General features: G+C 37.8%; 3 protein-coding genes and 1 long non-coding RNA gene across 4 annotated transcripts; 3 read left to right on the top strand and 1 right to left on the bottom strand.

Moving 5' to 3' along the window:
* Nucleotides 1–11,118: 11,118 nt before the first annotated feature.
* Nucleotides 11,119–13,337, top strand: LOC107760329 (heavy metal-associated isoprenylated plant protein 7-like). The gene is made up of 5 exons (XM_016578363.2): nt 11,119–11,343; nt 11,427–11,643; nt 11,748–11,953; nt 12,117–12,207; nt 12,568–13,337. Exons 1-5 carry the CDS (start codon nt 11,335–11,337, stop codon nt 13,038–13,040), a joined length of 996 nt encoding a protein of 331 aa, XP_016433849.1. The 5' UTR covers nt 11,119–11,334; the 3' UTR covers nt 13,041–13,337.
* Nucleotides 13,338–20,092: 6,755 nt separating this feature from the next.
* LOC107770446 (palmitoyl-acyl carrier protein thioesterase, chloroplastic-like) lies at nt 20,093–23,608 on the bottom strand. Its single transcript, XM_016589754.2, has 6 exons — nt 22,788–23,608; nt 22,134–22,267; nt 21,632–21,745; nt 21,253–21,430; nt 20,846–20,914; nt 20,093–20,570 (listed from the first exon to the last, which is right to left on the bottom strand). Exons 1-6 carry the CDS (start codon nt 23,214–23,216, stop codon nt 20,328–20,330), a joined length of 1,167 nt encoding a protein of 388 aa, XP_016445240.2. The 5' UTR covers nt 23,217–23,608; the 3' UTR covers nt 20,093–20,327.
* Nucleotides 23,609–24,574: 966 nt separating this feature from the next.
* LOC107770445 (uncharacterized) lies at nt 24,575–27,081 on the top strand. The gene is made up of 2 exons (XR_012708696.1): nt 24,575–24,659; nt 24,766–27,081. It is a non-coding gene; the product is annotated as an uncharacterized LOC107770445 (long non-coding RNA).
* A 1,780-nt stretch (nt 27,082–28,861) lies between these two features.
* LOC107770443 (inositol-tetrakisphosphate 1-kinase 2-like) lies at nt 28,862–30,724 on the top strand. The gene is made up of 2 exons (XM_016589751.2): nt 28,862–29,017; nt 29,494–30,724. The coding sequence occupies exon 2, from the start codon at nt 29,496–29,498 to the stop codon at nt 30,531–30,533; it is 1,038 nt and encodes a 345-aa protein (XP_016445237.1). The 5' UTR covers nt 28,862–29,017; nt 29,494–29,495; the 3' UTR covers nt 30,534–30,724.
* Nucleotides 30,725–67,276: the final 36,552 nt, after the last annotated feature.

The following is a 67,276-nucleotide window of genomic DNA, read 5'->3' as shown; positions in this document are numbered from 1 at the left end:
AAAAAGACATTTAACAATGGCCCACCAAAGAGACAATTCAAAAGGGTAATAACTAGTTTCAGCCCACATGGCACTCGCACTACTACACTACTACATAGTACCATGGCATTTATTAGGCTGTATGTATCATTGTATTGGCAAACAAACTAGACTACCTATCTCATTAACTTTTTGCTACTACTCAATCATTTTTCTACTTCTATGACACACATTTTGTCTTATAGCCTTGTTTGGCCAATCTTTTAAAATCTACTTATTTTTAGATTTTTTTTTTTAAAATGCTTTTCAAAAAAATATTTTTTGTGATAATTAATTTGTATTTGACTAATTAATTTGAAAAGCACTTTGGAGCAGTAATTAGTGTTTGACAAAGCGTTTGAAAACTGCTTATAAGTGTATTTTTCTCAAAAGTGCTTCTTAGAAAAGTAATTTTGGAAAGAAGCTACATTTTTTTCTCTTCTCAAAATCTGCTCCCACTTCTCCTCAAAAATACTTTTTTCCTTTTTAAAACTTGGCCAAACACCTCAAATTTTTACCAAAAGCACTTTTGGCCAAAAAAAATACTTTTGGCCAAAAAATAAAAGTTTGGCCAAATAGGCTATTAGCTAGTAGTACTAATATAGATAAATAGATAACAACAACAAAAAAAAGAAATAAGGTACTTTCTCCAGTCCACAATAAGTGATTTTTTGGCAGTTTTCACACAGATTAAAAAATTTATATTTTAACATTAATTAGTAATAAAATTGACCATATTAACCTTTACTATCTCTTCACATAAACACTCCTAACACATACTCATACACTATTTACTCCAAGGGCAATGTAGGAAAAAAGTAATTAATTTATTCTTGAAATCTGAAAAAATCAGATATTTTGGACCACAAAAAAGGGACCAAAAAATCAGTTATTGTGGACAGGAGGGAGTATCAATTAATCTTTGGGTCCCAATTCACATGCTAACACTCTTTTAGGTCTAAACATAAATAGTTCACGTAGATTTAAGAGGAATTTTCGTAAACCACCGTACTTTAGAGCTTAGTAACTATAGTTTGCTTAATTATCATTTGTAATTATTATTCAATTATTATTAATTTATATCACTTGTATTAAAACGCGCAACGAATACAACCTGTATCAAATATTTTCGTTCGTGCAACGAATACTATGTGTATCAACTGTACTTGTTCGTGCAATTGTATTTATTCGTGCAACGAATACAATATGTATCAACTGTAACCAAGATAAAATACAATGGGGTATACAAAGGATACAACTTTTATCGACTGTGTTTATTCGCGCAATAAATACAACTAAGGCGAAATACAGAAATACAAAAAAATAAAATATTCTTGTTGATAGTTAAACTTAAGATCTCCACTAACTAAGCGGGGGCTCTAACCTATTTTGCTACGAGAGCTTGTTGCTCTCTTGTTTCATAGATTTGCTATAAAAATCAAATATAGTTACGAATGATAAATTTTTTAAAAGTATAACTACAAATGACAAATACAGTATAAATATTTAATGCGTCACGTAATTTTCCCTAGATTTAACAGCTTTTAATAAGTGAAATTCATTACATTATCAAAATGTCACTAATATTTAACGTGATATATTCTAATCTACAGTCAAATACTATCATGTAGAATGAGACATCAAGATAATTAATCTTAAGAAATCTACAGAAGTGACTATTGATTTTGTGGTCCAGTTATTTTATTTTATTTATTTATTGAAATCTAACCCCAGATCGTTTCTGAAACAGCCACGGTTGGCTCAATCCCCCACCCAAAACTATCTAGAGTCCAATGATTTTGACTCCAGTAGTAGCTAGTGAATTTGGCCCCGTTTATCGCATCTTAAACGTACCCACACATTGCAAATGCCTATACCAATTACTAATTTGATGAATCACATATTTTTATGTTAAAATTAATGAAAATATCTAACTTTGCCTTGTACTACTTGAAATTATTCAATTTTGTCCTTCATAGTATTTGTGGTTCATTTATATTCTTAATACAATATATTATCTCGTAATTGTCTTCATCATTAAGGGTAAATTTGACAAATAATAATATAATTGTTACTTGTTTTCACCAAAATCATATAACTACTTTTTCACGTAAAAATTATAAATATTTCACTAAATCACACAATAATTATAATAATTGAAATATACAACTTTTCGATAGTATTTTCTTATTTTTTATTTTCAGTCTAATAAATAATAGCCAAATTAAAATTAAAATAACCCAACCCGACCCGATACAATCCAATACCCATATACACAAATTAAAATAAACTAAAAGTGAATCCTTTCCTCAAATACATGATACTCCTATTTTTATTTTTTAGATTTTTATTCAAATTGGTAATATTATTACTTCAAGAACTTTTTGATTATCCATATCTTTTATTTCTTTTCACTTTTTGGTCAGAATCTCATGCAAAATACTCCTATTTTTTTTAAAAAAAAATTATGCATATGAAAATGCCACAGTTATATTCATTTATGAAATTTACCTTTCTCATTAACAGTAATTATCACGACCCAAATCTTTCTCCGTAAGATGTCGTGATGGCACCTAGTCTTAGGGACTAGGTAAGCCTAACATTTACTGAATAACAACAATAATTAAATAACATCTAACAAATTTTTTTTAAATGAAAATTTCTATAAAATTTACAATTCCCAAAACCGGTAGTACAAGTCACAAGATCTACTAAGTTACTAGACCTATAAATACAACTATTTTGAAATAGAGATAAAACAATAGTACAATATCAGAAGGTGACTCTGAGGCCTGCGAACGCAGCCACAAGTTTACCTTGAGTCTCCACAGCAAGATCCGTACTGCTAGCGATCGGTCAACTAACTCCACATTTACCTGGCTCTGCACAAAAATGTGTAAAAGTGTAGTATGAGTACACCACAGTCGGTACCCAGTAAGTATCAAGACTAACCTCAGTGGAGTAGTGACGAGGTACAGTCAAGACACTCACTAGTCAAATAACCTGTGCCATACTAAAATAATTGAAAACTGTCACGGCACGAAATTTCCACCTTCGGACCGTGATGGCGCCTAATATTTCACTTGCTAGACAAGCCAACGTTAGAATAATATTATCCATTTTTAAAATAATTTTAAATTTATTAATAACAAAGAAACAAATGCGGAAGCAAAGTTTGAAATATAGTGAATAATCCATAAAAATAGTTGTGTCTAAATACCATCCCAGAATTGGTGTCACAAGTGCACGAGCTTCTAGAATAATACAAATAAAGGTCTGAATAAAATAAAGCTGTCTGAAAATAAATACATAGCTAAAGTAAAATAGACGGGGACTTCAGAACTGCGGACGCCATGCAGTTATACCTCAAGCCTCATCCGAGTAGCTGAAATCCGAGCAAGTCTATGGCGCGTCGCTGGAACCAACTCCGAAATCTGCACAAGAAATGCAGAGTGTAGTATCAGTGCAACCGACCCCATGTATTGGTAAGTGTTGAGCCTAACCTCGACGAAGTAGTGACGAGGCTAAGGCGGTTCACTTATATTAACCTGTACGCAATATTAATAACAACAACAAATAATAGAAATAAATCGGGTAACTCATTTATAATAATTGAAGCAAACTCAACAGTCATAATCCATTATTATTTCACCCAAATCTGTTGCAGCGTGCAACCCGCTCTCACAATATATTCACTTTCAATTCTGTTGCAGCGTACAATCCGCTCTCCCAATATATTTCTTTTAATAAAGTCTGTCATATATTTATTTCAATCAAGTATATATATAGACTTTTAAATAAGTCTGTTGCGGCGTGCAATCTGATCCCCCAATATTGACTTTTAAATAAGTCTATTGCGGCGTGCAATCCGATCCCCCAATATTGACTTTTAAATAAGTCTATTGCGGCGTGCAATCCGATCCCCCAATATTGACTTTTAAATAAGTCTATTGCGGCGTGCAATCCGATCCCCCAATATATTTATATACTTTCATTCCCATTGCGGCGTGCAACCCGTTCCCCCAATATAATTTTAAACAACTCATAAATGTAATAAAACTTACTCCAATATATACCACGTCCAATGAGAAATTATTAAGCATCAAGGCACACAATAATTATAATTTATTTATGAACCAAACAATGACAAATAACAATTTATTATGAAAATCATAGAGAATTTTGGTAGTTTAATATTTAATATGCTAAATGTTAAATAACAATTAAAACACATAATTCAAATAGCATGCAACAATTAATGCAGGAATTCAAGAATTAATATTTGACAAAGAATAGGAGAGAAACAATTATTATAATAATTAATTTATGATTTAAAGTAATTTATGATTTTTCAAGTAAGCAGACAAACAATTAATTTGACGACGTATAGACACTCGTCACCTCGCCCATACGTCTTTCACATGCAATTCACATAACAAATAGTTTAAGGGTTCTATTCCCTCAAGTCAAGGTTAACCACGACACTTACCTCGCTTTGTAAATTCCAATCAATTATTCAACCATAGCTTTTCCTTTTAAATTTATCTCCGAAGCTTCAAATCTATTCACAAATAATTTGATATATTCAATAATAATCATATGAATTAATTCTATATGAATTTATAAATTTTTCGGATAAAAATCCGAAATTCATTTAAATATTCGACAGTGGGACCCACGTCTCAAATCCCAGAAAAACTCATGAAATCCGAACACCCGTTCCGATACGAGTTCAACCATACAAAAATTGTCCAATTCCGATATCAAATGTACCTTCAAATCTAAATTTCTCATTTTTTGGAAGATTTTTGAAAAATTTAATTTTTCTTCCATAAATTCACGCATTCATGATATAAACGTGTATGGAATCATGAAATATAATCAATATAGGATAAGGAACACTTACCCCAATGTTTCCCGTGAAAGTCGCCCAAATATTCGCCTTAACCGAGCTCAAAATGACCAAAATGAGTAAAAATATCGGACTCTTCGATATATACACTGCCCAGGTATTTCCGCACCTGCATTACCTGGGCTCGCACATGCGCGCTTGCATCTACGAGAAAAATCTCGCATCTGCGAAATGAGGCTGCCATGCGAGGCCTCGCATATGCGGAGAAAAAATGTGCACCTGTGTTGCCTTCGGTTCAGCGATCATTTGGTCCGCTTCTGCGAATGCGCGGGTGCGTGCAGGTTTCCGCACCTGCGAACTTTTACCCAGCCATGCCTGGGCGCATCTACGATCGAAGGCTCGCTTTCCCGAGCTCGCACCTGCGAGAAAAATCTGCATGTGCGATTAGAGTAGAAGGAAAAATACAGATTTTGCTTAAGTCCAATTCTTGATCCGATTTCAATCCGTGTCACTCTCGGGATACTCGGGACCCCGTACGAATATACCAATAAGTCAAATAACATAATACGGACTTACTCGGGGTCTCGTATCACGTCAAACAATGCTGAAATTATAATTCACACCCCGATTCAAACTTTGAGTTTTAAACTTTCAATTTGCAAATATCGTGCCAAAACATATTAAATGAATCCGGAATGACTTCAAATTTGGCACATAAGTCATAAATGATTTAAGTCGGTGAATACCAATGATAGCTTCAGCCGAGAGAAAGTTGAGACTCTTTTTGAAGGAAGAACGAGACCTTTTCAAAAACCACTTTGTAGAGGGCGAGTATCACGCTCAATAGAATTAGACTTTGCTATGTCAATAGTCAATAGGAGAGAGAAAGAAAGAGAACAACAAGAGGAGGCCTTTTTCTTTATATTTATATATTTTGAAAATCGAATTATCATGCACTTTAGGCCCTTCTGAAAGCCATGAGGCGGAGTCACACGAGTAGCAAAAGACTGAGCTTGCTCATGTTCTCATGCTTCACACAAACCTAGGCTAGGAAGCTTGAAAGTCATATCATACCATATGGAGTTAGAAAGTCCGATAAAAAAATAATAAAAAAGGACTGGGAAGGCTTGAATGGATGGCTTCCAAGGACAGGGCTCGATCCTGCATATAACGGAGCTATTTAAATTTCCAGAATCGGATTCCGGCTCCGATATCTAAAAGTCAACCCCGTGGTCAAACTTGGAAATCTTTAGCCTTTAAATTGCTAGTTCAGTCAAATGGTCATAACTTGAGTTAGGGACTTCCAAATTAAATTTCGGGCATACGCCCATGTCCCAAATCACGATATGGTGCTACTAGAACTGTTAAAATACTGATCCGGGTCCGTTTGCTCAAAATATTGACCAAAGTCAACTCAATTGAGTTTTAAAGCTCCATTTCACATTTTAATTCATTTTTCATATGAAAATTTTCCGAAAAATTTTACGGACTGCGCACACAAGTCGAGGAATGAAAAATGGTATTTTTCAAGGTCTAAAAACACATAATTACTTATTAAATTTAAAGATAACATTTTGGATCATCAATAAAATAAATAGCAGTGATAACAACAATAATCCCTTAGTGCTATAAACAATAAGGTTGCAAGAACATCATAATTATTACTTAGACGAATAAGAAACACAAGAAGAACCAATTAAACAAGTCTTTCACATATAATCTCTTCAATTAAATACCCTCCAAATATATTTCTTCAAATAAGTATCCTTCGAATATAAAACTCTTCCAAATAAATATCTCATATCATAATCATAAAATACGGTTCTCGACCCCCTTTCATATTCTCACGACACCTCATGCCCATATATCTAATCATAACCACACAAACAACTTTCGTGCCAAATATTTCAATACATAAGTTCCGCACGATTAATTTATTCTCAATAAAGTAAGATTACAATTTTTAAAACCAAGTACGAATTCAACAAAGAAATGAGCTCATTTTAGAAATAGTTTGAGCAAAGAAAAATGACATTTCAATTTAAATAAAACATCAGATAATCTATTATTTCGGATGTAAAACTGATTAGTTTAAAACGTAATAGTAACTTCTTTAATTTAAAATAACACAGTCATAAAAAATCGGTAAAAAACCCAGAAATATAAATCTTTAGAGTATCGACTAAAAAGGCCAAGCCAACACAATACAACAAAGAGTACAAACACATAGTAAAATCAAATAATATATCACGGCATATCACAAGGATTGACCTATCACGGGAATACAAAATAACCAAAGACAAGTGCAACCATAGAGAGATGTCAACAAAACGACACTCCCGAGATACTGTCTCGTAGTCCCAAAAGTAAATGCTCAATATGGGATCTCCCGAGACACCGTCTCGTAGTCCCAACAGTAAATATGCAATACAGGGGGTTCTCCCGAGGTACCGCCTCGTAGTCCCAAAGTAAATATGCAACAACAACAATGCCCTCACGCTATCACAAGTCATCACAATTCAAATTCCGACATAGCCTGCCTTATCTCGTCACGTGTGCAATAATAAAGTAAATGCCCGCCTTGTCTCGCCACACGCGCATAATAATATTCTCACATTATTTCGCCACATGCGCAGACCCATATACATATATATATATATATATATATATATATATATATATATATAGCCCGCCTTGTCACGCCGTATGTGCATAAATCAATAGTAATAATAGTACGACAGAAACCTAGTGCAAACACCCGAACAAAACTTCCCAACAATATAATGTGCCAATATCACATCTCATAAATTGCATCTCAAGTGCTCAAATATTATAACATATCACATATTTGCACATCAAGTGCTCAATATTACAATTTATCACAGATTGTACATCAAGTGCTCAAATATTATAATTTATCACAGATTGCACATCAAGTGCTCAAATATTACAACTCGCCACCAAATTCAACAATACATTATTTTCACAATAAGGAGCCCATGGCTCGACCATAATGTACACAAAATATTAACAGATATATCCGGGAGTGAACAACTCAACAAAATAATATTTCACATAAAAATCAAGGTGGCAATCACACCAAATCATCATATAAAAATAAATCCAACAAAATAAGAAATTAGGCAAGAAAATTAAAGGATTTAATAAGTGTCAATAATTTTCAATTTAATACATAAGGACGTCTAAGGTTCTTAACTAGTGTAATTTATATATATAAACCAAGTACGTACTCGTCACCTCGCGTACATGATTTTAAAATACACAAATTACACATAAGACTCAACGCCTAAGGAGAATTTCTCCCACTCAAAGTTAAGCAAGATACTTACCTTTTCGAAGTTATGTCGATATTTCAAAATCGTCTTCTTGCTTGAATTGACTTCCGTACCTCTCAAATCTATCCAAATTAATTGTAACACTCCACTAAATTTTATCGGAAATAATTCCGGATAATAAAACGTCGACTTAGAAATTTATCCTAAAAAAGTCAACAAAAGTCAAGCGGGTCCCGCCTCTCAGAATCCGACATAATTTTTATGAAATTCGAACACCTATTCTGATACGAGTTCAACCACACCAATTTTATCCAATTCCGATAATAACTCGACCTCCAAATCTTAAATTTTCAGTTTTGATCTTCCATAAAAATACGAATTAAACGATAAATATAACCATAGATTCATGAAATATAAACACTTTAGGATATAGAACACTTACCCCAATCCATATGGTAAAAATCGCCTCAAAAATTGCTTCAATCCGAGCTCCATATCTCTAAATATGTTAAAAATGGCCGAAACCTCGAAATATATCTATTGCCCAAGTATTTACTCTTCGCGATCGCGGAAAATGATTCGCGATCACGAAGCACAACTATTCTCATCCCAAAATTTGCTTTTCGTGATCGCGAAAAATGCCTCGCGATCGCGAATAACAAGTGCCCAGCTCTTCGAGATACCCTATAGTTTAATAGTCATAACATTTGTAAAAAATTCTAAATTATAAATGGTTTAATTTTCTGAAAATTAGACACACATAGCTACAACTTTTATTTTTGGATCATCTCCAAATTCGTTATAGATTGCGAGATATAAGCTTTCAAAACCGGGTTAGTGGAGCAGGATTTTCCTTTACGTAATCGCGAAAAGGCTTCCGCGATCGCGACTCACAGTGTCCAAACAACAAAATTGCTCTTCCTGATCGTGATCGTTTGTCCGCGATCGCGATGCATATCTTTGTGGCAAAAACCCCCCAACTAAAAATGGCCTAGAAATGGTCCGAAATTCACCCGAGCCACTCAGGACCCCGTCCGAACATACCAGTAAGTCTCAAAATATTTTACGAATTTAGTCAAAACCTCAAATCACATAAAACAACGCTAAAACCACGAATCATACCCTATTTCTAGCTTAATAAAACTAAGAAATTTCAACTTTTATATTCGACGCCGAAACCTATCAAATCAAGTCCGATTGACCTCAAATTTTGTACACAGGTCATAAATGACGTAACAGACCTATGAAAATTTTCAGAATTAGATTCCGACCTCAATATCAAAAAGTCAACTCCCCGGTCAAGTTTCTAACTTAAACTTCCTATTTTCGCTATTTCAAGCCTAATTTAACTACGAGCTTCCAAATAATTTTTCGGACACACTCCTAATTCCAAAATTACCATACGAAATTATTGGAATAATCAAAACTCTATTCCGGGGACGTTTACTCATAAGTCCAACTTTGGTCAACTCTTTTCATTTAAGCTTCAAAAATAAGAATTGTTCTTTTAATTTAACCCGAATTATCCGAAAATCAAACTCGACCATACACGCAAGTCATAATACACATCCCAAAGTTGCTCATGACCTTAAGTCGTTGAACGAGACACTAATCCTTAAAACGACAAGTCGGGTCGTTACAATAATAAACGTAAAATGAGTGAAATTTATGTGCACAAATTCTTCGTGAAAAATGATCCAAATTGACCGCCCAAGACTATAATTTAAAATTAATTTCAAATTGGAGTTCAATTAGAATTTAAGGGCTACAATAAGACTTTCTCTTAATAGCAAAAATAATACCAGACTAAAAGTCTAACAAAGTACACAAAACACTCGACGTCAAAGATTATATTTACAAAGTTAACCAATTTCTGTTAAGCTTAGGAAAATGAAAATTCCAATTTGTTACATCCTACATAGCCACCCTCTCAAGGCCGGCCGAAGCCTAAGGCCACTAAGGCAATGGCCTTAGGCCCCCAAAATACTTAGGCCCCAAAATCTATGAATAATATATATAATATTTAATAATTATGTACTATTGATGAATTTTTAAAATTATTTGTTTAAAATAGTTATAGCTAAAAGTTATACACATCTTAAATTGTAGTTAATTACTAGTTATTTTCTTTCTTTAATTCATCCCAACTTAAATTGATCTTCTTACAATGTTAGTTTATAAAAATATTTTTTAATTCTTTGAGTGCCATACCAGTAGTTACTACAATATTATTTGTTTCGACTTATATTTATATAAGTAGAAGAATACTCTAATTGGCGAACTCAATCAGGTAAAAAGTGTTAATTCAATTACCATTAATAATTTCTATATTTGTTCCTCAGTTTAAAAAGTTTTTCAAAGCTAAATCAATAAAGTTCAACATGATAACACAAGGGAGATTAAACAAATTGGTTAGATATTGACAATAATTAAAACTAATTATAATTTATTAAATTATAAGAGTAAAACAAATAATTAAAAAAATTTAAGGCCTCGCTTTTTATTTTCGCCTTAGGCCCCATATTATGTCGAGCCGCTCCTGAATTCCTCTCCGTTCACTTTTATTTATTCACTATTGACTCTGCACATCTCTAAAAAATAATAAATAAAATACATAATTACTATGATACATATATTAATTGATATATAATTTTAATAAATTTGAATAGAGTAATAAATGCTAAGTGTAAAATAAAAAAATAAATTATTTTTTTTAAAGTAAAAAATAATAATAAAAATTTATTTTTAGAATATTTGATTCGTAAAAATGAATGGAATAAAAATAAAAATCCATGATGCAGTGAGAAGAAAGAATACGTAATCACACACACAGGATCAAAAAAGAAACAACGTAATGTTCTGGAACTATAGTGTGAGTAGTACTAATAGCAAAGTATATGTCCGTCACACGTGCCATCTATATAAAAGCCACGCCACTTGTGCTTTTTTAGATGACGAAAATTAGTGCCTCGTTGATCTCTATGGTCATTACTAGCCCATGCTCAGTGCTCACCACTTCCTTTTGAACTTTTTTGAGAATAACACCAAATAGTACTCACACTCTCACAAAAACAAAAAAAAACTTAAAAAGAGAGAAACAATTAAGTATCTCTCTCTCTTTCTCTCTTTAAGCTTATCAGCTACCACTATCCATATCCAAGAACATCAATGGGCGAGGTTTGTTTTGCTCTCTACCTCTTTTCGTTTTTTTGTTTTGTTTTGGTTTTGTGGTTTGAGATTTCTGATTTTTTTGGATATAGGAAGAGAAGAAACCAGAAGAAGTGAAAAAACCAGAGGAAGAGAAGAAGGAAGAGGCTCCAAAAGGTGATAATGAAAAGAAGGAAGAAAAGAAAACAGAGGAAACCAAAGAAGAAACACCAGCACCTCCACCGCCACCTCAAGAAATAGTGTTGAGAGTGTACATGCATTGTGAAGGTTGTGCTCGTAAAGTCCGTAAATCCCTTAAAGGCTTCGAAGGTAAGCAGATTTATTAGTTTGAATTCAAGATTTCACTGAAAAAACAAAACCTTTTTTGAATTTACTCTTTGGTCTTTTGTAGTAATTTAAATGTGTTTATATAGGAGTTGAGGATGTTATCACGGATTGCAAGACACATAAGGTGGTTGTGAAAGGGGAAAAAGCAGATCCGTTGAAGGTTTTAGAGAGAGTGCAAAAGAAGAGCCACCGTCAAGTTGAGCTTCTCTCTCCGATCCCAAAACCGCCGGCCGAAGAGCCAAAGAAACCGGAGGAAAAAGAAGTCGTTAAACCCGAAGAGAAAAAAGAGGAGGTTTGTTTAATTTAATCTTTAATTTTTTTTCCTTTTTATCTCTCACGCGAGTTGTTTCTTTTTATATATGATGCTTTTTCTCTCTTTAGTCTTTTCCCCTTCTGGGTTTTTATCAGTTTTTAAGGTAAGATAATGAATATGGTATTTCTGGTTTGTTTTGCAGCCGCCCCAAGTGATTATTGTAGTTCTGAAAGTTCACATGCATTGTGAAGCTTGTGCTCAAGAAATCAAAAGGCGTATACAAAGAATGAAAGGTATGATTTTTTCTTCTTTTTTCCCATTTTGGGGTTGTATGAATTAGTAAGAACTTTTTGATTTATTTTTTGGTGCAACTAATTGTTAGTCTGATTATGCTTTTGTTACACTTTTCCCTTTTTCGGATCTCTATAATAGTATTCAGTATTTTAAGGATTCTATATTCTCTGCATCTTTCGCAATCGGTGCAGTCTTTAATTTAGAATAATATAATCATTCTTTACAATATATTCAAATTTAAGTCAATTCAAACACATTCTGTCAACAACTAATCACGTCCATTTGTTAAATTAATTGAGGAATCTTTAGAATCTGTCAACTGGCATTAACAATTTGACCATAAATTTATAATTTTGAAGGTGTGGAGAATGCAGAACCAGACTTGAAGAGCTCACAAGTGACAGTAAAAGGGGTATTTGAGGCAACACAACTTGTGGATTATGTAAGCAAAAGAACAGGGAAAAGGGCAGTTATAGTTAAAGTAGAACCAGAAAAGAAAGAAGAGGAAAAACCCAAAGAAGGAAATGAAGAGAAGAAGGCAGAAGAAGGCGAAAAAGAAGCAAAAAAAGGTGAAGAGGGAGACACTAAAGAGAAAAAAGAGGGTGGTGGAGATGGCGGCGCCGCCACCGCCGGCGGCAGTGAAGAGGCTGATTCAGGTAAAGAGGTGGCTGTTCAAGAAGACCCAAAATTAGAAATGAAGAAGAATGAGTTTTACTATAATTACCCACAGAATTACCAGGTTTACCCTCAAAGATATGCCCATGAAATGTATAATCCATATCCTCCACAAATGTTCAGTGATGAGAATCCCAATGCATGTTCTGTGATGTAAATTAGGAGAAACATGAAGGGTATATGTGGAAAAACAAGGAATTATGGTCACATGGGAAATGACCATGGCTATTTCTGCAACTTCTTGTGGTTGTGCTCTACATGTGGCTCTGTCTGGGGCCTTTAGTAATATGTCTGCAGGCAAAAAACTATAGAATTTTGTGAGCACTTTGTACTTTTTTCTGGTTTTCTTCTCTATTATAAGCCTGTTGTTATATACTATAATCAATGTTGTATGTATATACTAGTAGTATAGTATATTTAGCAGAATTTTAAATGTTGTACTTTATTCTTGCAAGTTGTTTCTTCTGAGTGCAGATCTTCCCTACCCCCACCCCACCCCACCCCACCCCACCCCAAACCAACAAAGAATACAAATGGCTGTTTGAGGTAAGTGGGGAGGGTGAATTTGGTTAAGTTAATTTTGCCTAAGGTAATTTGAAAAGCGAAAGCAAAAATCATGATTTTGTTTGTCTTATGTTAAAAAAAATTGAGAAATGTTGGTTTGGATTAGCTGCTGTTAAAAGTGTCACATCCATTGGTAGTTGCATATGGTAGTAGGTATAATAAGAAGTGTCATTCTTTAATCCAGTAATTCTCAACGGAAAATTAACAGTTAGATGGGAGGTTGGTAAAGATTTGATGTATACATTCACGAGGTGAGCATTTCTCTAAAATGATAAAAATGTGATTTTTCTTGTTCCTTTCAGTTTCAACCACACTAATTGCTTGTATCATGATATCCCTTGTTTCCTTTAAATTGTATTTTGTAGTGATCACTTCTACCTTTTCAGCTTATCTATAGAATAGACATTTCACCACCAATGAATTTGGTGCAGCGGATAATGAGGGTTTGAGCCCTGAGTATGAAAATTCCTATGTAGGGAGTGGTTACTCCGAATGGAGCCTTATACGGCGCGAATCCGAATATAGTCGGGTTTGAATATGGGTACCGGGCACAGGGTATAACACTTTGAGCCCTGAGTATGAAAAATCCTTCGTAGGGAGCGGTTACTCCGAATGGAGCCTTACACGACGCGAATCCGAATATAGTCGGGTTTGAATACGGGTACCGGGTACAAGGTATAACCCAAAAAAAGACATTTCAAGTTTGCAAAAGTAAATTTCGATCGCACTTGCCAACATTTGTTTATTAGGAATTGTGAAGTGTGACTACCTGGCCATTGGTATTATCCCAAAATGTTATAATAGCAACGATCTGTTTTATCGCAACTTTTCCGCAAAAAAACGTGACATTAATTCCACCAATCCAATGTAGAAATAATGTTTTCTTTCTTTTAAGCTAGTCAACCATGAATTGATTTTAATTGTTAACCGCTTGTGAGTGTTGACTATATCTTCGTAATACTTTAGAATAAGATATTACAAACGTCAAGTACCATTTTAGGCTTCAAGTCATCTCATAGGGTCGCATATATATATAAATTACTCTTGTTTTCTAAACAGGAGTATATATTCCAAGTTTGAATAGATGATTAGTGATAACAACAAAAGAAACTAGTTGAAGTAGAGGTATTTCATGTAAATTGGTACACATTAAGGTTAGGAATTTGCACTGAATTTTTACACAAATAGCCGGTCATATTAATTTTTTTTTTTAATCATATACAAAGATTATACATTGATTAAAAAAAGCTTCATTGCTTTCAATGATATCATAATTCACTAGTTTTTTTACTACTTGATTAAATTCGATTTTACGGTAGAAAATTACGTAAATAGAGTATAACATTAAAATTTTAAAAAGTGTTGACAGATTGTGCATATCTTTTTTATACAATTAAGTCACTTATATGTTAACTAAAAGTAAACCTATGCAATAAACATTAATTTGGTAATATAATTAAATGGTACTAATTTATAACATGTTATCACATGTTAAATTGCACAATATTTTTACGATTCCAGTGGATATACATAACTTAAATCCATCTATATATGTATATTCATGTTATAGCCAGTTGTTGCTTGAATAAACTGAGGTAGTTGGTGTGGTTTCTGATTGTGGGGAGGAAGATGATGGACATTGGTATACACGGTAAAATACGTTATGATACGTGGTCGCTTAAGAGAATGACACGTGGTACTTAAGGCGGGGAAAGGTATATAGAACCGAAGACAGTTATCTCGTTTGTCACCGGAAAGAACGATACTCGTAAAGATGCAACAAATACCCTCCGACCGGTAGCATTTAATGGAGAATATTCCACAGCATTTAGTGCGCTGTCCGTTACAGAGAATTTGTCATTTATGCTCACCATTACACCTTCATCGATGACCCCCATAATTGATATTAAAGAAGGGCACGACGCTAAGACCTTGTTCCCTAGACGTAATTATAAATAGTGAGCTCTGTTTTCATTGTAAATGACACGACTTTTTTTGGAAAATTTACGCTATAATCGATCAAAAGCTTTACATAATTTTACTTTCTTGTTTCTTATTTTCATCACTGTTGAGCCCGGAATTATCATTTTTCGTGATTTTATCTTCATTTCAAGGTTAAGTATTGCATATTTATTTAATTATTTTATTATTTCGGGATCGAATTAATTCATTTATCTAGAAACTTTGTATAGATTTAACTGTACCATTTTACGGGTAAACAATTGGAGTCTTGATTGAGACGAAATGCATAAAAGTCTTTGTCTATTATAGTTACGGTAGCACTCAAAACGACGAAGTAAATATTGAGAAAAAAAGAGATCGAATTGTGGAGTCAAATTGAAGAAAAGAGTTGGTTCTCTTCGTCACATTTTTTGTCAATAAGGAGAACTATGCTTGCATCACATCTCTAATTTCTTCGTTATCCTCTCTCTTTTGATCGAAAAAATTCACGGCATTGCTTGCATCAGCTAATTGGTACCTCTTTGCTTTTGGCTAATTAGTGTAAACTGGGAAGTTTCATAAAATCGCGGATGTACATTTTTAATAAAAATGATTTAAGTTATATCTCGATAACGGTTGCAATTATGCTTTTTTTGAGCCGATGGTCTATCGAAAATCATTTTTCTACCTTCGTAAGAGAAGATCTAAGTACACACTACCCTTCTCAGATCTCACTTGTGGGATTATACTTGATATGTTGTGATTAATGTTGAAGTTATATCACGATATAAAAGCTTTTATATGCTCTTTAAAAATTGATTGCTCTTATATGTATTCCTCGCTATTATTTTTTCTACCAATTCATATTAGTGAAAACACCTACTTGCAGTTGAGATTTAAATAATCTCATTATGTAAAAACTTTCTTACACCTGAAGGAATAATCCCTTTAACAAAAAGCAGTCTTTTAAATAAAATAGGTACAATCTAGCTAGGAGCATCAAAAACTTATTGATAAATGATTTTAACACCGAAAAGAATATTTCGAAGTGTTTAAAACATAACTACAACCTCACAAAGCACTAAACGAATTCAAAAATAAAAACTTTTACCAGTAAATATTGACGCAATAGATTCTTGCTAATAATAAACCAATCTTATTGGATGTCAGTAGGTCAATTTACGTCTAATCCTAGTCTTTTCCTTCACAAATTCTCATTCCGTTCAATTTTACTTGTCACGTTTTATTTTTCGAGAGTCAATTCGATTAATTTTTGAAGTTAAATTGCATTAGATTTTTTTAATATTTCTAAATTAAAATTTAGATATTCAAAAACTATACGAAAATTATTATAATTTGTAATTTTTCTCATATCAATATGATAAAAAAATATATATTAAAACGTTGGTCAAAATTTATGTATTTTGACTCTCGAAAAAATAAAATATGACAAGTAAAAGTGAACGAAAGAAAGCAATAAATAAAGAAAAATTTAATGAAGAGTTTCAAGACTCCACGGCTCAATTTAACGTACTTGAAGGGTACAAAAACTTACAATCTTTGGAAAAGGGAAAAGAGTATCAAATGAAGTGTAGGACTTGCAAAATCAAAGTTCGGTAATCTTATGTACTCTTACATTAGGCTGTTTATTTTCTTTTTCATGTCATCAAATTAGGTTTATTTTATGCAATTATCTATTGTTATGAGTTGCTTTAATATGGAAGTATAAAAAGATTTTATGCATTCAATGTACTGAAGTTAAGCACTTAATCTACAATCAATTTGCATCCCAAAAGCTCCCAAATTATACGTACTAAGTAAATGGAACGATTTCCATGAACATTGTGTTCCCTCTGTCATCTTACATTCTTTTTTTGCTAAAGAAAAAAAACAATATCCATGTCAAACAATCAACATAATCTTGACTTTCTATTGGCTACTTAACATAAAATTAATTATCAATGGAAGAAGAAGGAAAATCCAACAGGGAACCGATCTCACTTCAAATCATTGTAGCCTCTTGCCGTGAATTGAGCTTGAGCTGGCATGTCAACTTTATGCTATCTAAATTTTAGAATGATTATATCAAGTGTTAGTAACTTTGTTATAAATTTAATATTTATTTATATTTAATGATTTTTAATATAAATATACTGTATGAGAAAAAATTATTGAATTCGATCAAATACGTTTTCGGACTTCTAACTCGGTCCATGGCTATGAAGTTACATTGTCCCCCCGTCTCCTTCGGACTGTAACTTTAACCTACTTATTATTCTTTCTCATTTTTATTATAATAATAACTCGTAATTGTTTCTATATTTTCCATTCTAATAACTTTATTTCTATTTTCTTCGTTTGATGAAGATAAAACCGTAATCAGAAAATAGGTTGAGTAGTTTAGATTCGAAGTTAGCAGCAGGCTGCAAGTTTGTAAATGAGATTGCGTTAGGATGGCATCATAATTCAGAGCATCTCTGCTGTGTCAGTTTAAGCCGCCATGTGCCTTTTACTTTCTGCTTGGTCCACACAACCACCATCTTCATCTTCTACAGTTTTTTTCAACCTTGTTTTTCCCCCACCATATTGTGGTTTAGAATAGCTTGTTTAGTTTAGTTAGGTGGCGTTTATCATGCTTAAATATTTACTTATTTATTAATTTTTGTGGGGGTAATGCCAACATTCTATCTATGATAAGGCTGAGGTGGCTCGGGTTAGAGTCATAATCGAATATGACATTTGTTTGGGGCTTGATTAAGAAATAAAGTTATGTCTTTTGTTATCAGCCGTACCTTTTGCAATGATGGTATAAAATGAATTCTAAAAAGCGATATCATAGTAGATGTCATGCTGCATGAGGCAGGTGTTGGGATGGAGATTGTTAGTTAACACCAACATCCTATCTATGGCAATGCCCATGATGAGGCTGAGGTGACCCGGATTGGAGTTATGGTGGAACATGACGCTTGGTTGATATGCTTGGTTAAGAAATAAAGTTACGATATTGCCATCAACTATAACTTTTGGCATGATAATAAACGACCGATTCTAACAATTTTCATACTAGTAAAAAATTATTAAAAATTCACATAAGTTTGAAGCTGATACAATACAAATTCACCTCGTGATTGTTCTACGCAAAGTAAACGAAACGTTTACATAAATTAATTGACGTAGATGGTGTGAAAGACCCATCACATTATTTCTCTAGGTTTATTATTACTTAAAAGAATTTAGCTTTTCAAAAGGTAAGAATTAAGGTAAAATGATATCTCTTTATAATAATATTTATATATAACAATACTTTAATATAAAAGTTCAATTTTTTTTGAAACTAATTTTTATGTTATGTTATAATATATGTTTTATATAATAATATTTTATTATAATATTTAAAAATATTAGAAACAAACGAGACTGTTATAGAGAGGTTTGAGTGTATTTACAAATGAGAACGTGAGTATTTATTTATATAAACGTGATACGTTGTAGCATGGGGCGAGCAGCAGTATATCATTGCAGTATGCCGGGCCCCCCAACTTATGGGCCGGAGGAAATTTGCTGGACTAACCCACGTGAGTGCGACATAATTGCATTTTAATCATTTGACGCTTTTACAATATTTTGTCTTTTCCTCGTCTTTTTTCACCTGACTTTGTTTTCAACCCAAAAAAAAAAGGTGTTTCAAAATTTTCAAGAAAGCCCCCATATTTTAGGGAAAATTCTTTCAACCATAACGCGATTACGCTTATATTGATTTGATATAAACAGTAAATACAAAGTATATTTTACTTTATCTATAATATACAGTAAGTGTTTTCATTTTTAAAAGGGGAATACATATAATTTAAAAAGTCGTATAATTTTCTTTGTATTCGTCTTAGGAGTTACTTCTAATTTATTTCATACTTCAGATATATAAAATTGATTTAAAAAATCTTACTTTAATACCGAGCTTCATTTCGTTTTTTTAAAATATTTTTGTAGTTGCACCTAATTTATCTCCTGCTATCAGAATCAGACGAAATAAATAAATAGCAAGACAAATAAGTATGGTCCTGAACTCATGATCAAAGAACAACAGGTATATGTTCCCTCAATATTTTAGTTGGTTACTGTATTTTTCTTTCTGCTATTCTGAATTTTCTCCTTACTTTTATGTAGTGTCTTTAAGTATTTGCCCATTTATCGAGATTTGTTTTTGTATACAGTATTTCTCTATTATTCTTTTAAATCATTTGACTGTAACACGTGTTTACTCGTACTTTAAAGTAATTCTGCCCCTTACAAGATTTAATGTAAAGAATTAGTCAATTAACACTCCAAAATGGACTCTAGACAGTTTCATTTGAACCAGAAAAATATAAACAACTCTTTTTATAAGATAAATAAGCAAAAAAACATGATCATTGATCAATGCCACTAATCTTTTTTTCTTTCTTTCTTTGTGACAGAAATGTGATCACTAATTGGATACCTCGTCTTGTCAATTGAACTGTCCTGCCATATTCTACAAATAGTCACAACCTCACAGGCAAACAAAAATTATCATGGACCCATTAAATTGATTAAAGCCCAAATATTGCACACAACCCAAATATGAAAATTCCATGCCCTCACAATATATGGTTATCAATTCTGAAATTATTTAATAGTTCCATCAGCACATGAGAAGATAAGAAATGGAATCCATAAAACAGTTAGTAAGAACAGAATGAAATGCTACAAATAAACATGTTTTCTTTTTAAATACAAAATGTGCATGAATACATACTAATATTGTCCGAGTTAAAGGCAATAGGACACCAGCATCCATTGCTGAAAAAGTGGATCCGCTCCTGATCTAAGAAGAGAAACAACTTATACATTCTCTAATTAATTACGTAGAAACAAAGAAGAAGAAGATACACAGTGAAGAATAGCACTAGATACAATTAAATCACTGCTTAGTCTGCCATATAGACCTGGCTCGAACTACCTCCGCTCGATCCTCTTCCATGCGAATCAGATGTGTGCATTCCTTATCTGCACTAACTCCATCATTTTCACTAGCTGCTGCTGCTGTTGCTATTTCTCTCATACTTGTCATAGATTGCAGCACATTTGACAAGCGACATTCCCGTCGATACTCTAATGTTAAGCTCATTAGGTTGTACTCTTCTAATACATTTATGGGCACACTCTGCAGACAAAGATTGTTGTCATTCCGTTCAAACATGAATGAGTGGTAACTTTAAACGTTATAGGATAGAAGTTTAATTTCTCTACACTAAAGAATTTTACACTCTCAGTTTACTTATCTTGTACATGAAATGAAAAATAAACTAAGTAACCTGCTACAACATGAAATATACTTCTAGTCTAGTGCAAAAGAAATGGACAGTGCATATAAGGTATATCCTATAGGATACTTGGATATACGTTTAAAACCGTGACACCCTAGTGAAAGGATTTTACCTCCAAAATCCATCCAATATATTTGACATTGTTCACATGTTGGTTTGCATCCATGTCGCTCCATCGCGGCTAAAATCAAAATCAGACATGACTGGTTAAGGTTATGAACTCTAGCCCTCTGTTCCAATTTATGTGAACCTGTTTGATTGAGCACGGAGTTTAAGAAAAAATGAAGATTTTTGGAATTTGTGGTCCTAAACAAGTCAAAAAGGGCCCAGAGTATTTGTGTGGTTATAAAAGCTTCTCATTAAGGGTAGAATTGTAAGTTTAAGTAAAATTATTTCCAAATTTAGAAAGAGTTCATTCTTTTTGGAACGGACCAAAAAGTAAATAGGTTCACATAAACTGAAACGGAGGGAGTATATCAAACATCTTTTTCTTTGGGGAATATGATTTTAATTTCTTACAGCTAAGCCAGAACTGATAATTTCCGCGGTTTCATCAGTGAGTTTCTCAATCTTTTCAGAATCAGTTTGTTCAGTAGGAATTGCGCATCTGTTGATGTAGAAAGGTTGAACTTCTGCTTTCACCTGCTCAGGTATTTTTGATAACCTTCTTGTTTCTCTGTTCATTATCACCCATGTGCTGCAAAATACCACATAAATAATGTACGTATCTTTTTTAATACTCATCATTTTAAAAAGAAAAAAAAAGATAGCCCGATGCATGAAGCATTAAGCATTCACGCAGCGGCCAGAAACGGCTGCAGCCTACCGTGATACAAGTATCTTTGGCTGATTTTACGGCTCGAACCCGTAACTTATAGTTTGACAAGTTTTTATATACCTTGTTGCTTTTGTGATGATGTTGCGAGTGTTGGAGTCACGAATGATCCAGTCCCTCCTCATTCCATTTTTACCTGCTGCATCTACCCATGTATCTATTTCTACCACATCTCCCCTGTAATTTTTTGAAAAGCCTCAGTTAGTGACTGCAGTTTTGATTTAAAATTGTAATATCTTTTGCTTTTACCATGAAAAGTTTGCCATCAAGTATTAGAGTAAATATTACCGGTGATCATTCAACTTTGAGTTTGTCACATAAAAGTCAGTTTTCTATTTTTTGTCACATAAAAATCATTTAACTTTGAGTTTGTAACACAAAAGTTACTTTTCTATTTGTGTCACATAAAAGTCATTCAAAGTTGAATGACCATGTTTTTCATTTATGTTTGCAAATTGTTCATTACTTCATTAGATACAAGAAACTTGAAGCAGAAGGTGAAAAATTGCTACCTTTATCTTACAATGAAAATATGAAGAATGGAAAGAGTGAAAAAGAGCAATACCAGGAGCTATATTGTTCAACTTGGATCTGTATGCGAGTGACCACCCAAATGAGTTTCCTAAGACTCATTTCTCGGGTAGCCCCAAATCCATTACCCCCAACCCCTGAGCTTGCCACATGATTTAGAGCTGTCTCCTGCAATATATTGTGACATTTTTAACATGAATTCTTCCATGGGTACTTAACCAAAACAAATTTAAAAGAAGCACCATAAGGCCAAAGGTGTGTTTAAGTTTTAATAAAACGAGTGAAAACCATAACATATTTAGGGCCAGTGGCGAATCCAAAAATTTATACGAGAGGATTCAAAAAGACACTACAATGTCACACCTAGGATTTGACCCGTGATCAAAAGCAATCTTTGAACTCCTTTTTCATTAAACTAGAACTTTTTTGATGAAGGGGATTCAATGAATATCCTTATTCCTATCTAGCTCCGCTCTCGATTGGGATTCAAATTCCACTATAGAAAAACTAATAAGAGGTTTCTCCCCATCCGCCTAAACCTGTGTGAAGTGACTTGCCTTATTTTGTTCTAGTAGGAGGTAACATGCGCCTAATGAAACAATAGCCAAAGGTCGCGCAAGCTTCCCTCAACGCCACGATGAAAAAGAATTCAATAAATAAATAAATTTAAAAAGAAGATGGGACCAACCTGGAGGAGATTCATGATAGTTTCCATGGTAGCAGTCTTATCAGGTCCAATTTCATAAGACCTAATCACAAAGGATTGTCTATACACAAACCTATCATCCACAAAATTCCCTAGAAGATAGAGTGAATTATTTGATGATCCTTCTGTTTTCTCAATTACTACATTATTATTATCATTGCCCCTTTGCCCTAAATATGGATACTCCTCAACATGCACACCATTTATTTTCTTCCCATTAATTGTGTGTTGATTCCTAGAACTGCTCTTGCTCGCGTTTATCACCTTCAAAATCGTTCTCCCATTGCCTTTCTTAGGATTCAAAGATCCAAATTTCAAATTCTGAATACAAGCCAACCCTTCATTCTCCTGCTCAGTTTTTGACAAATTATTCGGATAATGCAAGCTTACATCTTTGATCATCATTGCCATTTTACGTTGTTCTTCGTTGTAACTTTAGTCCTACAATATCATTTGTCTTCAAATGGAAACAATAAATAAAACACATAAATTAATCTCTTGGTTAGGTAACCTAGGTATAACAACTTTGCAGGAAAGTAATATACATGAATGCGAGAGTGAGAGGAGTTGAATAAAAGGTAAAGGAAACGATAAGTTGTTTAATTAATTAAGGCTTGTTAATTATTATATGGAATTAAAGAGAGAGATATGTAGAGGAAAAGAAGGAAGGGGAAGGGATTTTGCAGCTCAACCACCTGTTTTGAGTAGACAAGAAAAATTGGAGAGTTTACTTCTCCATCACAAGCTTACACGCAAAATTAGTCGGTCTTCCTTTTGTGGTTTGCTTAAATTGTGCTAACCCTTTGGATTTTCAAGTACAAGGATAATGGTTACAGAAGGAATTGTAGATATATTCAAATAGCTTTATTTGACGGAAATAAAAAATGCTCACATTTGATGTACTTTGACATGTATTTTTCCTCTTTTATATGTTATTCATAGTTAGTGATACTTAATTACCTTCAGTTGGATTTAAATGAAACTGTTTAGAGTTTAGGATTTAAACAAATTTATCTTTAAAAGTTTGGGAGGTTAATAAATTTGATCGAGAGTTGACTTTGTAGATATTGGGTTCGAATTTTGGTTCCGAAAATTAGAATAGGTCTATTGTATTATTTGGAACTTACATGCAAAATTTGAGATCATTCAAAGTTGATTAATATGATTCGTATAAGTTTTGAAAGTCGAAAGTTCATTAGTTCAATAGGGTTAAATTGAGAGAGTTTGTCCTTGAACTTTATGAGAATTCTAAATTTGCCTCCTATGCTAATGCCGTTAACCTAGAACTTTGTTAACGTAGGATAAAGCTGTTCTATTTCGGCATAGTTCAAGGGCAAAATAATAAGTCATTCTTTTAATAATAAATTAAAGAGAAATAAAATCACATAAATGCCACGTAAACTGATTTTTCTCCTTTTAAAATGAATGAAATACTATCTGTTAAAATGAATGGAGTACTATCTGGATGAGACCAAGCAGGGAAAGTTAGAAATCCATTTGGCTTTTTAAAAAAAAACACACTCCATTTCCAAAGTTACGAAAATAATTAATTTTCTTAACCCTATTAGTACTGTACTTAAGTTTGAAGTTTGTTCAATCAGCAATTTTAGTCCATCCTAACAGCACCAACAAAATTCTTTAAAATCTAGTAAAAATAGAGTACTTCTATAATTTAAGGGACTACTTATGTAAAAGAGAAAAGAACAAAAAAAAAGAAAAAGAAAACCAGTCCCCAAGTCCAAATACATATCGTCTAAACGGAAATCCGCCCAAATCTTTGCCCGTTCGCAGTGCAGCTATTTTGAAGCAGCAACGTTCTTATCCTCGATTCACTGAAAGGAAGCAAATTCCCAAGTAAATTTTCGGTTCCCCATTCCATTTAGACTCTAATTTAAATATTTTAGTTGTCTAAATCCTGGTTAGTTTTCAACTTCTTATGTTCAAGAATTTGGCTTTACAGACTGTCGAAATGGATCCGGAGGCTGCACGTACAGCACGTGATTCTCTAGAGCTGGTATTTCATATGTCAAATATTCTGGACACAGGCCTCGATCGTCACACTCTCTCTGTTCTGATTTCCCTCTGCGATTTGGGTTTTAACCCTGAGGCATTGGCTGCTGTTATTAAGGAGCTTCGCCAAGAAACCCCCTCTTCTTCTTCTCAACAAAGGACGTTGGCTCCATCATTGCCTTAGTCAGGTTAATATTTAAAATACCACTCAAATTACTGTTAGTGGAATTATCAAATTCATGGGCATTTTTGGGGTATTAAACAATGTATGATTTACAGGCTTATTTGGATATGCTCTTCTGTTTTTACTGACTGTATGTTCTTGTAATGTACATTAGCTGATAATTATTGACTTTGTTTCTAGTGTAAAGGATTTGTGGTTCAATCCAAAAATTTGGGTAAAATATAATATGCTAACTGGCTCAATTAAAAAGCTGATGCCAAGTTCTTAAGTTGCAGTGAGGTGTGTTATTTCCCATGTAAACCAAGAATGACAAGCTGAGACACTAAATTATTTGGCTATTGAGCAATTGTTACTGTTTAAACATTGTAGACGGGCTATTATCTAGATTGGAATTGCTTTGCTAGATTTTTAGAATGAGAGTTGTTTAAACATGTATTGTCCACATGCTATGTTGTCTGAGTTGGAATTGCTTTGCTAGATTTTTTCGTGTATTATCTACATGTATCGTCTACTGCTATGTTGTGCTGCCTTATAATCTACCACATGGTTTATTCATTTTCTATAGTGAAGAGACATGTCCCTTATTATTTGATGGGTTAGGAATCTATTTGATGAACATTATAAAACTCGATAAGGACTACAGGTTCTTTGTTCCATATTCAGTCTCATATTCAACTTCTGCAATTGGGATGTACTCTCGAAAATGTTGGCCTTCTCATCTTTGGTTGTGCGTTTATTTGTGCTTTTACCCTTGGAATGCTAAACATCTTGTTCTCGAACATGGATGTTTATCTCCTCCTCAACATGGTTGCGATAAGTTTAGTTTACGATTTAAAATAAATGGTACAACCGTTTGTCAGGGAAGAGCTATATTGAAGTAATGAACTGTGAACTGAAGTAACTCCTGGAAGTCGCATTGAGTCATAGTTCAAGTATTGTCTCATTTTGAAGATCACAGTAAAGTACTTTAAACTTCTCATATCTGGATCAGTTCCACTTCATCTTGCACTCTCTTGATTACCATGTAGACTTTGAACTAGCAAGAGACTGATGCATGATCTTGTGTATGCAAAGGCATTCTTGCAGAGTCTGATAGCACATATACAAAATGTAGTATCAAATTGGTGTCACTGAAAACATATGAATGATTTTGAGGTATGAGCTTGTTTGTCTTCTCAATGGACGTCACCCAGCTTTATATGATTCGTTCTGACCAAAAGTACTTCCTCCTTCTGTGGGTTCCTATAAACAGCTAGCTCATGTAATCACGCAAAAAAAAGCAAATTGACATAAAATAAGAATCATTAGACATGATCTATCTGCTAAAGATATCGTCTCCTAAGCGTGTATCCTTTCCTTCTATTGTAACATTAGTTGCTCATCAGACGTGGCTATCTATCTAAAAGCTACGTAACTGAAATGAACTGATAGTATGCATTATAATATGTGAGCTTGCGTTATTTGTAACTACATCTCTGGGCGTGCAAGAGAATTTCTCTCATCTCTCTCTGTCTCTCTCTCTCTCTCTCTCTCTCTCTCTCTCTCTCTCTCTCTCTCTCTCTCTCTCTCTCTCTCTCTCTCTCTCTCTCTCTCTTTCACACACACACACACACACACACACACACGATTCCAATCTAGATAATAGCCCGTCTACAATGGTTAAACAGTAAGAATTGCTCAATGGCCAAATAATTTAGTGTATCAGTTTTGTCATTCTTGGTTTACATGGGAAATAACACACCTCACTGCAACATAAGAACTTGGCATCAGTTTTTGGAAGATTATAAAATACCCAATTCCCCATAACAAGTTTTGGTCATAGAAATACGATGTGTTGCTCTGGAGCTTGGAGAAATGGTGAGGCAGGAGCTGGTATATATCATCATCCCTGATCATTATTGAGAGATTTGTTGCTTCATTATTGCTTTTCTGTGGTTCTTGTAAAAGAATGATTTTGTTGATCTAGGTCAATGGTCAGTATAGGATGACTAAGTAATGTCCTCCACAGTTTTGCGTTTTGCCAACAATGAAAAGCTAAAGAACTAGGGGTAAACACTAAAGGAATAGGAAAGAAATGGAAAACCTTTTGCATCTTAAAGTAGTAGAAACTGCAGAGCTTGCTGTGGAGAGTTGAGGTAAACAAATTTCTTGTACTTTTTCATCCCAATGGACTCTTAATTGGTTTTGTGAACACGAGCCCTGGGTTCAAATCACGATAGACAGAATCGTGCATAGCATAACGTATACGCAACTATGCTGAGACAAAATTTGGTTCGTTAGTGCATGAAACTAGTATATTCCTCTACTTTGAGAATGAATATCATTTTTGCTTTGAATTGATTAGCCGATTGTGGAATCGATGGTTGCAGTTGTTGACCTTTGCTCGATCATTCTCCTAGTCTTGGATGGAATTTTTTTTAAGGCGGGGTTTTGGGGTGGGGGGGTACAAGAATTAAAACAACAAACCCGTTTAATCTCATATGTGAGGTCTGGGGAGGGTAGTGTGTACGTAGACCTTACCCCTACTTCGTGAAGGTAGAGAGATTGTTTACGATAGACCACCTAATTCATGATAAGCCAACCAACTTTCAGGCAAAATGCCTACGGTTAAAAACCACCGACATGTCAAGATCCAAATTCGACTTGGTTCCTAGTCCTGGTTAGAGACCACTGTGTTCGTGCCGGCGGTCCAACAAAGAGGCGAAGTAGTGGTATCTTTCTTTAAAGGTGAGAAGAAAAAGAAAAAAATGAAAAAGAAGAAAAAAAGTAGTACAAATAGTAACAATAGTAAGATACGATAACTAAAGCGAACGAAACAACATGATGTGATAGAGATCTAAGAATATGAAAATACAAAAGAGCTACTAATACTACTGGTAAAGAAAGGGGGAAACTGTCATCTATCTACTAACCTTCTACCATAATTCTCGATCTCCACATATTCATAGTTGTTAAATATAAATTTATTGTTTTAATGAAAGATACAATAGATTTCAAACTGTACTCAAGATTCCTTACTTTTTCCAAGAACAATACACAATATTCAAGTTCAATTTTCATTAACTATTTTTAGTTAGTCAGATTTGCTTTAGTGAATTATAGAGTGACAACATGGTTAGTCAAACTGCTATTTACTATGGCCTTTCTTTTTCAATTAGGGAACAATTATTTCTTTACTCAATACTATAGCGACAAGCTTTTGCGTATACGTGCCTACCTCGTGGTAAACATGTCCTTTTAATCTTTAAGGTAAGATTTGGCTAAACCAAACTTAAATCATCGTTTAAGTTTAACATGGTTGGTTTGGTAGTTTCTATAGAAACCAAGTGGGGGTGTCAATTTGGGTGGAGGTTTGGCTAAATAAGGGTAGGTTAAAATAGATTTTGTCAATAAATGTGTCACAAGTCAAGTCATCTAAATTTTGTTAGGTTCAAATGCCGAGTTTAATTTGAGCTAACCTGCTAAACAACGAGTCATCGTCTAACTTAACTGAATATTATTTTTTATTTGGTTGTTTACTTTTATTTTTTTAATAAATAATCAAATCGTATTTACTTGAACAATTTGATAGGGTCAATTTAACTCAAACTGAAGATGGATTAATTTGAATTATACTGAAATTGACATATCATATGTTGAACGAGTTGCACTGAAATTGACATATCACATGTTGAGCGAATTACAATTAGACAAAATTTGACGCAGCCTGAGGAAAACTAACGTTGGTGCGAGACTGGAAAATCAACAGCATCTTTCCACCGCGTGGGCATATTCTCACACATTTACTTATTTTTACAGTTATATATACTTTTATTTTTTTAAAAAACTTTCTATTTCTATTGCATGCCTCGTTTTTTCCTTTCTTCACTCTATTGCATGCATCATTGCAAAGTGACAAAAGTAAAGGACGGCCAAAATACAATTTAAAACATATAGAGAAAATAAAAGTGGGGATTCCCAAATCTTCTCATTCCTAGTGCAGCTCCACGTGAATTCTCATCCTTTTGATAATCTCAAGGTACACTTTGAACAAAGCCATTTATTGAATATTGCATGTTGTTCATCTTCTTATTCCTATTTATAGTTTAAAAACAACAAGCTATCTATTTTCTACTATTGCTATGTTGTAATATGCTTATTCGCACTTTCGCTTTAAACAAAAGCTAAATTAATTTTATTTCAATTGACATCTTTTCTTTTGCTTATTCGCACTTAATTACACTTTACAACGTAGCTACCTAATTATTATTCCAAATTACAATCATTAAACAAAGGTAGCTATTTTCGATTGCCATGCATGTCGTTTTTTGCTTTTAAAAAAGTTAACTACTCCATTTCTTATTACCATATTGTGCTTCCTCTGCATGTCCATAAATACACTCCCAATACCAATGCCATACACCACACTCACTAAACTTCAATCTCTAAAATCCTCTCCTTAAATAAAATCTTTCTCTTGTTTCACCATTTCTATATATCTTCCTCTTTGTGCAGCCATGTCTGAATCAGTAACTGGAAAGAGGTTTCGAATTGGTTACGCTCTTGCACCCAGAAGTGTCAGCAGCTTTATTCAAGATTCTCTCCTCATTCACGCCAAAGAACAAGGCGTTGATCTCATTCCTATCGATATCGACAAACCATTGGTCGAACAAGGTCCCTTTGACTCTGTCTTTCACAAACTCTACGACTCAGAATGGAAGAAACAGTTAGAAGAATTTTCCCTCAAAAACCCAACTTCCATAATCGTCGACCCAATCGAATCAATCGAGACACTACACAATCGAGTATCCATGCTCGACGTAGTCAGTCAATTGAAAATGGAGAATCTTGGTATTCCCCTGCAAGCTTTCGTTAATTCAAACGATTCTGAATTATCATTGCATGACGTTGTCACTCGTGAGGGGTTAAAATTTCCCATAATTGCCAAGACGATGCTCGCCAATGCCACAGCTGATGCTCATCAGATGTATTTAGTCTTAAACAAAGACGGATTAAACGGAATTAAACCACCAATTGTATTACAGGAATTCGTGAACCACGGGGGAGTTATATTAAAGGTTTATGTAGCAGGTGATCACGTGAAATGTGTTAAAAGGAAATCGTTGGCTGATATTTCTGAGGAGAAAATGGGAAATTCAGAGAGTTTAATACCGTTTTCTATGATATCTTACTTTGCTGATCAAGAACAGAGTGATGAGAGTCTTGCAAAAATGATGGAAGCGGCGGAGATGCCTCCAATGGGATTCATAAATGAAGTGTCTAATAAGCTGAGGCATGCTATGAATCTGCATCTTTTTAACTATGATATGATAAGGGATAGTAGAGTTGGAAATCGATATCTTATTATTGATATTAATTACTTCCCTGGTTATGCTAAGGTACCTGAATATGAAACTATGTTGACTCCTTGTTTTCTTGATATTGCACAACAGAAGCGAAGAAGAGAGGCTGGTAATTTGGACCAGCTAGAGAATGAGACACATGAGGCAGATTCTAATGCTCAGAATAAGACTCATGAGACAGATTCTAATTAATGGTCACAATCTCTCCTAGCTGTTCTACATATTTGGTCACCAATTTAGAATAAAGTACCGATTGAGATATTGGGCTTTTACTCTTTTTATTTCGTTGTATTGGACTTGCATGTAATGTATGCTAGGCAAATATGTGGATTGAAGAGCCTAATTTCAATAAAATTGTTTGACAATGGGTTGGTGTAGGATTAGTTGGTTTGTATGATACTTTATCACGAAAAATTGGCCTAGTTAATAACTGCTCATCTAGTCGCTTAAACTAAAAATAGTCAGCGAATATATAATATATGTATAATCCAAGTACAATATATGTATAATTAGTTCATAATCTATGTACTAACAAAAATAAACAGTGAATTTGGCGGCTAATTGTGTAAAGATCCCATTTAATGGAATTTCTTGTTTTACAGACCATATGTTAACTAAAATTAAACTCAGAATCACAGACTTAATTAATGCGATTGCATCTTTGTATATTCAAAAGATATAGTCTAGGTTGAGTAATAGGGCCATGATTAGAGGCATAATTAAGAAGAGCTAAATCCCAAAAAACATTATCTTAGTTCAATGGCGATTCTAATTTTTCTTCTTTCAGTCATTTCCTTGTAGTTTTCACTCTTTTCACCAGAAGTGCTGAAAGAAGAAAAAGCACACCCGCATGCACTCTTCAGCAACGAACTAATTCTTTCTTTCTTTTTTTCTATGTTGAGAAGCCAAAAATATGGAAAATTGATGATAGCTCAAAATGACATTCGATGGTCATAGCAACGAATTAATTAATTCTTTCTTTATATATATATATAATTTTTATTCAATAAATTAAAATTGTGGGGAATTTATTCATTACACAAAGCTTTAGAATGTAACCTGCATATATAATACCTTAAATAATAGATTGCCTGTTTGACGCGCTTAAAGTTGCCATAGCAACGAATTAATTCTTTCTTTCTTTTTCCTATGTTGAAAAGCTAAATGTTTAAGAATATTTAGAAAATTGATAGCTCAAAAGATGATATTCGATATTGAACGGTTGCATTCTTAGATACCTTATAACTTTTTGGTTAAACAAGTAGCAGTAGGGAATTTGTTCATTACACACAGCTAAATCACGAAACCTACATAAATGATATTTATGCTTGAGGCATAAAAGATGTCAAATACACGACAATGTTTCTGGTCCTATATATATACGTTCCAAACTTAAAGTTGAAATGGACGGCTTAAATTGCAGAACCTGTTTGACGTCTAGGTTAATTACGTTTAAAAAGGTGATAAAAACCGCTTCTAGATTACTAATACAATCAAGAAGCAATATTGCATAGGCCAAAAATCTGCCCTTGGAATATTTAGCATAAAATGGCATTAATGAATCTCATCGGTCGAGCTCGCCTAAGCCCTAGCGAGATTAATGGCCGCGGTGTCGATATATGCCGCGATCGAGATATCAATAGAGATTGCAGTCAAAATGTCAACAAGGGGCGAGGTCGAGATCGATTATTAGTGATAAGACTTGTAACGACTAATTTGTCACAATAGAGTATTAAAAAGGGGAATATTCTAGTGAATATTTCCGGTGTTTGTACTATTAGGGTTTTCTAAAAAAATGGGCCTATATAAATAGAAAGAAGAGACAATGATAAGGGCATGTCATATTTTTCTAATAAGAAGACTTTTGAGAAGAAGACTCCTTTTCAGATAAAAACACAAAGGCTACCTTTTTATAAAGATTCTCGTTCATATTATTCTTGACTTTTCCACAAGATCCAAGGATTGTTCATGCAAATCTTGGATCTATCTGTCATTCACCGTTGTCAGGCAAAATATTCATCTTGTCCATTCGTTATCACGTGAACCATTCTTTTTATTTACATAAATGCCATTTATTGACATTTATTGCTAGATATATCTCATTTAATGTTCTTGTTGCAAGAGTATTTTATATTTATTGTCATCAATCATATGCGGACTCAATCCCATCTATCGTGCATCCTTACGCTTAATATCTAGAGTCATTATCCTTAACTAGAATTGACCCTTCATTATATAAATTAAATAGTTTAACTGGAGATTATATTTCTTGGTCGAATAATTTGGCGCCGTCTGTGGGAATTTTCTAGCTAAGCTTTTTAGTTTCTTCTAGATCTACAACTGACACTGATTGCTGACGTAAAAAAAACCCTTTTCTCTCCACTTGCATAGATCTAACATGGCAGGTAACAGAGAAGAAAGAGTAAGAATTATGAGTGACCTCCCAACCAACCTCATGGACATCATCTACGAGAGCTCAGAAGCAGTGGACGAGGACACAACGCCCAATTCCTCTCCTAGGCGAGGTGGATCACCCCCACTATAGCATCATGAAATCCCTTGGCAAGACAACCTCCACATCCATGGGAGAGGAGGCACCGCCAGCGATAAAGAAGCTTCTTGAAGCCTGGCTAACTGATACATTGACCAGCATCCTCCATAAGTCCGTTCAGGGCGCGGTCGTAGCAACTGCGAGAACCTATGCTATGCCACCAGAGAACGAGCAACATGATCAACTTCCCCCCTCGCTCGCAACAACAGGTATCACTCACAATGTTGTTTATAATGCAAGTAATGAAGCCCTCACAACCATTCTGAAAAGGATGGAAGGAATGAAAAACGAGAACAAGGCACTTCAGGACCAAATGAGAGAGCACCAAGAAAGGGTCGATAAAATACCGGGCGCTCCTAAGTTATTACCGAAGAGAGATGCCGGTCGGTTCGTCGAGCAGCCGTATAGCGATGGCGCTGCCCCGCACGCCATACCGAAGACTTTTAAAATGCCGCCCTACTTGAAAATATACGATGGCATGACCGAACCCGAAAATCATATGACCCATTACGTCACCGCCGTGAAAGTCAACGACCTCACAAAGGAACAAGTATCCTCCGTTCCGCTAAAGAAGTTCTGCGAAAACCTCACAGGAGGAGGACTCACAACTACCAGCCCGTTCTATCACTAACCTGGTACTCACAACTACCAGCCCGTTCCATCGAAACTTTTGAGAAAATGGCCGATAAATTCGTGACGGCCCACGCCAGAGCCAAAAAGGCTGAGGCGAGAGTAAATGATATCTTTGTTATCAAATAGTCACAAGGAGAAGGACTTAGGGATTTTCTTGCCCGTTTCAACCGAGTGAGAATGACTTTGCCCAATGTATCAGAAGGAATGGCGGTGGCTGCTTTTCAAAATGGACTGGACAGAAATGGTTCAAGAGCGACAAGAAAATTACTGAGTGGGCTTATGAAATACCCTACAAAAACTTGGGACGAAATAAATAATGCATACTGTGCCGAGGTTCGAGCAGACGAAGACGACCTCAATGGGCCAACTCATCGACTGACCTTAGTACAAGCAGAATCCAGAAAAGATCGGAGAAGTGATATCAAAAGAGATCCGGCAACCTTACGGCCAAACCGGGACCGATATCTCCCATATGTCAAAACTACCGCTATACCCTCATCCCACCATAAAGAAGGCCCACCCCGGTCAAGGACAGGAACTCACCGGAATGAAAGAGGTATGCCCCCTTTATTATCTGCTCATAATTTTTTGCGTGTCACCTACAGAGATTGTCTACGCCCTGGAGAAGCTCGGGTCAAAGGTGAAGTGACTGCAAAAGATGAGGTCAGACCCGAATACCAGAAAATCAGACACCCTTTGCGAGTTCCATCAAAAGCAAGGACACAAAATCGAAGATTGCATTGCCCTAAAATAGGAGGTTGTAAATATGTTGCGACAGGGGCACCTCAAAGAGCTACTGAGCGATCGGGGAAGAACTAACTTTGCCAGGGGGCGCGAACAACATCAAGGACCGCCGAAGCCGCCCTCACCAGCCCGCACCATCCACATGATCATCAGCGGTGAAGATGACGCTTCCATTAACAGCGTAAAGTTCACCACGACCGACAAGCTCAAACGGTCGATAGCACATGAACGGTATTACAAACTCGAAGAAAGTATCATCTTTGATAAGTCATACCAATGGTTTGGCATTCCCTTACTATAACGCTCTTGTTATTACTTTACGAATTTTAGATACCGATGTAATACGGATTATGGTAGATAGCGGAAACGGTGCGTGTATTATCCATACCCGAGTACTCACACAAATGAAACTCGAGGACAAGATAGTACCACACTGCATCACACTAATGGGTTTTAACAATGCAGTTGAACGGACATCTGGCAAGATCACACTCCCCGTCCTGGTGGGTGGCGTCACTCTGGAGACCACATTCCACACCATGGATCAGGACACGGCATACAACGCCATAATAGGGTGACCGTGGATACATACCATGAGAGCTATACCCTCCAGCTTGTACCAAGTCATCAAATTTCCAACTTCATGGGGGATATTCAGCATACGCGGGGAACAACGTACATTTCAAGAATGCTACCGCATCGCCCTAGACTGCACGACCACTCAACAAATGAGAGACAAAGAGAAAGAAGCATAGAAATCAACATGGTCGAGGTCGGTAGACGACGACATCAAAGACGTCATCAAAGACCCCGATGTGGCCGAGGCCGCAGGATCGACTATAGAGGACCTCGACCCCGTTCAGCTAGATGTCAACGATCTCACCAAGAAAGCTTACATCGGCTAAAAACTCCAAGAGCGAGGTAAGTTTCACAAATTCTTAATTGCTAACGCGAACATGTTTGCTTTTAGCCATGCAGATATGCCCGGTATTCCAAAACGATCGCCACACATAGATTGAACGTCGATCCACTCTATCCCTCGGTAAGACAGGTTCGATGCAAGTTCAATTCAGTAATCAATGATGCAGTGCACGAAGTAAGTGGAAAAATTATTGGAAAATGGCTCTATCATAGAGTCGAAGTACCCCCAATGGGTTGCCAACGTGGTCATGGTAAAAAAGAAAAATGGCAAGTGGCAGATGTGCGTGGATTTCACCGACCTGAACAAAGCTTGCCCCAAGGATTCATTTTCACTACCTCATATCGACCAACTCGTCGACGCGACAACCGAACATGAGTTGCTGAGTTTCCTGGATGCCTACTCGGGCTACAACCAGATCCTTATGGAGGAAGCGGACTAGGAAAAGACCACCTTCATCACCCACCAGGGGACGTACTGCTACAGGGTCATGCCTTTCGGACTGAAAAATGCGAGGGCAACTTACCAGAGACTGGTGACGAAAATGTTCAAAGAACAACTCGGAAAGACGATGGAGGTATACATCGACGACATGCTGGTCAAATCCAAAAAGAAAGAAGATCACATCGATCATTTAAGAGAAGCCTTCGGCATACTCAGGCAATACGACATGAAGTTGAACCTCGAAAAGTGCGCATTCGGCATGGCCTCAGGAAAATTCTTGGGTTTCTTAGTGTCGCAGCGGGGTATGAGGTCAATCCTTACCAAATCAAGGCCATCAAGGGTATACCAGAGCACCTGACCACCAAAAACCAAGTCCAGAAGCTAACCGGCAGTATCAGCGCCCTGTTAAGGTTCATCTTGCAATCCTCCGATAGGTGCCATAAATTCTTCGGCATACTTAAAAAGGAAAACGACCTCCTATGGACCCCTGGATACGTCTAAACATTGAAGGAGTTGAAGGTATACCTATCCTCACCACCATTGCTCTTAAAACCGGAACCAGGACAACCTCTGATCTTCTATCTTGCCGTATCCTAAGTAGCTGTGAGCGCATTCCTAGTCCAAGAAAGCAAATGTATGCCATATCCCATCTATTACATTAGCAAGACACTAGTCGACGCCGGCATGAGGTACCCCTACCTTGAAAAACTGGCTCTAGCCTTAGTCGTAGCTTCACGGAAGCTTAGACCGTATTTCTAATGCCATCCCATCTTGATCGTCACGACTTTCCCCTTAAGATGCATTTTACACAAACCCAAACTTTTGGGCAGATTGACCTAATGAGCCATCGAACTAAGCGATCACGATATCACATATCAACCACGAACGACGATAAAGTCTCTGGTCCTCGCCTACTTTGTTGCCAACTTCAGTGTGCACATACTGCCCGAAGTCGAAAAGGAAGCCCTCCACACTTCTCAAACACACGACCTCTGGGTCCTATACACCGAAGGCACATCTAACGCGTCGGGGTCCGGGCTGGGACTCATACTCGAAGTCCCAACAGGCGAAGTGAATCAAGGTCCATAAAGTGCTGGACATGACTAACAACGAGGCCGAGTGTGAGGATGTAATTGCAGGACTAAGACTAGCACTCAAATACGGGGCGAAGCGGCTAAGGCTGTGTTGCAATTCTCAGCTCGTGGTCAACCAAGTAACAGGGACTTTCCAAATCAAGGAGCAGAGGTTACAAAAATACCAGACCGATATCTGCAAACTACTACCCGAGTTCGACGAATGTCAGCTCGAGTAGATTCCTCGAGCATAGAATATCAAGGCAGATAGCCTCGCCAAATTGGCGGCAGCCACCAAAAACATCACAACCGAAGATCAAAGTGTGGTCCACCTCCTCAATTCGTCGATAGACCAAATCGAGGTAAGAACCGTAAACCTAACTTGGGACTGGCGCAACCGTATTGCTACATATTTGTAGGACGGTATACTCCCCAATGATAAAAAAAGAGGCCAAGAAACTGTGGATGCAAGTAGCTATGTGTAACATGGCTCAAAATGACATGTACAAAAGGACATATGGCGGCCCTTTAGCGAAATGCTTGGGCCCAAATCATACGCGGTGCGTCGTTGAAGAAGTGCACGAGGGCCACTATGGAGCTCACTCCGGCAATCGAGCGTTGGTCAGGTGCCTCATACGAGCAGGATACTACTAGCCCACCATGAAAAAAGAAGCCGCAGATTTTGTGAAAAAATGCGAGCAATACCAGAAGTATGCCCCAATGATCCACCAAACGGGCGAACAACTACGCTCAATGACTTCCCCTTGGCCGTTCATCAAATGAGGAATGGATATCGTGGGCCCCCTCCCGGCCGGACGAGGTAATGTACTATTTCTCTTAGTTTTAACTGATTATTTCTCTAAATGGGTGGAAGCAGGAGCATTCACCCATATACGTGAATAGGAAGTAATCGCCTTCATATGGAAAAATATCATATGCCGCTTCGGTCTCCCCAATGAAATCAGCTGCGACAACGGACCTCAATTTGCAGGAAAGAAGGTCGCCGAATTTTTTGAAAAATGGCGCATCAAAAGAATACTGTCAATGCCTTACCACCCTGCAGGTAACGGGCAAGCGGAATCCTCCAACAAGTCAATACTGAACATCATGAAAAAGAACTCGAAGACGCCAAGGGACTGTGGCCAGAGGTATTACCAGAAGTACTCTGGGCCTACCGAACAATGCCAAAGGCGAGCACCGGGGAAATGCCATACTCGTTAGTCTATGGGACTGATGCAGTAATACCAGTCGAGGTCGGGGAGCCTACTCTAAGGTACTTCCGCGAGAGCTGATCCCAGAACGATGACAGTAGGAGGCAAGAACTCGACGAAGTCGAGGAACGAAGAGATATGGCTTACGTAAGAATGGTCGCCCAAAAACAACAAGTAGAACGCTACTATAGCAAGAGGGCAAAGATCAGGCCACTTAAAGTCGGGGACTACGTGCTTAAAGCCAAAACACAAAAAAGCAAAGACCCGCGAGAAGGAAGACTCGGAACAAACTGGGATGACCCCTACAAAATCACGGTAGCAGCAAGCAAAGGGTTATTCACACTAGAAATAATGGAAGGAAAACGACTACCAAACAACTGGAACATTACGCACCTTAAGTACTTCAACTTTTAAAAGGAAGAGGTCCCCAAAGTCATACTCTTTTTCCCTCGCTCGAGTTTTGTCCCAATTGGGTTTTCTCGAGGAGGTTTTTAACGAGGCGATGACGGGGATACTTTAGAATTGAAGTGCACAGATGGAAAGCACATGACGATCAGTTCATTGCTCAATCTCTCACTATCTTTCCAACTCGACCAATGAAGGGACTAGATAGATCGGGACTGGGACTGAACTACCAGCCATCACCCAAAAAATATGTAAATCTCTCCAAAAGTATGAATAAAGCACGAGTACATGAAAGTTTATCTCTACTCTCCAAGAAAAGGTTACATTTGACCTCGTTCGAATTAACACCTATTCGGCCCACAACTTCAATTAATTAAAGGCTACATTCGACCTCATTCGAATTAACACCTATTCGGTCCACAACCTCAATTAATTAAAGGTTACATTCGACCTCGTTCGAATTAACACCTATTCGGCTCACAACCTCAATTAATTAAAGGTTACATTCGACCTCATTTGAATTAACACCTATTCGGCCCACGACCTCAATTAATCAAAGGTTACATTCGACCTCGTTCAAATTAACACCTATTCGCCCCACGACCTCAATTAATTAAAGTACATTTGACCTCTTTTCGAATTACTACCTACTCGGCCCACGACCTTAACCAAATGAAGGCTACCTTAACTACCATTCAACCCACTCAAGTCTGTTACGACAAAGGCAATCAAGCAATTAAATCAAAAAAGTGCACAAATCCAAACAAAGAAAAGAAGTCAGGTACGAACAACAAAACCAACACTTCATTAAGAATATTTTTTACAAAGGCTGCATGCCTACAAAAAGTTCACATGCCTGCGACTAAGACAAAAAAGAACTAATCATCACCCGGCTCAGCAGCGTTACCCGCTTAATCATTAAGACCGTCTTCACCCACTTCATCGCCATCGCCAACAGGATATTCATCCTCGTACCAGGCATCCTGGTCAATACGGTCCACGCCCACACCCTCCTCATCATCGCCAACTTCCGGTGTAGCGGGGTTATAGCCACAAGCAAACCGAGCTTTACGTGCCTTAGCACGTGCATTCTCAAAGTCGACTTCTGAAATAACCCCCGCCCCCATCAGATCCTTGAATATATCCAGCTGGGCCTCGGCATGAATCCATTCCTCGTACAGATCTCGAGGAACATCAAAAAAAGTAGAAGTTTAGGATGAGGACGACTGAGCCAATAACTGTGCCTTTTCGACCTCGAGGGAAACAACTCGATCACTAAGGCCCGCAACCTCTTTTTCTATCTCCCCTATCCACTCATCAAGCCGCTCCTATCTGAGCCTAGTTGTCTCCAAAGCGCAATCCCGCTTAGAACGGAGAATGCTGATCGTGTCCTCTAAAGCTTCTGCTTTTCTCGCAGCTGATAACTGGGCCGACTTCACCCTCTCCAAACTCTCCACATTCTCAGCGATCTCTCCACTCAAATCGACCACTCGGAGTTGATACTTCTCTAGCTCGGCACGCAATGAGACCACTTGGGCTTGAAGGTCTGCGCATTGGGCTTCGACTCCCCTGATCACCTCGAGCTCCTCTTCTTTGTCCTTCAACACCCCCTCGAGCTCACTAAATTTTCCGATGTCCTTCACCAATTCGTCATCCTTCACCTTTAGCTCGTTTCGGAGAGCCCGAAAGTTGCTACTCCCACAAGCCACTTGCTAGGTGCGCGGTGTTTATCACGATACTCGCGATAGTTCCGCTCTATCTTTTGGAAAATGGCCTTACTCCTCTCCTCTCGGTAGGAACTTTCGACCTCTAGGATCACGGTCTGAAAGAAAGCTAGAGAGAGTAAGAACAAAATCGGATTCGACATGAAAAATGAACATAAATATGAAATACCAAACTTACCCTAAGAGCAAGGCTGGCTATGCTTTTCGACAAAGTGGAGTCCTTCAGTTTCTCGAGGGTCTTACCCTCCACATCGGAGCAGAGGGGACCAAGAGAAGGGACCACGTCCTCCGTATTAACTAGTAGATCCCATTCCAGAGGGATCGCAATAGTCCGCGTGGTCCCCTCCAATCTCACCTCGAGCCGGGTGAGTCCTTCTCCCATCATCCTAACCTCCTCGGAGTCCATATCGGAGCCCATCTCGTAACCCTCTTCGGCTACTCTTTTTCCCTTCGTGTCAACCCGAGAGGAAGGATCCTCAGTTGATAGCGAGGTCGATGGCTCACCCCTTTGTAGGGCATCAGGGACTCTTGCCGACGGCCTTTCAAAATTCATTTCGACCTCAGGGAGCAACGTACATCCCTCGGCCCCCGACGACTGTCGAATTATGGGCAGTAGCTCGGCATTATCTCCGAGGTCTGTGGTCGCCTTTTCTCTGACGACGAAATCCTCCATTGTCGAACTCCCCACACGGACAACTCCCTCGTCGATATCTACTAATCATCTCTTGCAGGGAATCAAATTATCATCATTCGGTGACGATCCTTCCTCGTCGTCCTCGTCAATTAGATGATGCAGAGGGGACGTCAAAAGTGCCGTTGCGGAAGTAGTCGACGACCGAGCAAGCCTCACCGCAGCAGAAAGAATAGAAATGGTTTTCCTCTTGCGGAATGCCAAAATAGGAGCCTTCTTCCTCCTCGAAGACCCTCGGGCTGCAAAAGAGATTAGAACATCAACTGTTACTTAAAGGTGTAATGAGCAAGTGAACACAAGGTCCGAACGGCATATATAAAAGATCACTGTATAGATGAATATGGACGGACAAACTCACCGGTCGCTGAATGCTTGGCTTCTTGATAAAAGGCTGGCCATTCATGAATTCTCACTGTGTGAGGCAAGACCTGGCTAACCCATTCGTGAATATTCGCAACCAAAGGAGGGGGCGAAGTCTCATCTGGACGGGGAAAATGCAGAACGTTAGGCTACAATCAAAGCAGGAAAATTAAGCGCTTAGCAAAAGATACTTACGGGCATAATTCCATGCCTTAGGAAATCCATTCGCGTTGGGCACTGTGTCCTCGGTCTTGACGTAGAAGTAGCTGAGCCAGAATCGACAATTTACTTTATCGTCCATCTTCACTACCAAACTCTTACTTTCTCGATGGCGAAGATAAAACATCGTCCCTCTAGAAATTAGGTGCGAAGAGGTGCATTAGGTGGTAAAGAGAGCTCATACGGCCAGCCAATTCCGCATATTTCGTCAACATGTGGATAAGTTTGTAGATGTAAGGTAAAAGTTGGGCCGGGAAGACGCCAAAGTAGCGGCAAAATTCCTCCACCAATGGGAGAAGGGGAAATGAGTAGCCTACATAGAACGGGTATATGTAGAATGCGCAGTATCCTGAGTGATGAATCTGCACCACATCACGCCCCGCCAGGACCAGATCGATGTGGGCTGGAATTTTAAACTTCGCCCTGAAATCAGCAAGAGCAACCTATTCATCACCGATTCCAAGGCCTCAGGGTCATCCTCCGGTAACTTCGAGAAATCATCTCTAGGCTTTTCACTACGAGGAATTATTTCCTCCACCATCGGGAACCCTTCATCCTCGAGGGTAGAAAAAGTGCTATCACCGTGAGGAGGCACGCGCACCACCAGGGGAGCAGGATTAGACGTCGCACCAGAATCGGAAGTTGAGTTAACCATGGTCTTTAAGGAGGATGTCTAAAGCGCATAAGTTGGAAGCAACGGTCAGTAAAACCAGGGGAATTGGCATGCAACGACGAAGCAGAATAGAGACTAGGGTTCAATATGGAAAGCGAAAGAGAGAAATGCAGGGGATTCGATATCAGATGAAAGCAAAACAAACACAAATGGCCTCAGATCCCTATTTATAAGAGTTCGAGCACCAAAACCAAGAAATCAAGCCATCATTATCCAGCACAGATATCGAAACGGTAGAGGTGCAAAAAATGACGCAGAGCATCGGGAAAATGCGCCATGATGACGCATGATGTCATGACATCATTCTGAAAGATGCACCCCCAAAGATTGCAACTTACGAAAAGTCAGGTTGCCACCTCGCCTAAAGCACCGCTACCCAACTTGCTCTCCCGATTTCATCAACAATGACAAACAACGTTCGCTCACCAAGGCCACCCGATCTCGGCCTTAATAAGCGGATGGACTAACTGTATAGGCCAAAAATCTACCCTTGGAATATTTAGCATAAAATGGCATTAATGAATATCATCGGTCGAGCTCGCCTAAGCCATAGCGAGATTAATGGCCGCGGTTTCGATATAAGCCGTGGTCGAGATATCAATAGAGATCGCAGTCAAAAGGTCAACACGGGTCGAGGTCGAGATCGATTATTAGTGATAAGACTTGTAACAACTAATTTGTCAGAATAGGGTATTAAAAAGGGGAATATTCTAGTGAATATTCATGGTGTTTGTACTATTAGGGTTTTCTAAGAAAATGAGCCCATATATATAGAAAGAAGAGACAATGATAAGGGCATGTAATATTTTTCTGATAAGAAGACTTTTGAGAAGAAGACTCCTTTTCGGATAAAAACACAAAGTCTACCTTTTTATAAAGATTCTCGTTCATTATTCCCGACTTTTCTACCTGATCCAAGGATTTTTCATACAAATCTTGGATCTATCTGTCATTCACCATTGTCAGACAAAATATTCACCTTGTCCATTCATTATCGGGTGAACCATTTTTTTTATTTACATAAATACCATTTATTGACATTTAATGCTAGATATATCTCATTTAATATTCTTGTTGCAAGAGTATTTTATATTTATTGTCATCAATCATATGCGGAATAGTCCCATCTATCGTGCATCCTTACGCTTAATATCTAGAGTTATTATCCTTAACTAGAATTGACCCATCATTATATAAATTAAATAGTTTAACCTGAGATTATATTTCTTGGTCGAACAAATATGCCAATTGATGAAAGAAATAGTAAGCGCCTTAATCTATATCTATCTATCAATCAATCTATATCTATATTACTAGTCTTAGGATACGCGTTTCACGCGTTTACCCCATACTAATAAATATATAATTTTAAAGAATTATATAAATAATAATTAAATAATATATTTGAGTTATAAAAGAAAAAATAAAAAGTGTAAGTTTTTGAAAGTAGTGAATGTTAATCTCACTTAGCTCACTTAATAAAGAAAGAAATCCTTCACCACATAAATTCTAAGATGCCTTATTGTAATTTCTAAAGACTTCTTTGTGAACATCTTATGAAATTTTATTGTTATTTTTTGTGACCTAATACTAAAAATAAATATTTATGCATAAATACTTTTATCAAAATTCTTTAAATATTTATTTAATAATACCTATTTAAAAGTTAAATCGTTATATCTTTAGAGATTTGGGAATGAAGAGATTGCCCTATAGTTTAAGAACTCACGATAGTGTATAGTATAAGGATGACTAATGTTGAATTGATATTTTATAACAAATAACTTAGTAATATAAAAAGATATAGATTTGTTGGAATGAATGAAAAAGAAAGAAAATAATTAAAAACTCTCATTTAGAATACCGCAAAAACTTATACGTATGTTATAATGCAGTGATTAAATAATATCAAAATTACTTATTGGATATAAATTATTTTGGTAGATGTTTGAGTCATTGGATTAAAATAGAATATACGAAGTATAATAGAAATATTTGTTTGATTTTATCATATATAAACTTGCATAATCTTTTATTTTTAATTTTAACCTTATAGTTTTTGAATAATTTAGGTGAAAAGCTTTGAAGGAGGATATTTTGGGCATTTATTTATATTTTTTATTGTGATACATAGCTAATCTCTATATAAAATAAAATAGTACCAAATTATGGTATAACTAATTTCTTATGTCGAAAATGTAAATTCAACCAAACATGAAATTGAATAATCTCATATTCTATCTCAAAATTATTATCCTTCAATATTGTTCACGTGAAATTGTTTTTACATTCTTTAATTTCTTATTTATTTTAAAAATTTTTGAGAGTGGTTTCAAGTACTACACATATAATCGATGAAGAAACCGTATACAGATAGTCCCCTCGTTTCTCAGGAAGGATGTGGTGAGAATCGATATGATTTTCGACGGTTCGATCGGGTTATAAGCTGACGTTTTCACAGGGCTCGATCATGGCGTACATGATAGCTGTCCCATCGATTTAGTCTTTCAAGGTATTTAATGCATGTCAGACGGTAGTCGGCCAACGCTGATACTGAACCGCCAAGATGTAAGCCTATAAATAACCCCTTCATTTATCATTTATCACTTTTACATCTTCGCTCTTCCAAATTTTCTTACTCTTTCTCTCTCTATTTCGCCTCTTGTAGAGCCATCTACACCAGCGTTTGGCATCATCAACCTTTCATCTTCCTTTGCCTTTCTTTCTCTTATATCAATGGCCAAAACTTCGAAAACTGTACCTCAGAAGGAGAAAGCTTCCTCATCACGGCCGTCCGGTGATAAGGCGTCGGTGGAGCCGCCTCCCCACGAGCATGTTCCCGGCCCGTGCACTCTAAAAATTTATTTTAAAGTCGAAAATCCTTCGTCGGTTCCATGCCGATGTGAGCATGTGTCGATGTACATGTGCTCGATAACAGAGGGCCATCTCGAGGCTGTGAGGAAAAACTGCAACTGGGGTCCCGAGGTTATGTTGCAAATCCCCTCTTCCGAAGAGAGCATTACCACTCATGTGGAGGAATTTTTAAGTGTTTATACTTATCCCTTCACGTTGGGTCCCGTCGACCCAGTGATCAACAATTTTTGCAAAAGATATTAGGTCACCATCGGTCAAATTCATCCTTCTCTATGGCGCATAGTAATCTTACTTCGCTTCTTCTCTAACAAGGCCGTGGGGCTGGATTTTACCCAAAATCACCTTATACGATTATATCGGCCTCAAATCTTTCGAGGTCTAATCAGGCTCCATCGTTAGGCATCGAAAGCTTTAATGTCGAGCATCGACGAAGACAAGGATTGGGGTTGGATGGGCCACTATATTCGAGTGAGGACCCGTGACCTTATCCTGGAAGAGAAGCTACCGTTCCCCGAGGAGTGGAATTTCGACCGTACGTGATTTTCATAAGGCGTTGCTTTTGTATTTTTCTTTGATTTTACCTGATATCTTCCTTCGATGTACAACCGCCCCTTGGATGCCGCAAGCGGTGCCCGATATTGAGGATTGGGTTCGAAAGTTAGCCTCGACTTCCTCTTATGCCGAACGTGCTTGGCGTGATTTGGAAAAAGGTAGGTGGGAGGCCAAGAATCACGATAAGGGTCTCTTCTTATGTTTTTGCGAAATGCTTTATATGCTCCATTCGTTACTGACTTCCTTTCATGCAGGCGTAACCAAGGATGCCGTTTTGAGGCCTCCAAGTGGTGAGAAAAGAACCAAGTCCCCGGTCCCGAAATCGGGGAAAGACAAAAAGTGAAAGGCTGTCTCTCGATCTGAGGACCCCAAGCCCAAAACTCTAAGAGTGAAAAGGAAAGAAATCGCTCTTTCGATGGAATCGGTCCAACGCCTGAGAGAAGAAGAAGAAGATGGTTCGGCTTTGGTGGTTCGATCTGCGAAAGCTATCGAGATCGCCAGACCTTCTGAGCCGATGATAGCCATACTGGTCGGGGCCGGTTCCAATACCCCAAGTCTCCATCAGAGTACCCCGAGCGATTCGCTCGGTACCATGATTGCGGGTCGTTTGCCTTCTCTCCCGACCTTCTCTGAGGAGGCGTTAAAAGAAGATCGAGAATTGAAGACCTCCGATATGGGCGGAGGCTCTAGTGCAGGGGATCCTTTTCGGGATTGCTTCGATGGAGTCGATGATGATTCCGATATCGGTGACGCTTCTCTTTTCCTAGAAGAGGCCCAACATTTCATTTCTCGGGTAATGACCTTACTGAGCTTGGTTTCTTCGTTCTTTTCTAAACTTGACTCGTGTTTTTTCCCTTATGTGTAGGCCATTAGCAAGTTTCGAGCTGACACCTCAGTCAGTGTGAGGTCGATCTTCAGAAAGTTTTGGGGGAGAGAGACGCTCTGAGGCTTTCTGCGGCTAAAAGGATAAGGTTATAAATGACCTCCAAGCAGATTTGGCTAAGGCTCGAGAAGAAGAGGCCGAACTGGATAAGCAAGTGAGCGTTGTTCTGTTAGAGTATGGGTTTGATCCAACTGTGGAAGCTAACCCTTCGTTATCTCAGCTGCAGAAAAAGGTCAAAAAGATCGGATTGCTTTGGGAAGAAGTTGATAAAATCAAAGACGAATGCGATCGGTGGAAGGAGACTATCGACCGCCTGGCTACATAAAAGGAAACCATCTTGGCCAAATTATTACCGGCCGATGTTGAGCTTCGAAACATTAAGTAAAAAGGCTCGGCTCAGGCTAAGAGGATCGGGGAGCTTGAAGCAAGGCTTGCTGAGGCCAAGGCGGGGGTCGAATCATCGAAAGTCATGGCGGACAAGTCTATTGCTGTTTATCGGGCCGATGCCGAGGCTTCTCAAATGGAGGCAAGAGAGGCAGCGGATGCTGCCGACACTCGAGCACATCGGGTTGTTGAACTTGCTAAGTGTCGATCTCGGAGGGAGACCCTTGAGGAGATACACGCTCGAGGTTTCGATCTTGCCGCAGAGATAAAAAAGGCCAAAGAACTCGAAGCTGATGTTGAAGCCTTAGTCTCCGATGGTGATGACGATGGTGATGATGACGATGATGATGATGACGACGATGATAGCAAGGGCGGGTCCGATGATGAAGGGGAGCCCGGTGGAGAAGAGACCGCTCTTGATGATAACCCAGAAGCTTAGCCCTTGGCTTCTATGTCGCTTTTATTCATGTAAATAATCTTTGTATATTTATACAAATATCTTTTTCTTTTACTGACTCATTTCAGCCTTCTTGCCTTGTGAAGCTTTTCGTTCATGCCTTGCGAATGTTTTTATAGGCGATTCCATCGAATTCGGTCTTCGTAGCTTTTATGGCCGAGTAAGTGATTATTTCGAACTCGAACTCAAAATATCTTAGTCCGTAGGCTATTTATGATCGAGTGAGTAATTGCTAGAACTCGAAGCAAGATAGCCCTTAGGCTTTAATAATTGAGTGAGTGATTATTTCGAAATCGAACTCAAAATATCTTAGCCCGTAGGCCATTTATGATCGAGTGAGTGATTGCTCGAACTCGAAGCAAGATAGCCCTTAGGCTTTAATAATTGAGTGAGTGATTGTTTCGAACTCGAACTCAAAATATATTAGCCCGTAGGCAATTTATGATCGATTGAGTGATTACTCGAACTCGAAGTAAGATAGCCCTTAGGCTTTAATAATTGAGTGAGTGATTGTTTCGAACTCGAACTTAAAATATCTTAGCCCGTAGGCCATTTATGATCGAGTGAGTGATTGCTCGAAGTCGAAGCAAGATAGCCCTTAGGCTTTAATAATTGAGTTAGTGATTGTTTCGAACTTGAACTTAAAATATCTTAGCCCGTAGGCAATTTATGATCGAGTGAGTGATTGCTTGAACTTGATGTAAGATAGCCCTTAGGCTTTAATAATTGAGTGAGTGATTGTTTCGAACTCGAGCTCAAAATATCTTAGCCCATAGGCCATTTATGATCGAGTGAGTGATTGCTTGAACTCGAAGTAAGATAGCCCTTAGGCTTTAATAATTGAGTGAGTGATTATTTCGAACTCGAACTCAAAATATCTTAGCCCATAGGCCATTTATGATCGAGTGAGTGATTGCTCGAACTCGAAGTAAGATAGCCCTTAGGCTTTAATAATTGAGTGAGTGATTGTTTCGAACTCGAACTCAAAATATCTTAGCCTGTAGGTCATTTATGATCGAGTGAGTGATTGCTCAAACTCGAAGTAAGATAGCCCTTAGGCTTTAATAATTGAGTGAGTGATTGTTTCAAACTCGAACTCAAAATATCTTAGCCCGTAGGCCCATTTATGATCGATTGAGTAATTGCTCGAACTCGAAGTAAGATATCCCTTAGGCTTTAATAATTGAGTGAGTGATTGTTTCGAACTCGAGCTCAAAATATCTTAGCCCGTAGGCCATTTATGATCGAGTGAGTGATTGCTCGAACTCAAAGTAAGATAGCCCTTAGGCTTTAATAATTGAGTGAGTGATTGTTTCGAACTCGAACTCAAAATATCTTAGCCCGTAGGCCATTTATGATCGAGTGAGTGATCTCTCGAACTCGAAGTAAGACAGCCCTTAGGCTTTAATAATTAAGTGAGTGATTGTTTCGAACTCGAACTCAAAATATCTTATCCCGTAGGTCATTTATGATCGAGTGAGTGATTTCTTGAACTTGAAGTAAGATAGCCCTTAGGCTTTACTAATTGAGTGAGTGATTGTTTCGAACTCGAACTCAAAATATCTTAGCCCATAGGCTTTTTATGATCGAGTGAGTGATTGCTCGAACTCGAGGTAGAATAATCCTTAGGCTTAAATAATTGAGTGAGTGATCGTTTCGAACTCGAACTCAAAATATCTTAGCCCGTAGGCTTTTTAACCTGTTTGAATCATGAAGCAGGAAAATCTTTTCAAAGTGTGAGATATCTGAAATTAGAAGCTCTCCTTTATGTTATCATACATGTGTTTGTATCTTGTGCCAGGGTTCTAGCAAAACTACGTGGGCATGGTTCGTTTTGACCATTTGGCCCTTACACTTTTCTCTATCAAGACCCTGTTCGACAAGAATTAGATATGAAAATAATTTTCTTGTGCCGAACATGATTTACTCGATTGGTAGCCCCCCCAGTATTCGAGGTTGATTATGAAGGAGCCTTGGATACTGTTGATTTTGTCCTCGGGTAGCACATATTTGTTGCCTCGTTAAAAACCTTGCCGGAAAAAACCCATTTGGGATAAAAACCGAACTAAGGGGAAAAAAGAGTACAACGCGTGCTTTGAAATCGGAGGTCTTGATATTTTTAGTCGAATTCCTGCAATGAGTTAGCGTCCAATGAACGTATATAGATGATAGAGAGGAGAAAATCATACCTTAACAGTAATATCGTTTGAGAAGCGGTATGTTCCAATTGTTTGGTAGTGGTTTTCCATCCATTTCCCCAAGTTTATAAGACAATTTCCCGACTATATCGAGGACTCTATAGGGTCCTTCCCAATTTGGGCCGAGCTTCCCTTCATTAGGATCTCGAGTGTTGATAGTGACCTTCCTTAGGACTAAGTCCCCGGTCTTGAAATGGCGGAGATTGGTTCTTCTGTTGTAGTACCTCTCGATTCGTTGTTTTTGTGCAGCCATTCGAACCAGTGCCGCTTCTCATTTTTCGTCTAATAATTCAAGGCTAGTATTCATTGCCTCGTAGTTCGATTCTTCCTATGCATGTCGAAACCTTGCGCTTGGCTCCCCGACTTTGTCCGGAATTAAGGCTTCGGAGCCAAATACTAGGGAAAATGGAGTTGCTCCTGTACTGGATTTAGATGTTGTCCGATATGCCCAAAGGACTTCGGGCAAAATTTCTCTCCACTTTCCTTTAGCTTCGTTCAATCTTTTCTTCATGTTTTGGATGATAGTTTTGTTCGTTGATTCGGCCTGTCCGTTCCCACTAGGATGATATGGTGTTGATAGTATCCTTTTTATTTTATGGTCTTCGAGAAATTTTGTCACTTTATCGCTGATAAATTTCTTACCATTGTCACATATTATTTCTGCTGGTATAACAAATCTACACACGATGTGATCCCCGATGAAATCTATAACCTCTTTCTCTCTTACTTTTTCGAACGCCTGTGCTTCAACCAATTTAGAGAAATAGTCAATCATAAATAAAATGAATTTAGCTTTACCTGGGGCAGATGGTAGAGGGCCGACGTTATCCATTCCCCCTTTCATAAATGGCCTTGGAGAGATGACTGAATGGAGTTGCTCTCCTGGTTGATGGATCATTGGCGCAAACCTCTGACATTTATCGCATCCTCGAACGAACTCCTTAGTGTCCTTTTCCATGCTATCCCAGTAGTATCCTGCTCTGATGATTTTGCAAATTAGTGGTTCGGCGCCGGAGTGGTTTCCACAAGTGCCTTCATGGACCTCCCGTAAAACATAATCGGTGTCCCCTGGCCCTAAGCACACTGCCAGTGGTCCGTCGAACGTCCTTCTGTACAACGTTCCATCTTCAACCAACGTGAATCGAGCAGCTTTGGTTCGTAGAACTCTAGATTCTTTAGAGTCTGATGGGAGTTTTCCATTTTTTAAGTATTCAATGTACTTGTTCCTCTAATTCCAGGTTAAGCTTGTGGAATTTATTTCGGCGTTCCTATCCTCGATTATAGATTTCGAGAGTCGAACGACAGTCCCGAGTCGATCTTATCCTCTTCGACCGATGACCCCAAATTTGCGAGTGCGTCGACCTCACTATTTTGTTCTCGAGGTACATGTTGTAGGGTCCATTCTTTGAAACGGTGTAGAGTTATCTGTAGTTTGTCCTAATACCTCTGCATCCTTTCTTCTTGAACCTCGAAAGTTTTGTTCACTTGGTTTACCACTAGCAAAGAGTCATATTTGGCTTCGATGACTTCTGCTCCCAAGCTTTTAGCTAGCTCGAGACCTACAATCATAGCCTCGTACTCGGCCTCGTTGTTAGTTAATCTAGTAATTTTGATGGATTGCCTAATAATTCCACCTGTGGGAGGCTTTAGTACGATGCCAAGCCCGAAACCCTTCACATTTGAAGCACCATCTGTGTAGAGGGTCCAAACCCCCGTCGATGTACCCGATTTTAACAAGAGTTCCTTTTCAACTTTGGGTACAAGGGTTGGTGTGAAGTCGGCCACGAAGTCGGCTAGAATTTGGGACTTGATGGCCGTCCGAGGCTGATATTCAATATTGTACCCACCGAGCCCGATAGCTCGGGCTTGTGCAAAATGTTTCGAAGCGGGTAAGTGGTTAAAACACATACGGGGTGACATTGAAAGTATGGTCTTAACTTTCTAGAGGCGCTTATCAATGCAAGCGCCAGTTTCTCTAAGTGTAAGTACCTAATCTCTGCCTTTCCTAAGGTCCGACTTACATAATAAACAGGAAACTACGTACCTTGCTCTTCTCGAACTAGGACACCACTCACAACAATTTTCGATACTGCTAAGTGTTCTAGTGTGAAGTAATGGTGGGCTCGATAGGTACCACTTCAGTTGTTCTAGTGCATGTTGGCATTCCGGGGTCTAGGCAAAATCATTCTTCTTTCTGAGTAGAGAGAAGAATCTGTAGCTTCGATCTGATGACCTTGAAATGAATCGGTCTAAGGCAGCTATCCGTCCGGTTAGCCTTTGCACTGCTTTCACACTATCCATGACGGTGATGTCTCCGATGGCTTTGATTTTGTCGGGGTTGATCTCAATCCCCCTATCCGACACTATGAAGCCGAGGAACTTGCCCGATCCTACCCCGAAAGCACATTTTTTGGGGTTGAGCTTCATGTTGTGTTTCCTTAGAATTTTGAACTTTTCCTGCAAATGAGCCAAATTGTCCTCTGCGCGCAGGGACTTAACAAGCATGTCATCGATGTAAACTTCCATTGATTTACCTATTTGTTCTTCGAAGATTTTATTCACTAGGCGTTGGTACGTAGCCCCTGCGTTCTTTAGCCCGAAGGGCATCACATTATAACAATATGTTCCATATTTGGTGACAAATGAAGTCTTTTCCTGGTCCTCCGGGTTCATCTGGATTTGATTATACCCGGAATAGTCATCGAGAAAAGTGAGGATCTTGTGACCGGCCGTGGCATCGATCATGCGCTCGATGTTGGGCAGTGAAAAAGAATCTTTGGGGCATGCTTTGTTCAAATCCTTATAGTCCACACACATTCTGAGTTTGTTACCTTTTTTAGGCTCTACAACTATATTGGCTAACCATTCGGGATATTTTACCTCCCGAATGGACCCTATCTTAAGAAGTTTGGTTACCTCGTCTTTTATGAATGTGTGTTTTACCTCGGACTGGGGTCTTCTTTTTTGCTTCACCGGTCTGAACTTAGGGTCCAAGCTTAGTCAATGCGTCGTTATGTCCGGTGGGATCCCTGTTATATCTAAATGGGACCAGGCAAAACAATCAATGTTATCGATAAGAAATTGGATGAGTTTCTTCCTGAGTTCGGGGCTCAACCCCGTTCCCAGGTATACCTTCCGTTCGGGCCAGTGCTCGATTAGTGTGACTTACTCCAGTTCCTCAATTGTTGATTTGGTGGCGTCGTAGTTATTGGGAATCATGAAGGATCGAGGGATCCTCTGATCATCATCTTCTTCGATCTTCTGGTTATCTGGTTGGGTCGAAGCTGATGTCTGTGATTGCTATTTGGTACCTCGTTCTCCTTCAGAGCCCGATCCCTTTATTGGCGAAAGCGAGGATATTGGTTTCGCTTCCTCGATGACGAACATTTCTTTTGCGGCTGGTTGCTCTCCGTACACTGCTTTGACTCCTCTCGATGTTGGGAATTTGAGGACCTGATGCAGGGTTAAAGGTACAACTCTTATGTTGTGGATCCATGGCCTTCCGAAAAGGGCGTTGTATCTCATGTCGCCTTCGATCACGTGAAACTTTGTTTCCTGGATGGTTCCGGCCACGTGTATTGGTAGAATTATCTCGCCCTTGGTGGTTTCACTTGCCATATTGAATCCTTTTAGAACCAGGGTTGCGGGTACGATCTGGTCCTGCAGGCCGAGCTGTTCTACGACCTTTGATCTGATGATGTTGGCCGAGCTACCTGGATCAATCAACACACGCTTAACTTTAGTTTTATTCATGAGTACGGATATTACCAGTGCATCGTTATGAGGTTGTACGACCCCTTATGCATCTTCATCATTGAAGGACAATGTTCCTATGGGTATGTAATTTTGAGTTTGAGATCGCTTTTCTCTCACAATCGATGTTTTAGTGCGTTTAAGCACTGGTCCTTGAGGGGTATCGGGGCAGCCGATGATCATGTGAATGAAGTGCTATGGTTCTTCTTGTTCATTTTGCTTGCCGTAATCCCTATTTTTAAAATGATTCCTCGACCTATCGCTTAAAAATTCCCGAAGGTGGCCTTTGTTAAATAACCGGGCTACTTCCTCTTTTAGTTGCCTGTAATCTTCCGTTCTGTGGCCATGGGTGCCATGATATTCACACATTTGATTGGGATTCCTTTGGGCAGGATCGGTCTGCATGGGTCGAGGACATTTAGTGTCTTTGATGCATCCGATAGCTGATACGATGGCGGATGCATCAACGCTGAAGTTATATTCCGATAACCGCGGTGCTTCTATAGGATCAACATATTTATCAAAGACACTCTTGCTCATAAGTCCCCGAGAATTTTGCCCTCGATCACTCCTTTGATTGTTTTGAGCAGTATTACATGTTGAACCGTTGTTCATCCGATCTGTGACGTACGGTTGATATTGGTCTCCGTTTGACCTTTGTTCTCTATCGATCTCCCTTTGGTTTTTAATAACTGTCCTGTTCTGATGCATGGATCCAGACGGAGCTCCCAACTGGTCATCTTCGACCCTAATTTTTGACTGATATCGGTTGTGTATATCCGCCCAAGTTATTGCTGGATACTCGATCAAATTTTGCTTCAGCCGATGTGATGCTATCAAACTTTGCTCGTTCAAGCCTTGGATGAAAGCTTGGACGGCCCAATCATCTGTGACCGGTTGCAATTCCATGCGTTCCATTTGAAATCGAGATACGAATTCCCTCAGCATTTCATTACCCCTTTGCTTTGCTTTGAAAAGGTCTGATTTCCTTGTTGCAACCTTTATGGCACCAGCATGTGCCTTTACGAATGAATCTGCCAACATGGCAAAAGAATCGATGGAATTTGGCGGCAGATTGTGATACCAAATCATCGCTCCCTTCGAGAGGGTCTCCCCGAACTTTTTCAATAACACGGATTCGATCTCATCGTCCTCCAAATCATTACCCTTGATGGCACATGTGTAAGAGGTGACGTGTTCGTTGGGATCGGTTGTACCGTTATATTTGGGAATTTCGGGGATACAGAATTGTTTGGGGATTGATTTTGGGGCCGTACTCGAGGGAAAAGGCTTTTGTATGAATTTTTTCGAATCCAACCCTTTTATCATTGGTGGAGCTCCCGGGATCTGATCGACCATGACATTATATGTTTCCACTCTCTTGTCGTTGGTTTCGACTCGTTTTGTGAGTTCCTCGAGCAATTTAGTAATTTCGGGAGTGGTCCTAGATTCTTGCTCGTTTGACTTCACTATGGCGGGCTCCGTTCTGAGGGTGATTTCCCGCAGCGGATTGGGATCTGGCCTGCTCTGTATATGAGTTTGGCTCTGCAATCGAGCTATCGCTACTTGTTGGTCTTGTAACATCTCGAATATCATACGTAAGCTGACTCCGATTTCCTCCACATTATGGGTGTCTCGAGCTATGGATCGAGTACCGCCCTGAATACTTTTTTCCGGTTCGGAACACTGGTTCGCCTCAAGAGCCACTTGCGAATTGACATCTAGCAGTATTTCGGCTCGAATTTCAGGTACTTCGATTCGAGCTCCAGTGCCATCATTAAGTGGCCTTCCGGCCCCGGGCACCAAGTTGTTGGTTTCATCTTGAAGGCCGGCTTCATGGTCGATAGGTAAAGCCATTGCTGATTCGAAGTTGTAAACTGGTGTGTAATACAGATTTATATCAAACAACCACTGTTATCCTTAGCCCCACGGTGGGCGCCAAACTATTTACCCGAAAACTTGGATAAAGTTAAATTTGAGTATGGTTCTAAAGATATGTGATATAATTTGATTCAAACCGTGTAGAGAAATAGTAATATCTATGTTCTTGACTATGAGAATGAGAAAAGTAAGCAAGAAGAATGAATAAGATAAAGTAAAACAAGCACAAGGGGATGTCTTTCAATATGAGAAGTGGTCTTTAGTTACAGTGTGTGAGACTGCCTTATGCTTACAAGGATTTTCCCTTTTATAGTAGAGGGATCCTACTTTATTTACAAAAAAAAGATATAGTGGAGAATCCATGATGAATTGTCTCTTCCTTGATTCCCGCCAAGATTCTTTCCCTTAGTGCGGTTGTAACGGCTCTTATCTGCGAGCTCGATACTGGCTCGAACTCGTTATTGGGTCGAGCCCTCGGCTTTGGCTTGAGTTCGACCTTCGGGGTGTAGCGCATTTCCGACCACCCTCACGTTGCCTTGTAGATCGATTTGGTCATGGGCTCGATAATAGCATCGAGCCGACTCCTCGATCAGTCTTTGGAACTCGAGGCTCGTCTGTACTGTCTTCGGAACTCATCCCAAAATCCCACTCCGGTTGCTTACCATTCGAACTCGATCGAACGTAGGAATGCCGAAATCTATTTCGACCGTATACAAAATACTTAATTATGGTGGATGTCCATTACTCCTAAATATCATCTTATAAATAGAGGGTTTGGGTATCACATTGTACACGCTTGGAAAACACTTGATGAAATAATAATCATTTTTCTCTTTCTCTTTATATCTCTTAGCTTGTTATTCTTGTTTTATCTTGTTACTTTGACCTTCGTTTCTTAATAGGGAACTATTTTTCCTTTGAACACTATTTCGTTTCATTTTTAGGAATGGTTTATATACTTTGAAATGATTTGATTCCTTCTTGGAGAGCTTTTTCTTTCTTTCTTTCTTATTTACATTAGGAAAATAAAATATTAGGAACTCTTTTTTACCCTTTTTATTGTGTAAAGAATTTCATTCCATCCTGGAACGTGATTCATTTTTATTTACGTGTCAGAATATTTTTTATAAATACTAAGTTTTTTTTTTCTTTTTTACTTCTAATCTTCGAATACAATATGACGATTTCTTCTTGAATAGGTATTTTATTCCTTTTGACATTTTAGAAAGCTCTTTAATACCTTTTATTTATTCAGTTAGGAACTTACGGAATGTTTTCTTACTTTAAAAACTATTTCTTCCTTCTTGGTTAGTGATTTTTATCAAGTTCATTTAATTCAAAGTAGGGAATGAATAATTTATGAAAATTATCCACCGTGAATCTCTTACATCCTATCATAGGTGAGAGAACTAACTGGAGACATACACAACCAAGAGTACTACACAACCAATAATTGAGAGCTTTCTCCACTGTTGTCGCATGTTGTTCTTCAAGTTTTCTTTCTTATTTTTCATCATGAAATTGTAAGAATGGGAGGTTTCTTCTTTTGAAAGAAGTAATTACCCTAAATTATAATAAGTTAATTAGGCACCATAAACACAATTAAAAATGTAAGGATAAAGCAAGAAAGATGATTATAACCGCAAGCATATAAAAGAGCAGAGAAAATGCGTGTAAAGAAAAAAATTAGGGAAGCTTACAAATTGTTTCAAACAGAAAATAACTTATTATTTAAAAAATAAATAATATTATATCGGATAAAATCGTAATCACTACTAATTTAATTGGAAGTTCAACTGTACTTAAACTCTAACTTCCAAGAAAACTAGGATCCTTCAACATGTGGATTTTGGGAAGGAAACTACAGTCCACTGGTAATATTTGTTATGGATCCAATATCCATAACCAAATACAAAAATGACTGATTGATATATTGATTCTGATAACAAAGGAATTACACTGAAAAGTAATAATAACTAAGGATCGTAAAAGAAAGAAAGGGGATGGAAAGACAGAGCCACAAAGAGAAATAGTTGAGGGGAAGGGAGAGATTAGAGAGGGGAAGTTTTTACAAAATTCAGCCTAATTCTAGAATGCAATGAACGTATTATTTATCTCCTGATTTCCTTGGTCTCTGTCACGCGCAGCGCACATGCTCTATTTTCAGCCAGGGTCCCATATGTAATTTGCCAAAAGCGCAAATGTGGAATCACGACTATTTTGATTCATAACAATACCCCTGTCCTCAATAAGAACCTTGCCCTCAATGTTCGAGTCAGTAATTCCTTCTAACCACATTACAATCAGATCATATAAACTAAGCCTTTCCTCTACTGCATGTGTAAAATCTATGTTAGTATAACTGGCAGCAACAATGAACGTCCATAGAGCTAGATTTGTATATAAACTTTGACTTCCTTGATTACCATCTGAAGCAACCACAAGAATTCCAAGTCTTAAAGCTTGAAATGACACTATAGAAATGGCATCATTGAAATAATCTGCTTGGGAAGCATCAGGACCCCAATATAATAAAACAATCCCATCTCTAAGTGCACCATTGAATGCATCCAACAAGTCTACATTATAGAAACCAGAACTCCAACAAGTTTTGTACATCGCTATTCTGGCTAGTGGCAATATATAATCAGACACTTTCCTGCTTAAGGTTTTCAAAAGTGAATGTACCTCCAATGCCCAAGCTTTCATCTCAAAAATTTTCACCTTTAGTAAGAGACCTTCAAGCCCAACCACATAATCCACAACCTCAATATTAGATGCTATCACTATTGACAAATTTTGCTATTTGTTGCACAGTCTGTGGATAAGAGCATGGGAAAATCGGATACGGACGCATACATTCCATGTCACTCAGTCTTAAAGTACGACATTGCAACAAAACCTCTACTCCTTTTAGCAATTTCGTTAAACGATGTATGCGAGTCCGATTTAGAGCTTAAAGGAACATTAGGAAGAGTTGTACAACCAAAATCAACCATAAAAGCATGCCCAGTGTCGAACCACTTCAAAAATTGTATGACCAAGCCATAGTTCTCCACCGTAAGACTTACTGTCACTCCATTCCAATTTCCTAAAAATACCTCGTTAGACACAAAAATAATCACAGTTTCCACCATTTCGTCGAACAAATTGAGCACACAACATGTTAAACTAAATTATTATACAACCAATAACTTGTGTAGTGTTAGTCACAATAGCTTATGTTTCTTTCTTGGTCATTTGAAGAGGAAGTGTTCGAGCAAAGAAATCGACACATGATCCATAAAAATAGAGCCAAATACCAGGAGCATCATCCAAACAAAAACACAGTGGCAAATATCCTAAATTTGTTTGTGGAACCAAATCGTTTATACCAATACTAATACCTTGGGCAAGTCTAGAAAGCATGTCGAAAGCAACTCCCAACAGAACATACTGGCGAACACTGTATGTATTTTTAAATCGAAATTTCAAAGGTGCAGTGCAAGAATTCCACACGGTGAATGTCACGAACTTATCACGCTCAAAGTTGCTCGAGGCACCACATAATACACAATCTTTTGTAACTCTAAGGAACGTGGTAAGCAAACTAGAGCTGGGATCAAATGGAAAGTCTAATCCGAATTGATCAGGTGACTATCGATGCAATGGTAAGACAAGATCAGCATGACCAAGGTCACCTAAGTGACTAAATATACCTCTGTTTAGAAGTTGGTCGTAATTGCAAGCAGGAAGCATACAAGACATCGCCTCTAAGTTTTGGGCTAGCCCAAGTCCATATCGACCAGCAATCATGATGAGGTTACTAGAAATAGAGAATGCAGAACCAATATACAGTGGAGCCATCTCTATGATTGAAGCAACAACTTTTTCTTTATTATCTTTGTCTTCATTTTCAACAACATTAGCATTATTGTTTGCCGCATCAATCGGATGATACATCAAATCATTAGGGAAATGAGTCTATATTGTTAAAGTAAGCTCCTTTTGTGGCTGCTGCATAGCATTCGTCTCCTAAATAACATCTTCAGACCAATCGGACAATTCATCGAACACCTTGCGCGCCCCATTGTTGCTGTTGTATTCAGATGGCTCAACCAAGTATTGTGGGAAACGGGGTTCAAATTCCTCTTTGTCCTCCTCCAAAACTGAATTGTAGGTCTCCTCGTGTGTTGTTAGTATCGATTCAGTAACTATAACAATTTTAGTTCCCCTATTTGGCTTTTTCGCAAACACCTTGTTGGTAATGTTCGGGTTGGTGTTCTCTGAGGGCGCATTCCAGTACTGAGGAAAGGGAAAGTTAGCAATGTTGCTCCATGACGGAATAGTCACAGCCCGTGCCGGATAAGCATCCACTGTGGTAAACTGTCGGAGAAAGGCTAAATGCTTATCAGGTGCATCCGATTTCGACCTCGAAAACGAATAAACAATTTGTCCACGAAATGGTCCCAACCTGCAAGTTGTGTGTTTCGAAATAACCAATGATACCATTTCAAAGCCTCGCCATCCAAATAAAATGAAGCCCATGACAGTTTATGCTCCGACGAAATCTTATAGAAGGTGAAATACTTCTCTGTCTGAAGAACCCAATTTAGAGGATTCTCACCGCTAAAACAACCCATTACTGGGTCTTGAGATAGGTCCACCATGGTAGATGGAGTCAATGAAAGCACCAATGTTATCGATCTAATATCCACAACCAATTACAAAAATGACAGATTGATATATTGATTCTGATAACAAAGAAAAGTAATAATAACTAAGGATAGTAACAGAAAGAAAGGGGATGGGAAGATAGAGCCACAGAGAGAAATAGTTGAGGGGAAGGAGAGATCAGGGTAAGTTTCTACAAAATTCAGCCTAACTCTAGAATGCAATGAACGTATTATTTATCTCCTCATTTCCTTGGTCTCCCATGCGCACCACATGCTCTATTTTCAGCCAGGGTCCCATATGTAATTTACCAAAAGCCCAAATGTGGAATCACGGCTATTTTGATTCATAACAATATTTGAGAGTGTGTACAATGTGATTCATGCTTGAAAATAGGTATTTTACGAATCCTTTTAAAATTAAACTACTTAAGGAATCCAAGTTAAAGTTTAAGATAAAAATTAAAGAGATCAGATCTACCTCATTTATAAGCTCTTTTGTTTACAAACTGAAAACAACAAAATTATATTCACGTAGGATATAAATTCTTTTCTTTAGTGAAATTTTCTAAAGCATCATGAACAAGACACTGTCTAATGTAAACACTTCCGAGTATTTATAAATTTCAATGTGCAAAAACGAGAAACACACGCAGTACACAACATTACGAACAATTTTTTTTGGTATCGGAGCTGAGCTTTCGTTTGAATAGTGAATTTCTTCTGCACAAACATTATTTAAAAAATATAGGAGGAGATTCAGTCGAACTAACATAGAACTCTTCGACATTTTACCACCGGCTTATTGCTGTAGTTAACTAATTGATCTTAATGTTGTAGAGTATGCTAAAGTGGCTATGAACCGTTTTTTCATAAATTCTAATTAAAAGGTGTATGTTTTAACGTTAGAACCTAATGAATAAAATGTATAATAGTGTTCTGTTAGAGGGCAAAATTATTTTTTTGCAGTCAAAAGACTCACTTCAATTCAGTGGGATTTATGATTATTTCAATAAGCCAGTCGCCTGTTGAATCACGAAAGACACCTCCAATGCCGTTTGAGCCATGACGGTTAGCTGAGGCACCGTCAGTATTTAACTTAAAGTGGCCCACTTTGGGGGGCTTTCATTTGATATATAAAGGGGTTTTACGTGTAGTGGTGCACGTGTGAGAGGTTAGGTAAAACTATTCAGAGGCTCGTGATGTTATTAAAAGGCTGTCAGCCTTTTGTGGTAAGTTGTTAAAGGAGTTGTGATTACGTTAATCAAAGGTGCCAGAGGCAGTAGGGAATGAAGGTGGAAGCTGGTAATTGATTTGGGAAGGTGTGATGTTTGAGATGGATAAGTTGAAAGAGCCATTGTAGTGTAGTGGTGAAGCATTTTAGGAGTTGTTGTACAGTTGAAAGTAGGAGTAGTTGTGCCCAAAGGTGCCTTGCATTTGGGCAGTGAACAAAAATATGCGAGATCGATTCAGTGTCGTGACAAGTTTTGCATAAACTATTTTGGGTAATGGTTAATTTATGAAGGTATTGCTTTGTGGGTAGGCGTTCATGGTTACATAGCCAAAGGAAGTGGACAATTTTTGGGGGATGAGGAGCTTCCAAATCCATTTGTATGAGAAGCTAATTTTTGGTGGGAGTAAAGAGAGATAGCTAGACTTAACTATGAATTGTGCATTTCGGTTAAGTGCCCAAATAATTTTATCATGGCCTGAAGGAAACTGAGATAGGTGTACATTATGTATTCGTTGAATCAAGGTACTGGGGAGGATAAAATAAGTGTTGTGAAGGTCCCAATGATTATTATGAATGAAGTTTGCAACGGAGATGTTGTTTTCAAACTAATTTAGGGGCCCCGCTATGAGGGAGCGTAATGGACATGGACAATCTGGAGCAATCCATGCATCGTGCCAAAAGTTTATGAAGTATCCAATGATAATTGTCCATAGTGAGCCCTTCTTACAGTAACCCCATCATCTCCGAATGTTTTTCCAAATAGAAGAAAGGTTTGAGGGAGTGGTCAAAGAGGATTTGCAGTATTTTACTAGAAGAATAGAGGCCCATAGTGTGCATGGATTATGGAATAGGCGCCATGCCAGCTCAACATGAAGTGCATTATTTTTGAGTGGGAGTTTTTGAATTCCAAGACCCCCTGGTCCGTTGGTGTAGTGATAGAGTCCCATTTAATTAGGTGCAACCATTTTTTGTGGTTAGTCGTGCCCCATAAGAAGTTGTGTTGATATCGATCAAGATGTTTGAGGATGTATGATGGTAACAAGATGTATTGCATTATGTGATTGGGCAATGAGTTAAGAGTTGAACGAATGAGTGTTTTACGATCCGCTAGTATAAGAAAAGATATTTTCCAGCCCGCAAGTCTAGCTTTGAAAATATCAATGAGGGACTGAAAATCTCATTTCCTAGGCCTTTCTACAAAAATGGGAAATCCCAAATATTTACCAAAGATGAAGCCTTCTTCCATATTCAAGGATTGGAGGATGGGCACCTTGCGTGTGTTTGAGCAGTATTTTGAGAAGAAAATCCTAGACTTAGAGAAGTTAATTTTTAATTTTCATGCCCGACCAGTTTGAGAAGTAGGTTAAGGTATCTATAATTAATGTACATGAGCGCAGAATAATGCGTGATGTTAGAATAATGTCATACGCAAAGAATAAGTGTGAAATTGGGGGTCCTAAGCGTGACAATTTAATGGGTATCCAAGAATTGTAATCAACAACAATGTCAATACTCCGGGATAACATCTCCATACATAGAATGAATATGTATGGTGATAGAGGGTCACCTTACCTTATACCCCGCGATGGTAGGAACGAGGGAGTTGGAGATCCATTGAATAAGATCAATATTGAGGAGGTAGTAACACATGACATTATAAGTTTTATTAAAGAAGGGGGAAAATTTAGGTGAGTTAAAGAAAACTTGATGAAGGACTAGTCAAGTCGGTCAAATTTTTTTTTTAGATCTAGTTTTAAGAGCATGTTGCTACTGCGGCCTCTCATTTTTTGAAATTTAAGGAGAATCTCTTGTACTATAATGGCATTGTCTGGTGCCCTTTTATTTTTTTTTGAAATCTAGTTTGAGCAAGGTGAATTAATTTATCCAAGACGGGCTTGATGCGGTAAACAATAATCTTGGTGATTATTTTAGAAATTGTATTATAAAGACTAATTGGGCGAAAATGGTTAACTGTGGCAGCATTTCTATGTTTTGGAATTAGGCAAAGATAGGTTAAATTAATGTCTTCAGGCACACATCCGGTACTGAATATTTGATAACAAAAAGCTAGGACTGAATAATTGATATCAGATCAATATTTTTGATAGAAATATGGCTGTAAGCCATATGGTCTTGGAGCCTTCATTAGCTTAAAGGAACGTATTGCATTGAGTACTTCATTATCCTCTAAAGTTTTGGAGAGAATACGACAATCTGCATTCGTAAGTGAGTTATTAAGAGCCGATGGAAAGAAGCTCGGGGATGAGATGGATTTCGTGGTAAAGAGTGAGTTAAAGTGTGAAATAATTGTGTCCTTGATGACTACAATAGCATGGCACCAGTTTCCAACAGTATCTTGGAGTGCAGTAATACGATTTCTCCTACGGCATTGGAGGGTAGAAATGTGGAAGAATTTTGTATTTGCATCACCCTCGTTGAGCCAGTTAATGCGAGATTTTAGTGTCCAAAACCGTTCTTCTAGTTTAAGGATATGGTTATATTCATGCAATAGCTCACGTTTAGGATTTTGTAGGAAAGAGCTAGTAGGATAGTGGTAGGATGCTTGGATTCCAGAAAGTCTGGATAGCAATATGCGTTTCTTCTTAAATATGTTTTCAAAGGTGTTAGTATTCCAAATTTTGACAGTGTTGGTGAAGTGGTGAATGGCTTGAAGGAGATGGGGTGGTTTTCCATATGGTTAACACCATAGGTTGAAAATCTGGGTGGGATGTCCATATAGTCTCAAATCGGAACACCTTGTCAGGTGGGAAAGTAAAACCTTGTAGTGTAAGGAGGAGTGGACAGTGGTCTGAATGAGTACGAGGTAGGTGGGTGACTAAGCAGTTCGGAAAAAGGTTGATCCATTCATAATTAGCAAAACTTCTATCCAGTCTTTCTAAAATAGTATGGCCATTTGTTCGATTATTTGTCCAAGTATATTTGCTACCTTTAAAGCCTAAGTCGGAGAGATTAAAATAATTTATGCAATTGAGGAAGTTATTGGCACGAGTTAAGTTAACCCCGTTACCACCAAATTTCTCATTTCCTCGAATTATTTCATTAAAATCGCCCCTACTATCTTGGGTCCCTTGTAATTATCCGAGATGCATTTTAGGTTATTCCAAAGGATACATCTATCCGTATAAGTAGTACTAGCATATATAGCTGAAAGAAGCCATTTATGAGGAAGGAGAGTTACTTGAATCATGTAGTGTATTTTCTGACGTGTCATAGCTACTTTCTTCATAGTGAGTAAGTCACGACTCTAAAGCACAACTATGCCACCCGAGTTGCCCTCAGCAGGCACTTGTTCCATATTTGTGAATTGAAAATCATCTCTAAGGGTCATGTGATCAGAGAGATGTGTTTCTATGAGAACAACAAGAGTGGGATAATAGTAGTCCAAAAGGTAACGAAAGTTACGACAGAAATCAGGTGATTGGGAGCCTCTACAGTTCCATATGATGAAGTTCATATTAAGGGAAAGTGGGTGTGGAGGATCCTCTACATGTAGTGTGGGATTAAACACCACTGCATATTTTCCCAGAGCTGGGTTGGTAGTTGGGCGGAGGGTGAGTGAGCAACGATGAAGGTTTAGATGGTATATGAGAAATAATTCTTTTGCGTACTGTTCTTTGAGGACATATGCTTGGATTTCGTTGAGATAAATCACCTCCATTTTTATTTTTCGGTAGTGTTGCATGATATCCGAGATTTCCTGATGGTCAGGTTCCCCTGGTTCGTCGGGAGTGTAAGGGTTGATGTGGTGGTGTTGTGGAGTAGTACTGGATGGGGAGATGAGATCGTGGGGACTGTCGGGGGATGGTGGAAAGTTGTTTAGTGGTGTTGGAGCTAGGTCATAAGGTTGTATCCAAGGAGTTTGTGGAGCTAGAGGGGGGTCAGATAAAAGGGGAGATTCAGTGGTTGGGTGGTGTGGGTCGATGTCATAGACCAATGGTTCTGTCCATAAAGATTCATCGCCAACCTCATGCCCTCCGTGACTATCTGAGCAAGGTCGGAGGCCTTGGGAGAACCAACTCGAAGTTTACGGTTCAAAATACCAGATCTAAAAAATCAAAAGCCAAAAAATGGAAAGAAACACTGGAATTTTCAATTGAGCTTTGAAGAAGAACTGATTTCAAAGCTCGATTTCTTTTTATTCTGGATTTCTGAAAGCTATTTTTTGAGCCATTGAGTTTTGTCGATTTTCGCTGATTTGGTTGTTTTTTCTGGAATTGCTGAGCTCCAACTTGCTGAATCTAGTCTTCGTTTGGCTTTTTTTTGCTTCTAGATTTGACCCTTGTACAATTAGGTATGTCCTCTTTAAACCTGAATTTTTCAGATTTGGTCTAATATGAAATTATGTTTGATTTTAGTGATATCTTATTTTGATTGGAATTTATTGTTTCAACCCATTTCTGCATGAACTAAATGTCGTTTATTTACTCGCAATGTGTTGTAACTTGAATCTATCCTTCATGATATTTAAGAATTAGTCTGTGTGTCAATTTGATTTATATTCATCCCCACCCTAATGCGTGTGAGAATAAAATTGTTCAGCAACGGGAAGAGAGGTCCGTAATGTTGAAATTGACCTCATTGATCCGTACGTTTAGTTCCAGCATTTGATCCCATATTTTGATGAGCATCATGGTTTTTGATATCCCATATAATCCGTTTCCTTTAGTTTCTGCAGAAGATGTCTCTTTGGGTTTAAAAGCCAATTGCTTGATTTTAACTTCAGGTAGACGTTCAGATTAGTTTCAATTTGTAACTTCTTAAATTTTGTAAAGATAAGATATTAGAAATTAACCAAGATATAATACAATCCATTTCATGAACAATTTAGTGATTCAATCCATATTTCTCACACTCTTATTCCATAATCAATCACCTCACAACGAATCTCAAACATAGGAAATGAACAACTCTAGAACATCTTAGCTTGCTTTAGATGTGATTAATAAATTATCGTGGTCATGGGTACGGTTTCCGTGGCATGGTCACGATATATAACCCCAATTCGAGTGTGCGTTTCACGTGACTCGACCTCAACTTTAAACAATAATAATAAAAATAAATATGTTGTAAGTCGCGGGTGTATTTCACGTGACACGATTCACAATGTGTACAAAAATAGTAGGTGCGCGACATCGCGACTTATTTAAATAAATTCCATAAATATTAAAAGCGATATAAAAGTGGTAATGCACAAAAGGTTCTAAAATATGTAATAATTCAGATAATTAGGCCAATTATTTATAGTTGAGCGACCGTGCTAAAATCACGGAACTCGAGAATGCCTAATACCTTCTCCCGGGTTAACAGAATTCCTTACCCGATCTTCTATATTCGCGGACCATAAATAGAGTCAATTTCCTCGATTTGGGATTTTAAAATAAATCGGTGACTTGGAACACCATAAATATTCCAAGTGGCGACTCTGATTAAACAAATAATCTCATTTCGATTAATGTCACTTTAATTGAAAAAACTCCCCTATTCCATATCCCCTCAGAAAAAAGGAGGTGTGACAGCTCTGGCGACTCTGCTGGGGACAAGAACCCAGAACTTCGTTCAGAATTCGAGCTTAGAATAACTGTTATACTTGATTTTTGTTTATTATCTGATTTTTATGTGTTTCAGCGTAATGTGCTAAATGCGCTTTTTACCGCTTTGATATTGCCGTGAACTGTATATAAAACTGCTACGAAACCCTCATTTTCTCTGAGTCTTCTAAATCTTCTGGGGAGCGTGCGTTTCGCGTGGCTTCTTTTCTGTTAGAGTCATATCCTAATTTTAGAACGAGGTTCGGACAAGTTGCAAAGCCGGTGAAGCTTCTGTATTCCCGGTACGCTGCCCTCCTCCCTCCCCGGCTCGAGTTGTCCGCTCGGGTAAGCCAGGTCTAGAACAATACACCCAAGATTTAAATTTAGAATAACACAGCCTCATGCCGGATCCCTAGTAGGTACGTTTGCTTGCATCACGTGCATTTGACTTAGGGAACTTAACACAGGGGTTGGGTCCGTCTAGGATAGGGGCACCCAAAATTAAAGGACCATCCTGATGCATTTTACTTGCTACTTTTGCATTTATTTGTTTCGACTTGCATGCTGACTGGCTTCTAGAATAGGGAAGAAAAATCACAAAAAAAGAAAAGAAAAAAAAAATCACAAAAAAAAAAACAAGAGTGAGGTAGGTATTTGAAACATTTCGAAACTCTGCCGAAAATTTGAAAAAAATAAGAGAGAAAATAAGTCAATATTTTCAAAAGTCATTGTATCCTTTGTTCCGTCAAAACTGGCAGAACTACGGGGGTCTGATTCTCACCGGATGTGAGATACGTAGGCAAACCTCATCGGTTCTGGCCCCCATTTTTTAAAAATCAAAAAATATTTTCCTTTAATTCCTTATTTAGGA

Source organism: Nicotiana tabacum, chromosome 4, assembly GCF_000715075.1.
Source record: "Nicotiana tabacum cultivar K326 chromosome 4, ASM71507v2, whole genome shotgun sequence".
NCBI classification, from domain to species: Eukaryota; Viridiplantae; Streptophyta; class Magnoliopsida; order Solanales; family Solanaceae; genus Nicotiana; species Nicotiana tabacum.
The sequence above is the reverse complement of the archived record's forward strand: the minus strand, read 5'-3'. Positions and strand labels throughout refer to the sequence as shown.

Bases quoted from the DNA above. Each gene is read 5' to 3' on its own strand.
- LOC107770446 (XM_016589754.2), bottom strand. From the start codon at position 23,216: ATGGCAATGATGATCAAAGATGTAAGCTTGCATTATCCGAATAATTTG. The intron at 22,268-22,787 runs GTTGGTCCCATC...AATATATTGCAG, and splicing joins CTATCATGAATCTCCTCCAG to GAGACAGCTCTAAATCATGT. The intron at 20,915-21,252 runs GTAAGAAATTAA...TTTTGATTTTAG, and splicing joins TTATCAGTTCTGGCTTAGCT to CCGCGATGGAGCGACATGGA.
- LOC107760329 (XM_016578363.2), top strand. The intron at 11,644-11,747 runs GTAAGCAGATTT...GTGTTTATATAG, and splicing joins ATCCCTTAAAGGCTTCGAAG to GAGTTGAGGATGTTATCACG. The intron at 12,208-12,567 runs GTATGATTTTTT...ATAATTTTGAAG, and splicing joins GCGTATACAAAGAATGAAAG to GTGTGGAGAATGCAGAACCA.
- LOC107770443 (XM_016589751.2), top strand. From the start codon at position 29,496: ATGTCTGAATCAGTAACTGGAAAGAGGTTTCGAATTGGTTACGCTCTT.